Consider the following 72,089-nt stretch of genomic DNA (forward strand, 5'->3'; position numbering starts at 1 on the left):
CTTGACCCATCGGATGAAGTATTCACCCAGTCCAAACTCCCTCAGGGTTTCGGTTAGCCACTCCCAGTAGATCGAGTCGAAGGCCTTGATGGCGTCGAGCGAGAGGACTGCCAGGTCTTCTTCGTATTCCTCTGTCTGAGCCATTATGTGCTGAAGCCTTCTCAAATTGGCTGTAGTGTTGCGTCCAGGGACAAAACCACACTGGTCCTCATGTACCAGGGAGCCTATAACCTTTGAGAGCCTTTTAGTGAGTATGGTCGTGAGAATTTTGCTATCATAATTTAGGAGCGCAAGTGGGCGATATGAGTCACATTTTTCAGGTGGTTTTCCTGGCTTGAGCATCGGTACTATGAGGGTCTCTCTCATGGTGCCTGGCAGCGTGCCTGTCTCGAATGCCTCCGCGTAGACTTCGTGTAGTATGGGAGAGAGAATCTTTTCGTATGTCTTGTAGAACTCGGGGGTAAGACCATCGGTCCCAGGGGTCTTGCTTGTGGAGAGGGACCTAATCGCGTCGGTGATGTCTTCGATCGTAATGACCTCTCCTAGCATATTTCTTTGCTCGGGGGCTAGTTTAGGTAGGTCTACTTCTTCGAGGGTGTGTCTTATGTCTGACTCGGGTATAAGGTCGCTGTGAGCATATAATTCCGCATAGAAGTCAGTGAAGGCCTTGTTTATTGCTTGTTGTGTTTTGTGGCTTGTGCCGTTACTGTCTCTGATCTCTGTGAGGGCCTGCTTCGGATGTTCCTTCCGGCACAACCAGGCTAGTATCCTGCCTGGTTTATCCGCCTCTTTATGGGCTTTCATGGTGCGGGTAGAGAAGTCAAACTTCGAGAGCCTTTCCCATGCTGTTCTGCATTCCTCCCTAATTTCTCTCAACTTGCTCTCTGTCTCAATTGTGGGGGGGGAGTTGCTTTCGAGGTGCTTGATATTTTCCTCCTTGGTCTCCAGTTCCCTCCTCAATTGTTTCCTGATTCCACCCGCCTCAGCAATCACCTCTCCCCTTGTCACCACCTTCATTGCCTCCCAGAGAGTACTCCATTTTACTACTGATCCCTTATTGATCTCTATATACTCCTCTAGTTTCTCAGCCAGATGGTCCTTAAATGCAGGGTCAGATAGTGTCTCCACTGGCATACGCCACGTTGGGATAGGAGGTAGGGGGGGTCGCAGGCTGAATTGCACTAATAGTGGGGAGTGATCTGAGATTGATCTGCCCAGGTACTCTGCGGACTCGACCTGAGGGGTCAGCTCGTCGTTTATGAAGAGGTAGTCTATCCTGGTGTGCAGATTATGGGGGGCGGAGTAGAATGAATATGATCTGTCTGTGGGGTGAAGGTCTCGCCAGGTATCCACCATGTGCAGGTCCACAATTGTTCTGTGGAGGGCCAGCGCAGGGAGATTATTGTTTTGGCGTGGTGTGGTGGATCTGTCCAATTCCGCATTAATGACGCAATTGAAGTCGCCTCCCCACAGGAGGCTATGGTCTCTGTAGAGCACAAGTTTAGCGCACATCACCTTGAGGAAAGAGGGTATACCATGCTGGGGGAAGTACGAGTTTACTATGCATATACGGGTTCCCTCCAGCATGCCCCATAGCAGCAAGTACCTGCCTTCGGTATCCTGCTCCATCCCCAGCTGATGAAATGGTGTGTTTGGGCTCACCCACGTATACACACCTCTTGAGTATTTCGAATATGATGATCCGTAGCCTTGGCCCCCCCAGTAGTTTGGTAGCTTATTAGCAGAGTCGGCCGTGAGGTGTGTTTCTTGTAGGAGTGCGATTGATACTTTCTTCCTCTTTAGGTAGGAGTGTATTCGATTTCTCCTAAGGTAGGACCCCAGCCCCCTGACGTTCCATGTGATTACTCTAAGTTTTGGTGCCATTGCTTGGTTGTGTTAGTTATTGAGGAGGGGTTCACGACCACTTCGGGATTTTTCAGCTTGTTATTGTGAGCCATGATCTGTCCAGAATGAGTGGAGTGATTAGCACTTGTGGTGAGGTTTGGGTTCAGTTCCATTTGGGCGGATGTTCTCGGAGTAAGGACAGTCAGAACGATGATAACATGTGTGAAACAATTAAAACTTGTGCACCCAGCGACTGACACAACGGTGGAGCGCTCAGGTGCTCCCGCGCTGCCTGTCCCAATCCGGGTGTCTGGCGCGGGTAGGTGTGTGCTGGCAAATGGCCTGCACTGATTTTTCGTGGGGTCGAGGTCTTCGTCCATGCGTGGGAGAACGGGCGAGCCCCGCAGTCTTTTAGCAGCTCACATAGTAGTTTTGCTTCTTGAGATTAGAGTTCCCTGTCCTCTCAGGCTGCTGTAGAAGGGTACAAGCATCTGTGTCGGGGCGTTCAGCCCTCATCTTTAGGTACCTTCGTTAAGTTTCCCGTGTGGGGATTCCATAGGGATATCAGCCAGGTTATTGTGCTCCATCCACATGTTAGCCGCAGCTGGAGTCTCGAGAAATATTGATTTTCCTTTGTAGATAACCTTCAACCTGGAGGGATATAGGAGCATGTATTTTAGGTCTAGTTTCCTCAGCCTGGCCTTAACCGGGACAAAGGAGTTCCTCGCTCTCTGGACCGCCTGGGTATAATCAGGGTATATCGTGATTCTCGAGTTGCCTCGTGTTATCTCTCCTCCCTCCCTTGAAAACTTCAGGATCACCTCCCGGTCTCGGAAATTGAGGACCTTCGCTATGATGGGGCGAGGGTAGGAGCCTGGGGGTGGTTTCTTCTGGAGCGATCTGTGTGCTCTCTCTATGGAGAAGCCCTGCGAGAGGTTCTCCGCTCCGATCTCTTGTTGGATTAAGGATTCCACGAAGGTCGTCGGGTCTGCAGTCTCTGTCCCCTCCGGTATGCCCAGTATCCTAATGTTGCTGCGTCTAGCGCGACCCTCCGCTTCCTCGGACCTCGCCTCCAGCAGGGTCACTTTACGTTTAAGTTCTGCCAGTTCTGATTTCGTGGCTGCCGATTCAGTCGCCATATCCTCTTGATGGGACTCCACAGCGGTGACACGTTCAGCTAGGTTGCGAGCGTCTTGCCTTATCAGCTGGATGTCGGCTTTTACTTCCCCTATCTTCGTGTCTATGAATGATTTTAGGGCCTCAATCGCCCCTAGTAGCTGGTCATGCTTGGTGTCCGGGTTGTCTCGTGTTGCTGAGTTATCTGTTGAGGTCTGGGCGATGGGGTGAGATTTCGCCGTGACAAAAGGATCTAGGGTGGCATTTTTGGTTTTGTTTCTTGCTGCCGCCATGATGGGCTGTTACAGTTCTGGTTGTGATCGCAAGGGGGTTCACGTCGGGGCAGGCGGCCTCTCTGCCTGGTTTAATTTCGGTGGGTCATAGAGGTTCGGGGATAATGGACCCCGTCTGGGTCGAGATCCGGGCGCGCCGCGGGTGTGGGCGCTCCGCCTTCAGTGGGACAGGAGAGGACACAAGAGGTCCGGGTCCTACCGGGAGATAGCGTTGCCCAATGAGGTTAGCTAGGGAGAGTGCAGGAGTCGGGGGTTCGGTGGGGGCCGCCTGGGGTGGGCAGGCAGGGTCCCGCAACCCCGTGAGAGAGTCGCCGGGCCCGGAACACCGGGAAGGCCTCACCTGTGAACGTAGTTTGGGTGGGTCTGGAACCAGTTCGAGGAGTGTAGGTCTGCGTTGGTGGGGGGGTCCGCTCTCCGGAGAATAGGCGGTCCGGGTCAGGAATGCAGTAGGTGGTGAAGGTCCGGTAACTCCGTCTCGGCGACCCCCTCCACAGTCGCGCTCCAGCTTTGTTGGCGGTGTGTCGGTGGATCGACGAGGTCTTGTAGTGGTCCTCGCCCCGGGACGGTAGGGGCAGTAATAGAGGCGCTTGGAGGGCTGGGATCTGGTCCCCGCAGGGTGTGCGCTCCCTATCCCGCTCCGGGGTCGCTCCGAGATCGTCAAATCATCATGGCCGCCATCTTGGAAGTCTCTTATGGGAGAGAGGGGGAGCCCGACCGGAGCGTCTCAGCGGGTCCCGGCTCTCCGTTTTTTGTCAGGGCAAGATGTCGGGTGCAGCCAATCGCCTGATTTACGGCTGCGTCAAAGGCTAGGCGCCGCAGAGGAGCCGCGACGCTCGAAACGGGAAGCGATCCCGCGCCACGGTCAAATCCCGTGCACCTCTCTCAGGGGGCCGGGGGAGGTCGGGGCGAAGCGTCGGAGAAGCTCCCCGACCTCCGATTTCTGTCGGAACAAGTCGTAGGGTGCAGCTAATCGCCTGATGTACAGCTGCACCGAAGGATGGGCTGCTTTGTTGGGTTTTCGGTACCCAGAACAGGATCGGACTGCGCGGCTCGGCCGGAGCTCGCGGGAACCGCGTCCTCACACCATGGACATCAGGCCACGCCCCCCTTAGCTGCGAGAATCAATGGGCCATGAATGTAACTGTTTGATACAGGATTCCTACATGTTGGGCACACTATTGTTTTGCAAAGGTGCATTTCACACTTCCACAGAAAAACACAAGTATTTCCAAACTGAAAAATGCTGCTAGCATTCACTAGTTTTCTTTGAAAAACATTTTTTGTCTGACTATCACACATACTCTGTAATTTGTCTGCTCCTTTGTGTTTTATCACAGGTTATATTTATAAAGATGTTATATGCTTGTCAAACTGGTTCATCACAAATACATTCTTCTGTTGTGCTGAAATTAAACTGTGGGTTTACAGGTGGCGCATTTTGATTTTCACTACAGGGACAGAAATAACCCCACCTCCACCCTGAATATAAGCAAGTGACCAGGCCAACCCATCCCCTTGCCAAACATATTTTATAGCTGTGAAGAATCAACTTCCGGGGCACCAGTGGTCCAGGGATAAATATCGGTTTCTAAACCATCAATCAACCCCACACCTCTAGTTGACCAGAAGGGATCCAAACAGATTGGAATCCAAGTGAATTAAAAGACCTCCTTGTCCAATTTTTGGTAACGTGGACCGAACGACAGGTTGGCGGATCTGGAATGCGGGTCGAGGTGTCTTGGGCGGCACTGGCGACTGCGGCGTGACAACAGTCAGCAGTGCAGCTGTATGCGGTTTGAAGACTCGACTGTCTCAAAATTGTCCTTAAAAAGATGGGCACTGGATGATGCTTGTGTAGCATTCCTCCTAGCTTTTTCGCAGGGTTCATGTCCTATGAAGGCAGACGGCCCAAAGCTCAGGAGGTTGTTAGCAGGCAACTGCCTTGTCCTTTGTCCAGAGACTCTCTGGCACTTCCTACCTAGGAAGCTTGCTGGCGAAACCTAGCAGGGCGCGCTGTGTGCTGACTGGGTACCGGTTCTGGAGCTGCTGGAGGGTCCTCTGAATCCAGTATCTCCCTCTGTTCCCTGGAAGATGTTTAGGGGAGGGATCTTGCTTCCCTCTTGGATCTCCTGGCCTTCCTTCACTGGCAGAAGATGTAAGGTAGACTGTACCTTCAGCCAGGGTCCAAATTAACCCTTCTTCTTACTCCTTGCAAAGTCTTTAGATGATCTGCTAAGTGAGGGGTTCAACCCTCTCTAAAAGTCAAATGGGCCCCAGCGATTGGTGTAGGCTAAGCCCACCTAAATGAACCAATCATGAGCAACCACCAACAATCCCCTGTTATGCATGAGGTCAGGACCAGAATACTCTGCAGCTGGACAGACAAGGGGGTGACAACATATACCTAAGTCCCACCCATCTGCCTCTCTGTTGTAGCTCAAAGTGTGTCCCTGGTTAACTGAGCCCTCTGTGACTCTTGATTAAAGCACAGGTTTTCCATTGAGGTTTGTGCTGGGAGCAGACTTCCTGTCTCCCCCAAACCACATACTTCTCCCTTCTGAAAGGGGTCATCTCTGCAGGGGTTTGCCTATGGTAAATAGATGACCCAGATATGCATTTCACTGCCTTTCATACAGAGGGGTGGGAGCTAGCTTCAAGTTGACACATTGCATACCAAAGGGGTGTTAGTCCCGCCTTCCTGTTGTCTCTCTGGCAACCAAGCCCACTCGGCAGGCTTGCCCCAATTACCTCTCATTAGTATGTACTGCTACCGGCCAGAGAACAAAGGTATGCAGATCCATGGAGCCTTTGATATTTTAATTAGGCTGCACATAGCTGAAGGAAGCCTTCTTGAAATGCTTTGATCTACCCAGAGCTGTCACATTCCATTTGAATATGACAGGGGAAGACTGCGCCTGCAGGCTGTGTCTTCCCAGAGTACAGGTGACTATGAGTTTGGTGCGGGAAGCAGATGAAATGGGTGCGGATTAGCCCCACACATTTTCAGAGGTTGATCTCCCATCATTGAGCTCAGGAGGATAGCTCAGCGGCAACGTGCTCGCCTTGGAAACAAGACGACACAGAGCCACACAGGTACGATCCTCGGGTCTGCGCTTAGACACCTCTGGGTATTAAGCATGTTATAAATAAACTATCATATCATATCATTCATTTTCATATATCACAAAATAAAAAAAAACGGAGGCGAGCGCACTCTCCCTGTGCCGCTGGTCGAATTCCTCACAATAGCACTTGTTTATTCATAAGGAATTGCCAAAGGTCATATGATTAACAACCAGTTCTGAATATATAACATCTCTGCAATGGTCTCTCAACCTGCTGAGCTACCCTGGTAGCCTTCTACTGTAGAGCATCTCTATGGATCCCTTAATGTACTAAAAAGCACTGCATAACCAACAGTATTTTGGGTGCACCACTGCCATGCAAGTGATTTATAGTGGAATTGATATACAGTGTGGAGTTTGGAAAGCAGAAGTATGAAAGAAATTGCACCATTTTTAAATTATTATTTTGAACATTTCCTTTGAGTGGGGTCCAACTGCCAGCTCTGCCTCCTCGTAGCTCTGCACCCTCAGCACTCTGCCCCTACCTCCAAACTCCACCCCCACCGTGCCCCTTGCTGGATCCCCCTTTACATTTTTTCCATTCCCACCACTGGTCCCACTACATTACTTCTTCAAACTTCTTACTGCACCTCCTTAGAGGCACTCTTCCTTTCCTCTCCTTCCCTCAGAAGTTCACAGTCTCCCAAACTCTGATTCTCTCTAGGTTGGACTACTGTAACAGCCTCTTTCTAAATCTAACTTCCTCCACTCTCCGCCCTTTACAACTAATCCAGAACAGGACTGCAAGACTTGTCCTTGGACTCAAGCCCTGGGATCGTATCTCTCCAGCTCTGAAATCCCTTCATTGGCTCCGTGTGGTTGCAAGGAATACATATAAAACCCTTTGCATTGTCCACATGGCTTTCTGGGGCATGGGTCCAAATAGCCTTCAACTATCCCTCCGTAAATACCTCCCCTCTGGAGCTCTTCGCTCCTCTACCTCTAACTCCCTCAGGGTCAGTTGTTTTTCAGAGGAACGAGCTGGTGGTAGATCTGTCTTCGGCGGGGGCCTCCCTCTGGAACTGCCTCCATGCCACCTTGAAACTTGAGGAGAACCATCTACGATTCCGGAAGCTCCTCAATACCTTCCTCTTCGCCTCTGCCTTTGCCCCTCTTCTCCCCTGCTGATCTGCTTTCTCTCTCAGTAATGCAGCACCTGGCCACACTCTGCCCTTCAGTCCCAGGCGCCTGCTCGCCCTGCCACCCTCCTGCACTGCCTCCTGGCCACCCCTTGCACTGGGGCCAGTATCTGTACCCATACAGCACCCCCCCCCCACTCTCCTTCTGCACTTATCAGATACACCAGATCTGACTAACCTTCACTTGGCCTTCACAGGCTTCACTGCCACTGTTTTGGATCATTTTATTTATTTATTAACTTATTACTTATCTTGTCCTCTGTTATGCTCTGAACTTTCCAATTTCTCCCCTCCCCCTCTCCCATGCACTTGCGCGTTCTCAATGTCACTGCGCCTAGTAAGATCATTGTTTTTGTGTTCTTGCCTGTTCCCCTCCCTTTGCCTGGTCGCGCTATGAAACACCTGTGTACGAGCGCGATAGAAATAAAATATCATATCCTATCAATAGCTCTGGCATAGAGCTAAAGCTTTTAAAACGCACCTAAAAATAACTGAATAAAGAAAAAGCTGCTATGCCTAAAATCGCCACTTGATGACGCTACTGACTCATGAAGGACAAGTAAGAGTAAATGATAGTAAATAAAAGCAAAGCTCGTGGCAGTTTTTATCCTTGGAAAAATAAACAGAAGGAAAGACATGGAAGGCCCCTCATTCCAAAGTCAGGGAAGTGGGGCGCCTTCCCTGGAATTCGCACAGTTCCACCTGCCATGGATGAGAGCTTATTGCTGAATAATGACTCTTGGACTCAATGACGCTAGCTAGTCCCAGAACCCCACCAAGTGAGCAGCGTCTATAAGGAGAGCACAGGTGTCTGCTGGGTAAGTGAAACCAAGAGGAACATGTGGAGACCTACAGCCCAAGAGGGTGCAGGTCCTCTGTGCACTAAGGGCGCCAGGGCAGTGCCCCGCCAGCCCCGAGTCAGCCAGGTGCCCTGGGCGTATGCTACTGGCTTCCAGGCGCTTAGCTTGAGAACCTAGAACATACACACACCGGGCCTCATTACACGGATAGCGGTGAACCATGGCGCTATTAGCGCCATGGTTCATAGCGCCATGGTTCATGCCGGTAAAATACCGGCACCGCCTTGGTGGAAAGGGGAATTACCGCCCTATTCCAAGGTTGGCGGGGCAGTAATTCCCCCTTCCACCATTGCCCTTCCCCATTCCCATTTTTGCCCCATAGGGCTCTATGGGAATGGGGAAGGCGCTAATTACGGTACCGCAAATTGTGGTACCGTAATTAGCACCAAGGTCCCTTTGCGGGTTGGTTTTTACCACCTGCAAAAAGCAGGGGTTAAATTCCCCAAACCGCAAAAGGACCTCGTAGGTAAGGCGGTAAGGATTTACCGGTACCGGTAAAATACCGGTACCGGTAAACCCTTACCGCTATCCGTGTAATGAGGCCCATCGTGTCCTTCTTTGGCACAACACTCATGTGCACAGCAGCTCCTGTGCACTTGTGTAAGGGGCCCCCGCCAGTGCCATTTTAGCCCCCGCACGCTAATCCTTTATTTATTTTTCATTAATGTTGTACTGTCAAAGATATGACTTTTCACATACAAACCTTATTTGAAAGGAACTGGAGACACATTATAGGTTTATATAAATAATTCCTGAGTTCGAAACAGCAACTCATAGTTTCCACTTTCCTTTTTATGTTTATAATGTAGACAAAAACCACGACTATTTAACATTCTTAAAACTTCAAGGCTTAGAAATGTTTGGGGGCCCGAGGATAAGGGCTCTTCTGCATTTAGCCGCTCATTGTTAACAAAGCATCTGTGGTCGAGTACTCGCTGTTCATATTAGTAAAATAGGTTGTATACGAATTGATCGTTTTACAACTGCTCGAATGACAATTGACCTTTTCACAATTGACCGAATTGTGAAGGTCAATTGTACCATATATGTGGGGGGAAACAACCCCCCACCCAACGCCAAACCCCCCCAAAACCCATATATATATATATATTACCAAACCGATATATATATTTATTCAGTGAAAAAACTTTGTTAAACGGACGTTATGGTTCAAAGTAAAACCGAAAACCCCCTGAAATTCGGCAGTTATGGTAACATAAGCAACCACAACTTGCGCCACCGTGCACTGCTAACACTAACACCCAGGACATCAAAGATGACATCACAAATGCAGGTCCAGAGCTCCTGGGCTCGTCTAGGCCAGGATGTGAATATTGCCTCCCAAAGCTTTGCATCGGATCTATAGCGTCCATGCAATCCGCTCTCATGAGGGCGAGGTTCACCCCTGTTGTGCTCTCTTCAAGGTCTTCCACTGGACGGGAGCACGTTTTCTGAATTGAGAACACCACTCTCTGTCATCTACATAGCGTGTGACCTTTCCCCTCAAGTAACACAGTTCTCCCATCTTCATATAAGGACTGTGTGTAGGGCATTAAGGTCAGTTTGACATTGGTTGGAGTTATTGGTGTCGGGACTCCCCCTCACCTGCGCACCTCCAATTTGCTTCTTGCTAAATCTGCCTGCAGCCTAGATCCTGGCTTGTCAAGGGACCAACTCCAAGGTTCCCAAATTGTTTGAAGATTTGTGGGATGACAAATCCGTGGATCAGTTGGGCGCTGGTTGGATATGTTAATCCATGGGGTCGCAGTTGTGCGAGTTGAGTATATTTATGGTCGAGTCAAGTGTTTGTCATTACATGAGTTATTTATTTCTTGGTTAGTTAGCACCAAAGAGAACATCATTGTTGTAATGAATGACAATTTTTTGACATGGTAAATCGCAACACAGCCGACGCGCGTTTCAACCTAAGTCTTTTTCAAGGCTATTTGAGTTAGGTGGTGGGCTCCGGAGAGCTGTGGGCTGGTCCTCCCAGGTATGGGCGCCAGACGGGCTGGGTAGCCAATCGGTGCCGGGTTCGGTGAGAGGTCCTGTGTCAGGGTTCTCGAGAAGTGCGTTCTCAATGTCACTGGGCCTAGTAAGATCACTGGGTGTTAAGATCACTCTATACAGGGACACCAGCTTCCAATCCAAGCTGCCCTCTGTGAATTTAGACTAAGTTCGTATCGTAAGCTCCCAGTGGAGAGGGATAAGGGGAGAAGGAAAGACACAACCTCCCCTCTAATCAAACCCAGCCACCTCCCAATTAATGTTGGATTCATTTTCACCTAATAGTAATCAGTGATTGGGACAGTGGAGAACTGACAGTATTTGCCGAATAGTCTTTTCATGTGTCAGAGGAATTGGTCAATTCTTCCCTCCCAATAAGACCCCACCTACGAGGCATTCAGGACAGATGTCATTTTAAAGCCCAAGTATGTGACTTCTTTTATGAGCCTAACTGTAATGCGCCCTCTGGGCTGGCGTATTTGGGATCCCTGGCGCACTCGCCGCCATTGATTGTCCCAACACATTGCTTTTCCGCAACGCTCCCGCACCACTAGTTCGTTTGCTTTTTACAGAGCGTACCGTTAGTTGAAAGGCTCAAGAAACGAATCCTGGACGCTTTTTCTTTCTAATTAGCAAAATTTAGACTCGCCTCAGGCCGGACCTTCAAGCACTGCCAGTTTCCCAGGACTGAGGTAGGCGCAGACGAGCACGCACAGACACCCCTCCCCCCTTGGCTAAAGTGAGCAACACAAAGCGTCCATTTAAAGATTTGTTTATATCCATGATATCTACAGTCTTGATATGCAAAGAAATTAAGTGGCTTTAAGTCACTAATCAAGTGTTTTCAACATCATGAATAACAACGAGCTAGAAGTCTGTGACAGAGAGTCTGCATATCTCTCTGTTTATTACACAACGTATTTTACTACATGTCTTAAATCACTGAAAGTACCGCGGGGTTACCTAGATTTTTCAGGTTGGCATCATCTGGCATTCTGGGACTTATAGTTTACCATTCAGGATGTGAACATTAAAGTCACAAAGATATTATTTTGACTTAACATGTTGCTATATGAATTTGCATGTTGTCATGTGGCTTTAACATGCAATTTGTGATTTTTTCAAGTAAACTCTACAATACATTATTATTGTACATCTCTTGAAATACATCAATTTGAGCCAAAGTGTGTGATCCTGGTCACCAACCCCTACAACACAGCACCCATACCCTGCCCCATCCTCCCGACCATTCCACTACATCCTTTTTGGATGCAGCCAGAGTACCACTAGTTCCTTGTTTCCACTTCGACCACTGGCAGAAAGAAACACATCCCCCTGTGCCTGTTTAGAGCAGACGCAGAGGGGCCTTCAATGCATTTATGCAATTCAATTATGATGAGTACCATACTTCTAGTGTAGCAGCTGCCCGGGGCACCAGTGGTGCAGAGATAAATATCGGTTTCTAAACAATCAATCAGCCCCACACCTCTAGTACACCGGAAGGGATCCAAACAGATTGGAATACAAGTGAATTATAAGACCTCCTTGTCCAATTTTGGTAACGTGGACGGATGGCAGGCTTTTCTCCAAAAGGTTGTGGATCGTTGGTTAGTTGCAACACAGCGAAAATAGAATTACTACTCAATGAAAAAGGGACTGTACAGTCAAGGTTGTATACAGATATCTACTTTATTATTTATTTATTGTATTTATTGTGCATTTGTAAGGCGCTTATACATTGTGTAAATTGTGTTTCAAAGCGCCAACAGGAAGGGAACATGGGAGTGAAAGGCAAATATAACAGTGACAGAGAGAGGCGGTCCTACTAGGCCGTGTGAGCATTCAGAGCATGCAAGTGCAGAGAGAGGGGGATGAGGGTAAGTGCTTGGAGTAACAGGGAGGTAAATGCTTCGGAGTAAGTTGCAAGCTGTTAAGTGACTGGCAGAGGACATTTGTGAGTGATCAACTGTAAATAAATAAGTTTAGGCCTGTGATAGCACAGGCCAGTGGGTGCCTAAGGCCAGTGCTGGGGTGGACGGAGGCTGAAAGAGAATGGGGGTGTGAGGCCAGGACCCAGGTGGGCACATAAGGGCCCGAGTCAACAATCTTAGCGACTGTGGGATTTAGCAAAGGAGGGAGGTGGGAAGGAGGAGGTGAAAAGGAAAGTCTTGAGGAGCTTCCGGAATTTCAGATGATCCGGCTCAAGACGAAGAGGAAGGGGGAGGCTGTTCCACAAGAGAGACACAGTTCACTCGCTTGACACACAGAGAGTTGCTGCCGGAGGAACGTAAAGATCTGGAGGGAGAGTATTTGGTGAGAGCCAGTTGTAGATTGCGTGGTCCCTGGCCCCACACAGCCTTATGGATGATGCAGAGGGATTTGAATTTGATCCTTGCAGCAACCGGGAGCCAGTGTAGGGATTTTAGGGCTGGAGAGATGCGGTCCCTGGGCTTGAGGCCAAGGATAAGTCTTGCAGCCCTTTTCTGGATTAGCTGGAGGGTTTGTAGAGAGGACGGTAGATTAAGGAGGCTATTGTAGTAGTCTAGCCGAGAGAGAACCAGAGCTCTAGAGACACTGAACCTCTGGGGAAAAGTGGGGAAAGGAAGGATTCTTTGGAGGAGGTGGAGTTGAAAGTGGGCCTTCTTGGCAAGGTCCCGGATGTGAAGGATGAAGGAGAGATGAGTCGAAGATGACTCCAAGGTTTCTGGCTTCAGATGAGGGGAATGCGGGGGAGACAACAGGGGATGGCCAGAGTGAGGGAGAGAAAGAGGGAGCAGGAGTCCCGATAGGAAGGATCTCAGTCTTGCTGGAGTTGAGGCAGAGAATATTGGCGGCACACCAGGCCTGGATGGCAGATAGGCCGTCAGGAATGATGGAGGAAGTAAGTAGGGGATCGGAGGAAAATTAGGTGTGTAAGCGGGGAAAGAAAGGTGTTTAAAGAGTGAGAGGGGAAAAGTTGGGGAAAAGGGTTGTGCCACAGGAAGAGATAGAGGTGGGAGAGGAGAAAGAGCTCAGGATAACCTTGGAGGGGTGGCCAGTGAGGAAGGAGATCAGCCAGTCCAGTGTTCAGAAGAACTGTTTCCGTGCCTCTCGAAGCTCGCATCATGCTCGATGCTGGAACAGCCAGCTCTAGCCCACTAAAAACACATGCCACCCTGTAAAGGAATGCAGAGGACAGACAGTGTTAAAAAGGAAAAGGGATGCACTTTGGATACTGACAGGAGGGTAGTCAGTTGCCCTCATTACAACCTTGGCGGTAAGTTTTCAACTTTACCGCCAAGGTGTAATTTACGTTAACGCCATGGTGGATGGCGGATTTACCGCCCCATTCCAAGCTTGGCGGGGCAGTAAATCCACATTCACCATGGCCCCTTCCCCATTCCCATTTTTGCCCCATAGGGCATAATGGGAGTGGGGAAGGCGCCGTAATTAGCACCAAGGCGGCTTAGCGCCTTGCATTTTAACGCCTGCTAAAAGCTAAAGCAGGCATTAAAATGGGAATGGGAATCAGGCGTTACGGGTTAACGGCGCCGACGGCGCCGTTAAACCCTTAACGCCTGGGTTGTAATGAGGGCCAGTATGTTAAATAATTGCAACAGTTCAAGGATACTTGGTTTCAGCACAAAGCGAGAAACAGGTTGTAAAATATCACCAGGGGCCTTCGGAGAAGGACCAGGGGGACCAAACCACAGTGTACCTTGTGATTGAAGAGGTTCTTGGTGCTCGACAGTGTCGACTCTGTTTCAGGGCGCTTTGCAGCTTCTGCGAGAGAGTTCAAGAGCTGCGGGTATCAGGAGGCAGGAAGTTTGGCGAGCGAGGCTGGATGGACGGCTGCAGGCCGGCCTACACAGCCTCTCGAGGTAAGGAGTCGTCTAAGTGCTGGTGGGTGGGTCTGAAGCACTGATCGAGGCATCTTGGATGGCGTGAACGACTGCGGTGTAACAACAGTCAGCGGCGCAGTCGGTTGCAACTCGAGGGGCTCGACTGGCTCGAAAATGTCCTTTAAGGCAGACACTGGTTAATGCTTGTCGATGCACTCCTCCTAGCTTCTTCGCTGGGCTCATGTCGTTCTTTAAGGCGGACGGCTCAAAGCTGAGGAGAGTGCTGCAGGCAGCTGCCTTGTCCTTGCTTTGGTTCAGAGACTCTCTGGTACTTCCCACCTAGGAAGCTTGCTGCAGAGCATATCAGGGCACGCTGTGGGCTGGTTGGGTACCAGTTCTGGAGCTGCTTGGAGGGTTCCCTGGATTCAGTATCTACCTCTGCTCCCTGGAAAATGTTTAGGAGAGGGATTTTGCTTCCCTCTTTGGAATACCTGGCCTTCCTTCACTGGCGGAAGCTGTAAGGCAGACTGTACCTTCAGCCAGGGTCCAAATGAGTTCTTCTTGTTACTCCTTGCAAAGTCTTCAGATGATTTGCCCAAAAGAGGGCAATGATTGGTGTTGGCTAAGCATACCTTCATGAACCAATCCTCGGTCCCCACCAACAATATCCTTTATGCATGATGTTAGAAACGCTCGCAGCTAAAGCAGAAGTAGTGCTTTTGAATGAGCAAAGAACAAAGCTCATAAAACCGCAAGTTCTTTAATCTTGACTTCTAATCACAAGCTGTATCAGACCGACAGAGATGATGCGCTCAAATAATATATACTGAACGTAGCATTCGTTCGTATTTTGTAGTACCGTACACAGACGGAAACGCCAGATTAGCAACATGCTCATGAGTTACTGAGTCCTGCAGACAAGCAAAACGGGTGCATATTCATATACGGCTCCCGTAAGTATAAACCAAACCAACTCTAAACACTATAATAAACACAGAATATTCTCTACATCGTACTAATAGGTATGTTTTAGCACAGTAACCCTGAGCTAATATCCAGCAGATGAGGACAAGATGAAAAAATCTTCCAGAAAAAACAGTACCCCTGTAACTCAACAACACATCAAAAAGTAATCTTAAACACTTAGGAATCAGTGCCACAAATATAGAGTTCAATCACTTATAACCAGATGGTCTAATTTCACAATATCCAATACATGGACTCTCCTCAGGTATACCATCCAGGGAGCACGATAAATTGGTGAGGGAAACTTAATCAACTGATGATCTACTCAGCACAATTGCACTAAACAATAATAGGTGAAGTATGGAGATCAGACAATGAGTCATACTATACCATTTAAAAGTTGGAAATGCTTTTAATGATGTGATGTCAGAAATACTGATTAAAACTTTCTGAATGTGTTGTAGAAAATGTGTTCAATATAGAAGAGGAACTGCTTTTGCTCCTGAAGAAGAGATTCATTCTCGAAATGCGTCGAGATATTTAATATTGAAAATTCTATTGAAAACTTTCTTTTGCTTCCATTATCATTTATGACTGAATTGTAACTGCAATTGTTGAGAACTGTGCATTTAAAAACACTAAATGTTGGTATTGAGTAAAATCAATATGCGATTCACAAATTGAATATGATCAAATTGTATTATTTGAAAAACTATTTTTGAAAAACTGTTGAAATTATTTTCAAACAATATTGTTCTGCTGCCTAAACACTCAAATACACAAGTAACAGCATACTTTGACTGAAGAGTTTCTTCAGTACATATAGGTGTGCATGGGACGGGAGTGGCCATACGCTGTGGACAACCACACTGTCTCAATTTTAGATAGTGACTTTCAATGTCAGAGTCACAGATTCCTCCCGTGCACCCTTGACACTATAAAAATTCTTTTGAGTAATATTAACTCTGAATCACAAAAGCTCTGTGTTCTAAGCCTTATGACAATTTTTTGCATGAGGTCATAACCAGAGTGCTTTTCAACAGAAAAGGTAAAGGGGTGAAAACATGTACTACTAAGTCCCACCCATCTTCCTGTCTGTTGTGGATCAAAGGGTCTCTCTGGTTAATTGAGCTCTCTGTGGTTTCTGATTAAAGCGACAGGTCTCCCTGCTGTGGCGAGAACAGACTTTCTGTCTCCATCAAATCACATACTCCTACCCCCTGAATGGGGTCCCTCTGCGGGGGTTGCCTACTGTAAACACATGTAACAGGCATGACGGTTCACTGTGATTGATACTTTAGGGAGGGAGCTGGCTTCAGGTTGACACAGTGCATATGAAAAGTATGTTGGGGGTTTCCTGTCCTTGATAGTCCTGCGTCCAGGCCTCCCATGGGCCTGTTCAAATGAACTCTGATTAGTCTGCGAGGGTGCCACCAGCAGTTAACAAAGGAAAGGGTGGATCCATAGAGCCTTTGTTAGTTAATTAGGCTGGGCATGTCAGGAGGAAGGATTTGGCCTCTCCCTTCTGAGATGCCTTGATGTACTCTTGGCTATCAGATTCCAACTAAATATGACCTGGGGGACAGCGCCTGTAAACTGTGTTCACCCAGAGTACATGGGCCTATGTGTATGTCGGGCGGTGAGCATAGGAAAATGTGTGCAGATTATCCCCACACATTTTCCGTAGGTTGATCTACCATTATTCAACTTCTTTTAAAATTAAAAAAAAAAGGCGAGCGCACACTCGCCATGTGGATGGTTGAATTCCTCACAGCAGCAGTGGCAGGAAGTGGTGCTCTCACAATTGTAATTCTATAAACCCCAATAAAGACGTGTCACTGTGTTAATGTTAATGTTAAAGTCATTTGTACCACGCACCTTCACCACTTGAGTGGCAACCTGGTGCTTTGGTGGATCTAAAAGGGAAAGAAGGTGGGGTGAGTTAGTGGGACCGATCTGGAAAAATGCAAGAGAGCAGTGATGTGCTGTTGGCAGCTTCAGTTCGGTTAACACTGTTTGCTGAACTTAGGTGTGGTTTTTGGTTGGTAGCCTTCGTGTTCTGTTGTGCGGGGCTATGTGTGATTTGTTTTGTTGTTGCGGTGTAGTGATGTTCATGCGGTTTGGTGTGCTTTAGAGGTGTGCTTTTGTTTGGTTGGAGTTTGAGAGGTGTATGCAGAAGGGTGAGATTTTTAGTGGGTTGGTTGGTGGCATCGCTATCTCGATGTGATGCATGCTAATTTCCAAATTCTTTCTAAATGTGACGCGTGAATATCTCCACATTTCTATCTAAATGTGGCACGGGCTAATATTAACAAATCCTGTCTAGATTTTATGTTAAAAGATTTTTATACTGCGCACTATCACCACCAGAGTGGTCCCCTGGCGCTCTGGCAGATCTTGCAGATCTCAAAGGGAAAGAGGGTGGGATGGGTTAGTAAAGCTGAGTGGGGAAAAGAGCAAGAGAGCTGTGATGTGCTGTTGGTTGGCAGCATCAGTTCGGTTAACACTGTTCGCTGAGCTTAGGTGTGCTTTCCGGTTGGTTGCCGTCATGTGCTGTTGTGCGAGACGATGTATGATTTGTTTCGTTGTTGCAGTGTAGTGAAGTACGTGCGGTTTGTTGTGCTTGGAGGAATGGTTGTGTTTGCTTTGAGTATGAGAGGTGTATGCAGAGGGGGCAGATTTTTAGTAGGGTTGGTTAATTGATCTAGATGTGACGCATGTTAAACATCCCAATTCTATCTAGATGTGACGCATGCTAATCTTCATAGTTCTATCTAGGTGTGACGCATGCTAATCTTCATAGTTCTATCTAGGTGTAACTCATGCTAATCTTCATAGTTCTATCTAGGTGTAACTCATGCTAATCTTCATAGTTCTATCTAGGTGTAACTCATGCTAATCTTCATAGTTCTATCTAGGTGTAACTCATGCTAATCTTCATAGTTCTATCTAGGTGTAACTCATGCTAATCTTCATAGTTCTATCTAGGTGTAACTCATGCTAATCTTCATAGTTCTATCTAGGTGTAACTCATGCTAATCTTCATAGTTCTATCTAGGTGTAACTCATGCTAATCTTCATAGTTCTATCTAGGTGTAACTCATGCTAATCTTCATAGTTCTATCTAGGTGTAACTCATGCTAATCTTCATAGTTCTATCTAGGTGTAACTCATGCTAATCTTCATAGTTCTATCTAGGTGTAACTCATGCTAATCTTCATAGTTCTATCTAGGTGTAACTCATGCTAATCTTCATAGTTCTATCTAGGTGTAACTCATGCTAATCTTCATAGTTCTATCTAGGTGTAACTCATGCTAATCTTCATAGTTCTATCTAGGTGTAACTCATGCTAATCTTCATAGTTCTATCTAGGTGTAACTCATGCTAATCTTCATAGTTCTATCTAGGTGTAACTCATGCTAATCTTCATAGTTCTATCTAGGTGTAACTCAGGCTAATCTTCATAGTTCTATCTAGGTGTAACTCATGCTAATCTTCATAGTTCTATCTAGGTGTAACTCATGCTAATCTTCATAGTTCTATCTAGGTGTAACTCATGCTAATCTTCATAGTTCTATCTAGGTGTAACTCATGCTAATCTTCATAGTTCTATCTAGGTGTAACTCATGCTAATCTTCATAGTTCTATCTAGGTGTAACTCATGCTAATCTTCATAGTTCTATCTAGGTGTAACTCATGCTAATCTTCATAGTTCTATCTAGGTGTAACTCATGCTAATCTTCATAGTTCTATCTAGGTGTAACTCAGGCTAATCTTCATAGTTCTATCTAGGTGTAACTCATGCTAATCTCCAAAATTCTAGCTAGATGTGAGTCATGCTAATCTCCAAAATTCTGTCTAGATGTGACGGAGGCTAATCTTTACAATCCTGTCTAGTTGTGGTGCAGTGCTAGTCTTCATAATCTGAGTGTGACGCATGACTAAACTTCACCTGGACAGAGTATGAACGCCTAAATTGGAGGCACAACAGTAAGTGCAAAACACCTAGATTTGAGGTATCCGGATAGAGGGAGAACGCCTAAGTATGGGACACAACGGTAAATAACACCACTGAACGGCTAGTACACATCAGTGATAGGGGTACTCTTTACTAGCTGGCTAGTTTTCGAATGCTATGTTGTGTAGGTAATAAGAGAGGCATGCCTGTTTGGAATATTGTGATTGCTGTACTCCTCACCCAGACCACACTTATCTTGTCAGTCGCTGCTGGTTGATGGCTGGCTACTGGCTTCTCAGGTGAACACAGGCAAACACGCTCTGCAGCGTTTGCCCTTTGCCTTGCGGTCCTTAGACGCGGGAGCTGCACAGGCAAGGGGCTGCCCTAGATGGTTGCTTTAAGTGGGTCTATTTCCACCAATCAAGGGTGGTGGGAGGGATGGGAGGCGTGAGGAGTGAGGGGGGAACCAAGATGTTTTGCCGTGAGAGGGAGGCTGGAGCACACACTGCTGGATGCACTTTTTAAAATAAAAAAGCCTCTGGTTAGACCCACAGGCTAACTATGGCTTTGGGGCATGGTGCACTCACCTGCAGCACCAGGATGTCAGCAACTCAGTACGTTTTACCTTTTTTAGTACATTTTTCCTGAGTTCTTAAATTAAGCCTTTTGTACACAGAGGCAAAGCCAAATACATGGCAACATGTCACGTTATTTATTTATTTATTTAACATTTGTATAGCGCACAAACAGCCCTTGAGTATCGAGGCGCTGTTACTCGCAGGGAACTGAGTTACAGGGGGTACAGATACAGGTAGGTAATGTATTTACATGCTTACATGTTATACAATAATACAGTAGGGTACAGTCTATAAAACATTTTGCAGGTTACCAAGAGATGCATTCCGCAATTACAGGTGATGGGTGAGGTGCCCATCAGGTGACAAGTGCTGTTGCCATGGCTTTGCGGAAAGCCATGAGATACCCCGCTTCACAGAGTAGGAGGTAGGGCATTTCAGTGTGAAGGTGCAAGGTAGGCGAAGCTGGCGCGTTGCCATGAATGTCTAGTGTTGCACAGGTGTTTGCAGTTTGATGTGGGTTTTTTTAAAGTGGGGCTTGGGGGCGCTGCCAGAGTTTGTATGAAAGGGCCGGCTGAGGAAACCTGAACACTGAGGAACAAAAGAATGAACCATTCCTGGCCGGGGGTGGGGGGATGGATAGGGTACTATTTGCAAACAGTAACTGGGGGTTGCATTGCCCACGGTGTAAACGCCTTGCCCCCCTTCCCAGGTTGTGCCACTCGTGGGAGCAGGGGACGGCCAGTGCTTTCTGTCTTGTTGGAGGGATATCTCTTTATCCGTCTCTGTCTCCCTCTCCCTTTCTGTCTCTCCGCCTCTCCCCCGCCCCCTCCCCCATCTTCAGCTGAAGCAGTATTTTCGCTGCATGTTGTTACTTGCACCTTATAAAACAGCACAAGATAAAGAGTCACGTGGTGTCCCCGGGGACTGGGAGTGCGGGTTAGTTTAGCAGCAAAGGTGGTGTTCTCCATTCTGTGGAACAGGTTATACTTTAAGGAACAAGGGCAGAGAGCGAGAAACAGAGAGACAGACAGAGAGTGGGGGAGCGAGAGAAAGAGAGAAGAGAGAGAAAAAAGAGAGAGAGACAGACAGAGAGTGGGGGAGCGAGAGAAAGAGAGAAGAGAGAGAAAAAAGAGAGAGAGACAGACAGAGAGTGGGGGAGCGAGAGAAAGAGAGAAGAGAGAGAAAAAAGAGAGAGAGACAGACAGAGAGTGGGGGAGCGAGAGAAAGAGAGAAGAGAGAGAAAAAAGAGAGAGAGACAGACAGAGAGTGGGGGAGCGAGAGAAAGAGAGAAGAGAGAGAAAAAAGAGAGAGAGACAGACAGAGAGTGGGGGAGCGAGAGAAAGAGAGAAGAGAGAGAAAAAAGAGAGAGAGACAGACAGAGAGTGGGGGAGCGAGAGAAAGAGAGAAGAGAGAGAAAAAAGAGAGAGAGACAGACAGAGAGTGGGGGAGCGAGAGAAAGAGAGAAGAGAGAGAAAAAAGAGAGAGAGACAGACAGAGAGTGGGGGAGCGAGAGAAAGAGAGAAGAGAGAGAAAAAAGAGAGAGAGACAGACAGAGAGTGGGGGAGCGAGAGAAAGAGAGAAGAGAGAGAAAAAAGAGAGAGAGACAGACAGAGAGTGGGGGAGCGAGAGAAAGAGAGAAGAGAGAGAAAAAAGAGAGAGAGACAGACAGAGAGTGGGGGAGCGAGAGAAAGAGAGAAGAGAGAGAAAAAAGAGAGAGAGACAGACAGAGAGTGGGGGAGCGAGAGAAAGAGAGAAGAGAGAGAAAAAAGAGAGAGAGACAGACAGAGAGTGGGGGAGCGAGAGAAAGAGAGAAGAGAGAGAAAAAAGAGAGAGAGACAGACAGAGAGTGGGGGAGCGAGAGAAAGAGAGAAGAGAGAGAAAAAAGAGAGAGAGACAGACAGAGAGTGGGGGAGCGAGAGAAAGAGAGAAGAGAGAGAAAAAAGAGAGAGAGACAGACAGAGAGTGGGGGAGCGAGAGAAAGAGAGAAGAGAGAGAAAAAAGAGAGAGAGACAGACAGAGAGTGGGGGAGCGAGAGAAAGAGAGAAGAGAGAGAAAAAAGAGAGAGAGACAGACAGAGAGTGGGGGAGCGAGAGAAAGAGAGAAGAGAGAGAAAAAAGAGAGAGAGACAGACAGAGAGTGGGGGAGCGAGAGAAAGAGAGAAGAGAGAGAAAAAAGAGAGAGAGACAGACAGAGAGTGGGGGAGCGAGAGAAAGAGAGAAGAGAGAGAAAAAAGAGAGAGAGACAGACAGAGAGTGGGGGAGCGAGAGAAAGAGAGAAGAGAGAGAAAAAAGAGAGAGAGACAGACAGAGAGTGGGGGAGCGAGAGAAAGAGAGAAGAGAGAGAAAAAAGAGAGAGAGACAGACAGAGAGTGGGGGAGCGAGAGAAAGAGAGAAGAGAGAGAAAAAAGAGAGAGAGACAGACAGAGAGTGGGGGAGCGAGAGAAAGAGAGAAGAGAGAGAAAAAAGAGAGAGAGACAGACAGAGAGTGGGGGAGCGAGAGAAAGAGAGAAGAGAGAGAAAAAAGAGAGAGAGACAGACAGAGAGTGGGGGAGCGAGAGAAAGAGAGAAGAGAGAGAAAAAAGAGAGAGAGACAGACAGAGAGTGGGGGAGCGAGAGAAAGAGAGAAGAGAGAGAAAAAAGAGAGAGAGACAGACAGAGAGTGGGGGAGCGAGAGAAAGAGAGAAGAGAGAGAAAAAAGAGAGAGAGAAAGCAAGAGAAAGTGAGAGAGAGACTAAGAAGCACCTGCGTGGTTACATTAGATACAATGTAGCAGGTGATGTTAGGGGGAGGGGCGTATGCGGGTAAATGTCAAGTGCATACTTTGTTGGGGGTGGGGTGGGGTTCCTCTGGCTGTGAGGGGGATGTGGCCCCTTCAAGGAGAAGGAGATGGAGTTTAAGGGCTCAGTTCAATACATGGATTGCGTGTGTGTTTGTGCACGTCTGTGTGTGCGCATGCGTGTGCCAGTATGCCAGGGCACTTCAAAGATGGGATCGGATCATTACAGGGCTATCAAATTACTGCTGCCAGAAGTAGGATTAGCAGATAAAAAAAGCGGGACAAGCCATAGACATAGAAGTAAGACTAAAGTAAGCACAAATAAAACTGTAGTCCTAATTCTATTTCGCTGGCCTGTTGCTGGGAGGTGGGTGGGGGGTTGTGATCGGATTATTACAGGGCTATCAAATTACTGCTGCCAGAAGTAGGGTGAGCAAATAAAAAATAAAGGGACAAGCCATAGACATAGAAGTAAGACTAAAGTAAACACAAATAAAACTGTAGTCCTAATTCTATGTCGCTGGCCTGTTGTAGGGGAGGTGGGGGGGTGCTCACGGGCATACTCCTCTCATTGGAGGAGAGCAGCCAGACAGGGGAAGGGGGAGGAAAAGGGGGCGTGAAAAGCATTCATGCCCCCATTCCCGTGCAGGAAGGATTTCGAAATTGGGTCTCAGCAAATACCGGGACTGTAGCCACCCACCCTTCCAATCTCCAGACAGGGTTTATAAAGTTAAAAAACACCCCCGGGACACCAGGATGGAGAGCGATTTCCGGGGGACTGTCCCAGGAAAGCCGGGACGTCTGGTCACCATAGCCAGAAGTGAGGGACTCAACTACAACATTTCCATGTCCTGGATGTGACGGAGATCACTTGACAGAAAGAAATTCCCAGAATTCAGAGTTTCCCATCATGCCTCTGGACATGTCCCACAGGCTCGGCCGCGCGGACTGCAATACAGATAGAGTGAGCTGCCGCAGGCGAGAAGAAGTCCTGAATATGCTGCTCATGGGGTCAAAGAGAGGGGTGAGCTGTCTGGAAAGAGCGGATCTCGCCCCTGGTGTGACATCCTGGTCTATTCTCATTTGCAAATCCAAGACTTGTAAGCGCATCAGTGGTAGATGACAGCCACAGGTGGGCAGCTGATGTGTGGTTGCGTTCAGAGAGCAATGAGGGCATTCCAGGCGGGGAAAGTGCGCTTCCGGTTCATTGGCATTAACACCTGAAAGGACTGCTTGCAGAGGCGGAGCTTCAGACAGGTGTGGCCGGCCGGCTCTGGGAACATCACAGTAGAGGTGGGAGAACTCACCGGGACATCAGCTGTTTCCTCACTGGGATATTCACCAGGCACGGACATCTGTGAAGAGGACCAGAGATGTCTTTATGGGGTGCCAAAGGGGAACATGGCCCAGGGCCATGGGAGGGGCCCATACATGGCTGCCTGTTTCAAAGAAGTCGGTGCCCATTTTTAAGAGAACATAAACAATGCATCCGGATATTTCGATGACTTCTTGTAAGGGTTTGGTCCCTATGATTTGCGGGGCCCTGGGCGGCAAAAGATGGTGCAGGCCCCCTAACTTACATAACTAGTGACATCAGTGACATGAATACGCAAGGGTACCATGGGAAGTTACATTAGAAGCATTTCCCGTGCATATGGTAGTAGACAAATACACTGCGGCGTCCAGTACACGACTTGTCAATATTAACATGATCTCTGTGGCGGTATCAGATGTGAGGCATTTCTTTGAAGTATCCGAGAGCTGAACGCACAGACTTCTGATTTTGGCAGATAGGGCATAGTGAGATAAAAGGATTTGCCCAGGAGCACTCACTTTGGTTAAGTGATGAAGCCGGGATTTGAGAGCAGTCTGCAATTCAGGCCCTTGAACACATCTCTTCCCAGATGTAATTGCTAGAAACCTTGGTTTGAAAACGCTTTCTGTGGAAGGAATTGCAAAAATATGGCGATTGTGTTTTGCTAACTGAAAATAACTGCTGTTTTTGCAGACGTTTTACTATTGTTTTTATTTTTATTCTGTGTATATTTGGGCAATACTAGTGCCTAGATGCCTACGGGCTTAGTGCGCTTTACAAATGTAAAAATAAATAATAACTACGTGTACCAACTGCTGCTCACTACAAAACGAGAGGGGAGTCTGATTAATGTACCTCCTGAGCCTTGATTGGAGGGATTGAGCAGGTCAAAACTGTTTGCCCGGTGTAGTTTAGGAGGGGCTCCTACAGCAGAAAGTTGCAAAGGCAACTGAGCAGGTTGGGAGACTGTTGGTGAGATGTTATATGTTAAGACATTCCTGTAAATCATATGTCTTCTTTCCTATTCCTGCGGCAACATGTGCTGTAAAACGGTTCTAGGTCAAAGTTTCGAATGCATAGGATCGAATGACCAAAGGGTCGACTCAAAAGGACCGAAAACCAAAGGGTTGAATTCTTTTTTTTTTTTCCAAAACGGAAACCCAAAAAAAGATATATTTAAAAAAAAAAAAATTGACCCTTTTGTTTTAGGTCAAATTGAGTCGACCCTTTGGCATTCGATCCTTTTGTATTCAGTACTTTAACTGGACACCCTGTAAAACAAGTACTGTACAATGCAGTGTTTTGACATGGGGATGAGTACAGCTCCCGTGCTTCACTCAGTGTGGGAACCTTTGCCCCCATAGCGAAAATCAAAAGCTGGCACCCAAGAATATATGCACAGTATACCCCAGGGGTCTAACCTCTCACCCTGGCTTTTCAACCAATACCTGGCAACCCTCGCCAACCGCATTGCCATTTCTCCTCCAATTTTCAGTGCTATGCGGATGACACTCAACTCATTTTAAGGCTCCCCTCGGCCACCTCTTCTCCTCCTCTCATCTCTGACTGTCTGTCTGCCATCCAGGAGTGGTGTGCCCCAATGATCTCTGCCTTAATGCCAGTAAGACTGAGATTCTCCTCATCGGCACACTGACTCCCTCCTTTCCTGTCGCTCCCTGGCCGGCCTTTCTTAGCTCGCCTCCTACCCCCATCTGTGAGGCCAAGAACCTCGGGGTCATCTTTTACTCCACACTTTCCTTCTCCGCCCACATCTCTGATGTCTCTTAAAAAGTCACACTTCCTAATGCACCTCCTCAGAGGTAATTTGCCTTTCCTCCCCTTCCCCCAGAAGCTCACTGTCTCTTGAGCCCTGTGTCTCTCTAGGTTGGATTACTGCAACACCATCTTTCTAAATCTACCTGCCTCTACTCTCTGTCCTCTGAAACTCATCCAGAACAGGACTGCGAGACTTGTCCTTGGCCTCAAGCTCTGGGATTGTATCTCTCCGGCCCTGAAATCTCTCCATTGGCACCCAGTGGCTGCAAGCGTTAAATTCAAGACCATTTGTATTGTCCACAAGGCTGTCTGAGGCCTGGGTTCAAAATACCTTCAGCTGTCCCTCCGTAAATACCATCCCTCCCGAGTTCTTCGCTCCTCCACCTCCAACTCCCTCAGGGTCAGTCGTTTTTCAAAGAAACGAGCTGGGGGTAGATCTGTCTTCAGCTGGAGCCTCCCTCTGGAACAGCCTCCCTGCCACTCTGCAACTTGAGGAGAACCATCTCCGGTTCCAGAAGCACCTCAAGACCTTCCTCTTTGCTTTTGCCTTTGCTCCTCCTCTCCCTTGCTGACCTGCTCTGTCTCGGCACCGTGCACATGGCTACACTCTGACTTTCGAGTCAGGTACCTGCTCACCCTGCCACCCTCCCACACCGCCTCCTGGCAATCGCTTGCACTGGGGTCTGTATCTGTACCCATACAGTCCCCCCTTCTTCTTTTTCCTGCACTTATCAGCACACCCTGTCTGCTGCCTTAACCCTAGCACGTGCCATTTGCTGGCTGCACTACCACTGTTTGTGCTTTTTATTATTTATTTAGTATTTATTTTGTATTCCTTTGCTAACCACTCTCCACTTCTCCCCCTTCCCATGCACTTTCCCCTCCCCCTCTTCCATGCACTTGCACGTTCGCAATGTCAATGGGCCTAGTAAGATCGTTGTTTTGTTATCCCCTGTCCCCCTCCCTTGCCTTGTTGCGCTCTGAAACACATGTGTACGAGCGCAATACAAATACAATATCGATATCAATATCATTCAATCTCAGTAAGTGAACATACCTTAAATTGAAAGATACACATTTATTTCAATTGACCTTCCCCTTAGAAGAAAGTGCATTTGACAAAAGAGCATTGGCCTTTCAAAAAAAGTAATTAACAAAAGAAAAAAAGCTGGAGAGAGGAAATCTTGAATAAATACGCTGGCAAAGAATAAAAGGGGCTCACCTCTTAAACCCAGCAATATGTCATGAAATATTCCCTGGGAAACAAAATCCCAATAGGAGCATGTGCTTTGATGATCATTTTATGCATCTTGTGTGTAAGAGTCTGCAGTGAAAACATGACAAACTGGGTGAAATTCTGGTAGCCAAATACTTGACAAACAGGCGCCACGTGTCACACCATTGCACATGAGCCGGCCAATACGGAGGCAGGCGAATGTGCACGTGACGCGCGAACGCACGTCACGTGACACGCTTAGGAAATGATGCCGCCCTCCTTCCCCGTACTTAATATACAGAGATTACATCTAAAGGGGATAGACGCGCTTACGCTGAGCGCCTTGCCTTGATCAAGAAGGTGCCGTTGTGATGCACATTTGAAGTGAGTACATGTGAAGACTTTTTATTGAAGGGATGTCCGAATGCTTTACTTGATTCTGGGATATCTTCGTTGTTGTATCTACCTTCTCCCCTTGGCTGCAGATTTGTTCAAAACAAAGGATGTGCGCAATGTTCTGTTTGGGACCTTGTGATTCTCATGATCTAGACTGGGGTTGTTTGAAACTGGCATCTTGCAAAAAACCCCAGCATTTTTGATCATTATTATAACCTGTAATTATTCACAGATGCATTACATGTGAACTGGACAGCACAGTTGTACTCTAATTTGTGGCACACCATTCTTTAGAACAAAGGGAGTGGACATCAAGGGTGAGTTGTGATCTCTCCATTTTCCAACACAATTTTAAGAGCATTGTAAGAGCACCCCATACCAATGTTAAAATTACCACATATGGTGTGTTGAAGTTTTGGATAACATTGTGGTTAACTAATACAGGTGGCATTTTTTGACACTAAGGAGAAGAGATTCTGATATCGAGATTGGGACATGAGGTGGTGTCTTGCGATAGCCATGGGCTGTGATTGTTTTGGATGGCACACTAGTGTTGCGCCATCCTAAATCCAATATGTGGAATTTAGCAGCTACCTAGTAACTGTGGTTCATCATTTTTTTGATCCCACAGGTTCCTTCCCAGACTGTTCCAGATCAATGACACCTACGGCAGGGTGGTAATGTACTATGCCATCTACCGTTTTTAACCTTTTCCTCATAAAACTGATTGTTGAACAATGAAATACACCAGCTGTTGAGGAGCTTAGACTGTCCTGATGAATGTGGCGTTACTAAATTCAGGCCACTGAAACGGGTCGACGGTGTTTGTTACATCTAAAAGGGCTCCAATCTGCCCCCATTTTAGTTTGAGCAAACCTTTTTACATTGTCCCACTTTCCTTGAGTAAATAGTTGACTCCACATGGGAAGTGGGGATTGTATTGTCTTTGTGTGTGTTTTTGGGAATGGGAATTTATCCTATTTCCCTAAGTTGTGTCAATTTTAAAATTGAGTACCCCAGGAGCAGTGTGACAATCAATGGGCTATTAAAAAACTGTTTACCCGATTAGATGACACATGGTTGGTTTTGAAGAGATAAATTGATTTTCTTCGCTTTCCTGGACTTACTCTCTTTTCCTTTCCCTTGTTTTTACTGGTAGTCTCTCCCGATCTAAGTAATCTGGAAGAGAGTGGGTTGGGACTCGCAAGGTTGAACGTATTACATATCATAGAAGTGGTAATTTTATTCTTATTCTATCACTATTAGACAGGCGTTGTAACACCGCAACCTAGCTAACAGTGCACTTTAGGCAGGAATAGCACTCCTATTTCGCTCTATCCTTCTGTCCTCAGCCACAACCTTGTTCTATTCCTTCTCTTTATGAATAGATTTGAGTCCACCCCACAGTAAAAAACCTTTTCCGGGTTTGGTTTTACGAACTGGACCTAGTCTTGGCTTTTTAGATAGCTGCTAGTAGCTTCTACACAGTTGTGTGTTGCCTAACTTTTTGTGTGAACACAGCCAAATACTTGAGCAAGCTTGCCTACCTCAAGAACACCCAAGGGGGTGTTGCGCCTGCCCTCTGAACAACAGCACCTGAACGAGACTGCCATGTTACACCTTAGGGCTAATCTAACCCATATTGTGGATTTGGGACGGATAACCCTACTTATGCTGCTTGATCTCAGCGGCTTTTGATCTTGTTGATCACCGCCTGCTTCTTGAGAGATTAGAAAATATAGCACATTTTTCGAAACCTGCTCTCTCTTGGCTGTGTTCCTTCTTAGGACCTAGATCAGTAAGAGTGGCTGTGGGAGAATCTAAGTCCCCACCAGAGACACTCCTTTGTGGAGTTCCGCAGCGAGCTAGCCTCTCGCCTACCCTTTTTAATTTATACTCCCGCCCTCTCTTCGACCTCCTGGATCATCACGGTATTATAGACACGAATGATGCCGATGACACCCAGGTGGTCCTAGAACTGACGGGTGATTATGAAAGGGATTGTCGCGTTCTTAATCAGACCTATAATATTATTCAACAGTGGATGAATGCAAACTCCCTCGCCTTAAATGGGAACAAAACTGAGCTTGTATTGGTGGGCACTAGCACACGCCTAGCTAAACCCGAGACTAAATACGAGCAATTCATCATCTCGGACTGTCTCATTAAAACAACCCAGTGGGTGAAAACTTTGGGCATCGCTCTTGATGCCAACCTTAATATGAAAAAGCAAGCTTCTCACATTACACACACACCACTAAGCTCATAAAGCAGACGAAACCATACTTGCCTGATAGTAATATTGCCAACCTGGCTACAGCTCTTGTCAATTCTAAACTGGACTATTGCAACAGCCTATTTGCTGGTACCTCCAAAATCAACTTCAAGACACTGCAGATTATTCAAAACAACGCAGTTAGATCTGTTTGTGGTATTGCTAGAACAGAGCATATACCCCAGGCTTGCAGATCTTTGTAAGGGCTCCCGGTCTAACACGAAATTACTCACAAAATGTTATCTCTGAGATACCTGTGCCTGTCTATTCAAGCTCCCGGGTATTTGGCAAAAAGAATTCAAAAGGCTTCTGTTACTCGGGGCCTTCACTCTTATGTTCTGGAAAAGCTTTCTCAACCGTGTTATAAACTACAGAACGTTGGCGGTACTAGCTTGGATGTTTGTTCCCCGCTCATCTGGAACTCATTTCCACTTGATCTTAGAAACATTCCTGAGCCGTCAAAACCTTTCTCTTCAACTCCAAGGATTGAGGCGTTGTAGTTATCTGCTTTGATTCTCTGGTTTTACTTTTTATTTTCTATGATCACTTCTTCATGTGCACACTGAGACCTTTGGGCGTGTTGCGCCTTATAAAAATGGCATTAATTAATTAATTAATTAATTAATTCATTCATTCATTCATTCATTCAGGGAATAATAACTGCACCAGTCTCCAGGATTGCAACCTCTCTTGCCACATCCTGGGCAAATACCCAGGACTCGCTTGCCCTCTCATCATTTCCCCTCCCCAACCCCATGTCTGGCTTTCAACACTACTCTGCTTTGTGAAGATGAATTGAAAAGTACCCACACCATAGAACCCACTCAAATATGTCAATCCTGACAGAAAGATGTTAAGCAAAAAGTGCCCACATATGGCTTCATTACCACATCTTGACTGGGAGAATACAAATACCAGAATGCAATTCTGAAAATGGCACACAAAATGGCCTTGAAAAGGTCATCTGTGTGTGTTTCAGTGTTTGAGAAATGCAGGGGATCATATATGATGTGATGAAAATATCACATTCTAGCAAAAATAAACTCATTTTGGTGCGTTAAATATGAACATCTGAAAACAAGGTCCCTAATTTAAGACAGTTGTGTGTGATGTATTGCAACTGACCGGGAGGAAGGCAGTTAAGTCGTGCTTTGTGTGTGCTTTCAGAAGGAAAATGCCTATTTGCTTTTCTTAACACAGAAACTTTAGGAACATCTTCTCCAAAACAAGGGTCTCTTAAATGGGCCATCACTTGTCAATCGCCCCCACTGTAATGCTCTGCTTGAAGAAAGAAAGTGAGAAGCAGTCATTAATGGCCCCCCAGCATCCAATGGGCCCCTGGGAACGGGTGTCTCTCTCCAGAGAGCCATAGGAGGTTGGGAGGCGACAACCTGGCCTCACGCCAGCTTCGTACCTGCAAGCTGCACAGCAGTTGAGGCAGACACTGGTGCCTTGGGGCCCCTCTGAGAGCGGGGCCCTGGGCCGCTGCACAGACTGCCCATGCCTCGGCCGGCTCTGCTTCTCGCATGTTGGCTCCGCTCTTGTTTCCTTCTGGCTCTCTGTCCTCAAGCCGACCTTTGTCGCTAGACCCACCCTGGATGCTTTAGTCATGTAATGACTGTATTCAAATACGTAGAGGAAATATGTCCCTCAACATAACACAATGCATTGCAGCGCTTTCTGTGACTCACCCGTAGAACTGGAACTCTCTTACTCTGCTCACGTGTTTCTCATCCCTAGGTCCTCATCCCTAGGTCCTTCATGCAAAGTCCAGCGCTTGTCACATTGCTGCACGCCTCTTATCCAATGATTGACAGGCGGGCCCAATATGCATGTAATGGCGTGTTATCGATTATGCATGCAATTGCGTTTTATCGATTGTGCATGCGATTGTGTTAGCGATTGTGCATGCAACGGTGTGTTATAGATTGTGCATGCAATTGTGTTTTATCGATTGTGCATGCGATTGTGTTAGCGATTGTGCATGCAACGGTGTGTTATAGATTGTGCATGCAATTGTGTTTTATCGATTGTGCATGCGATTGTGTTATCAATTGTGCATGCAATGGCGTTTTATCGATTGTGCATGCGATTGTGTTATTGATTGTGCATGCAATTTCGTGTTATCGATTGTGCATGCAATCGCGTTTTATCGATTGTGCATGCGATTGCGTATTATGGATTGTGCATGTGCGTTTTATCGATTGTGCATCTGATTGTCTTATTGATTGTGCATGCAATTGTGTGTTACCGATTGTGAATGCAATTGCGTTTTATCGATTGTCCATGCGATTGTGTTATCGATTGAGCATGCAATAGCGTGTTATCGATTGTGCATGCGCATTTTATCGATTGTGCATGCGCATTTTATCGATTGAGCATGCAATTGCATGTGAAGTATTGCAGAGCCCCCAACTGCAGACAGTTGACCTTGGGGTTGATAGACTCCCCTCCACTCGGCCCTGTGCCCCCTTTACCGCTGCACTCCATAGAGTACGGCTATGTCACGAAAAATGTAGTGCTGCTGTAACATATTGCAATGCCCGCTGCACCGCAGCGCTTTATTCACTACTGCCAATATAATGCCAAGCGTCTGCTGCCAATAATTGCATGGTCACATGTAATGTAATGAATGCTGTGTTTATTGTCATGTACATTCATACTTTGTTCTGCCAAAGAGCCACACATCTAAAAGCGCTTTGATGCCATAACTGTGGCTGTAAGGCGCTATACAAATATCAAGTAACATAACAACACAGGTTAAGAGCTGTGCAGGGTCACACCAAGCCAGACATGAGAGGGATTAAAACAGGGTGTGTGATGAGGATAAGATGCAGAAGCGCGGGGGACAGGAGGGGGAGGGGCAGGCGATGCCCAGAATGCCACAGAAAAAGGGTGCGTGCAAGAGGTGGCGCTCGCACCCCAGATGCTGTAAACCTGCACAGGGGCCACGAGATGTCCTGTGCAGGGGCCAGGTGGTCAGCGAGAGGAAGAAGAGAAGGTCAGATGGGGAGGAGTGGACCCCAGAGGCAGAGGGGTGTGGGGCATTAGAGGAGACTGAAGCGGCGAAGAGACATCTACGGAAAGGCATTGTATCCAGGGATTGAGGAAAGTGGGGCTCCATTCTGTGTGCTCTAACTTGAGGTCCAAGCCCTGTGTACACCCAAAAGAAGTTCCAAGAAGAAGTGGTGCATGCTGGAACTTGATGTTCAAGTGGTGAGAGTTAGTGAGCAATTAAGTGTAAAGCGGAATTGATGCCTGCTAGAGCTTGAGTGCCAAGTTTTTCAGAGCCACTGATAAATTAACTGCAACAAGAAGTGGAGCATGCTGGAACTTGAAGTCCACATCCTAAAGCCAATGAGAGTGGAGCGTAACATGAAGGGAGAGCTTGCACCTTGGAATATGAAATCCAGAGTCACTGGTGAACATGTAAAGAGATTTGCATGCTGGAACTTGAAGTCGAAAGTCCTAAGAGACAGTGTTGAACAAAATGTGCCGAGTAACCCTATAGATTGGGACTTGAAGTCCCAAGTTCCCAGAATCCGTGAGAAACGGACTGCAACGAGTCTCAAGACCCCGGAGATCCTGAGAAACTGGAGTCCAGGAGTCCCAGAGCCAGCTATACGAAGACGCTTTGTGACAATCCCGAGGCAAGGGCTAGTGTTTACAACCACCTGACAACCTCTTCAGCCACTTGTTGAATAAACTATGTCAACGCCATGACACTGTGTTGAGTGATTCCCACAACGAGGGGACAGGAAGGCATTGGGAAATGCAGCCCGTGCCGTCCACCTGTGAAGCTGGGTGCACCAAAGCAGGGGTGCTCCGTGTGAATCACCACAAAGCACAAGCACATGGAACAGAGGGGGGGCTGTCTAGTCCTGCAGGCAGAGCACCTTCCACTGCACCCACAGGGGGAGTGGAGGGGGGGTGCAGCCATGTAGGACCGTGTTCCCGGGAGGCCGCACCTGCCTGCCACGCGTTCCAGACACAGCAACACAGTCACATCCTGGGGAGGGGGCTGCAACCCCCAGCAGGACCGTGTGTACATTGCCGCGACCCCACTCATTGTTAGTAACTCAGGGGGGGTGCCACGTGGTGCCTGCTTTGCCAGGTGGGCATCCGTCGGTGCAAGCCGAATGCTACAGCAGTGATGGGTGCTGTGAGGGCGGGGGGCACAGGCATTGGTAACTGCCCCCCAGCTAGAAGATATTAGGAGAGTGGCCTCATTGCACCACAAGGGAGTGCAACACGATGAGGGTGAGTTAAGGGATTCACGGTAGGCACAGGAGCAGGTCCAGACTGGCATGGAATGAGCGTGCCAAATGTAGGGTCACATGGTGCAAGTTGCTGGCAGACTGGCATGAAGTCTTCTTCAGATGGCAGGCATGGAATGAGTTCTGTTCCACCTGTTCCTAGTCTACACACGTGCATTATTCTTCTGAAGGGGGCACAAGACTGGCAGCTTGGAGTTCCCTCTTCTGCCATGAATGGAGGAAAGGGCGATGTCTCTCCTTATGAGTGAGGGCGATGGTAATGCTGGTGATGGTACTGCTGGTGATATTAATGCTGGTGATGGTAATGCTGGTGATGCTGGTGATGGTACTGCTGGTGATGGTAATGCTGGTGATGGTACTGCTGGTGATGGTAATGCTAGTGACGGTACTGCTGGTGATGGTAATGCTGGTGATGGTGATGCTGGTGATGTTACAGCTGATAATAGTTCTGCTGGTGATGGTAAAGCTGGTGATGTTACAGCTGGTAATGGTTCTGCTGGTGATGGTACTGCTGGTGATGTTACAGCTGGTAATGGTTCCGCTGGTGATGGTAATGCTGGTGATGGTACTACTGGTAATGGGTCTGCTGGTGATGGTACTGCTGGTGATGGTAATGCTGGTGATGGTAATGCTGGTGATGGTACGGCTGGTGATGGTACAGCTGGTGATGGTAATGCTGGTGATGGTTCTGCTGGTGATGGTACAGCTGGTGATGGTACAGCTGGTGATGGTAATGCTGGTGATGGTGATGCTGGGATGGTACAGCTGGTGATGGTAATGCTGGTGATGGTACTGCTGGTGATGGTAATGCTTGTGATGGTACAGCTGTTGATGGTAATGCTGGTGATGGTACAGCTGGTGATGGTAATGCTGGTGATGGTAATGCTGGTAATGGTACAGCTAGTGATGGTCCTGCTGGTGATGGTCCTGGTGGTGATGGTACAGCTGGTGATGGAAATGCTGGTGATGGTATAGCTGGTGGTAATGCTGCTGGCGGTAATGCTGGTGGTGGTAATGCTGGTGATGGTAATGCTGGTGATGGTACAGCTGGTGATGGTACTGCTGGTGATGGTAATGCTGGTGATGGTAATGCTGGTGATGCTGGTGATGGTACTGCTGGTGATGGTAATGCTGGTGATGGTACTGCTGGTGATGGTACTGCTGGTAATGGTACTGCTGGTAATGGTTCTGATGGTGTTGGTAATGCTGGTGATGGTACTGCTGGTGATGGTACAGCTGGTGATGGTAATGCTGGTGATGGTAATGCTGGTGATGTTGATGCTGGTGATGTTACAGCTGGTAATGGTTCTGCTGGTGATGGTACTGCTGGTGATGTTACAGCTAGTAATGGTTCTGCTGGTGATGGTACTGCTGGTGATGTTACAGCTGGTAATGGTTCTGCTGGTGATGGTAATGCTGGTGATGGTACTGCTAAGAATGGTTCTGCTGGTGATGGTACTGCTGGCAATGGTTCTGCTGGTGATGGTAATGCTGGTGATGGTAATGCTGGTGATGGTACAGATGGTGATGGTACAGCTGGTGATGGTGATGCTAGTGATGGTACAGCTGGTGATGGTACAGCTGGTGATGGTAATGCTGGTGATGCTGGGATGGTACAGCTGGTGATGGTACAGCTGGTGATGGTACTGCTGGTGATGTTACAGCTGGTAATGGTTCTGCTGGTGATGGTAATGCTGGTGATGGTAATGCTGGTGATGGTACAGCTGGTGATGGTACAGCTGGTGATGGTAATGCTGGTGATGGTGATGCTGGTGATGGTACAGCTGGTGATGGTACAGCGGGTGATGGTACAGCGGGTGATGGTGATGCTGGGATGGTACAGCTGGTGATGGTACAGCTGGTGATGGTACTGTTGGTGATGTTACAGCTGGTAATGGTTCTGCTGGTGATGGTAATGCTGGTGATGGTTCTGCTGATGATGGTAATGCTGATGATGGTAATGCTTGTGATGCTACAGCTGGTTATGGTACAGCTGGTGATGGTAATGCTGGTGATGTAATGCTTGTGATGGTACAGCTGGTGATGGTAATGCTCGTGATGATAATGCTGGTGATGGTAATGCTGGTGATGTTACAGCTGGTAATGGTTCTGCTGGTGATGGTAATGCTGGTGATGGTTCTGCTGGTGATGGTAATGCTGATGATGGTAATGCTTGTGATGGTACAGCTGTTGATGGTAATGCTGGTGACGGTACAGCTGGTGATGGTAATGCTGCTGGTGGTAATGCTGGCGGTGGTAATGCTGCTGGTGGTAATGCTGGTGAGGGTAATGCTGGTGATGGTACAGCTGGTGATGGTACTGCTGGTGATGGTAGTGCTGGTGATGGTAATGCTGGTGATGCTGGTGATGGTACTGCTGGTGATGGTAATGCTGGTGATGGTAATGCTGGTGATGGTACTGCTGGTAATGGTACTGCTGGTAATGGTTCTGCTGGTGATGGTACAGCTGTTGATGGTAATGCTGGTGATGGTACAGCTGGTGATGGTAATGCTGGTGATGGTAATGCTGGTGATGGTACAGCTGTTGATGGTCCTGCTGGTGATGGTCCTGGTGGTGATGGTACAGCTGGTGATGGTAATGCTGGTGATGGACAGCTGCTGGTGGTAATGCTGCTGGTGGTAATGCTGCTGGTGGTATTGCTGGTGGTGGTAATGCTGGTGGTGGTAATGCTGGTGATGGTAATGCTGGTGATGGTACTGCTGGTGATGGTAATGCTGGTGATGGTAATGCTGGTGATGCTGGTGATGGTACTGCTGGTGATGGTAATGCTGATGATGATAATGCTTGTGATGGTACAGCTGGTGATGGTACAGCTGGTGATGGTAATGATGGTGATGGTGATGCTGGTGATGGTACAGCTGGTGATGGTACAGCTGGTGATGGTAATGCTGGTGATGGTGATGCTGGGATGGTACAGCTGGTGATGGTACAGCTGGTGATGGTAATGAGGGTGATGGTGATGCTGGTGATGGTACAGCTGGTGATGGTACAGCTGGTGATGGTAATGCTGGTGATGGTGATGCTGGGATGGTACAGCTGGTGATGGTACAGCTGGTGATGGTACTGTTGCTGATGTTACAGCTGGTAATGGTTCTGCTGGTGATGGTAATGCTGGTGATGGTTCTGCTGGTGATGGTAATGCTGATGATGGTAATGCTTGTGATGGTACAGCTGGTGATGGTACAGCTGGTGATGGTAATGCTGGTGATGTAATGCTTGTGATGGTACAGCTGGTGATGGTAATGCTCGTGATGATAATGCTGGTGATGGTAATGCTGGTGATGTTACAGCTGGTAATGGTTCTGCTGGTGATGGTAATGCTGGTGATGGTTCTGCTGGTGATGGTAATGCTGATGATGGTAATGCTTGTGATGGTACAGCTGGTGATGGTAATGCTGGTGATGGTAATGCTGGTGGTGGTAATGCTGCTGGTGGTAATGCTGGTGATGGTAATGCTGGTGATGGTACAGCTGGTGATGGCACTGCTGGTGATGGTAATGCTGGTGATGGTAATGCTGGTACTGCTGGTGATGGTAATGCTGGTGATGGTAATGCTGGTGATGGTACTGCTGGTAATGGTAATGCTGGTAATGGTTCTGTTGGTGATGGTAATGCTGGTGATGGTACAGCTGGTGATGGTAATGCTGGTGATGGTAATGCTGGTGATGGTACAGCTAGTGATGGTCCTGCTGGTGATGGTCCTGGTGGTGATGGTACAGCTGGTGATGGTAATGCTGGTGATGGACAGCTGCTGGTGGTAATGCTGCTGGTGGTAATGCTGGTGGTGGTAATGCTGCTGGTGGTAATGCTGGTGATGGTAATGCTGTTGATGGTAATGCTGGTGATGGTACAGCTGGTGATGGTACTGCTGGTGATGGTAATGCTGGTGATGGTAATGCTGGTGATGCTGGTGATGGTACTGCTGGTGATGGTAATGCTGGTGATGGTAATGCTGGTGATGGTACTGCTGGTAACGGTACTGCTGGTAATGGTTCTTCTGGTGATGGTAATGCTGGTGATGGTACTGCTGGTGATGGTACTGCTGGTGATGGTAATGCTGGTGATGGTAATTCTGGTGATGGTGATGCTGGTGATGTTACAGCTGGTAATGGTTCTGCTGGTGATGGTAATGCTGGTGATGGTACTGCTGGTGATGTTACAGCTGGTAATGGTTCTGCTCGTGATGGTACTGCTGGTGATGTTACAGCTGGTAATGGTTCTGCTGGTGATGGTAATGCTGATGATGGTACTGCTGGGAATGGTTCTGCTGGTGATGGTACTGCTGGCAATGGTTCTGCTGGTGATGGTAATGCTGGTGATGGTACTGCTGGTGATGGTAATGCTGGTGATGGTAATTCTGGTGATGGTGATGCTGGTGATGTTACAGCTGGTAATGGTTCTGCTGGTAATGGTTCTGCTGGTGATGGTACTGCTGGTGATGTTACAGCTGGTAATGGTTCTGCTCGTGATGGTACTGCTGGTGATGTTACAGCTGGTAATGGTTCTGCTGGTGATGGTAATGCTGATGATGGTACTGCTGGGAATGGTTCTGCTGGTGATGGTACTGCTGGCAATGGTTCTGCTGGTGATGGTAATGCTGGTGATGGTAATGCTGGTGATGGTAAAGCTCGTGATGGTACATCTGGTGATGGTGATGCTGGTGATGGTACAGCTGGTGATGGTACAGCTGGTGATGGTAATGCTGGTGATGCTGGGATGGTACAGCTGGTGATGGTACAGCTGGTGATGGTACTGCTGGTGATGTTACAGATGGTAATGGTTCTGCTGGTGATGGTAATGCTGGTGATGGTTCTGCTGGTGATGGTAATGCTGATGATGGTAATGCTTGTGATGGTACAGCTGGTGATGGTAATGCTGGTGATGGTAATGCTGGTGATGGTACTGCTGGTGATGGTAATGCTTGTGATGGTACAGCTGTTGATGGTAATGCTGGTGATGATACAGCTTGTGATGGTAATGCTGGTGATGGTACAGCTAGTGATGGTCCTGCTGGTGATGGTCCTGGTGGTGATGGTACAGCTGGTGATGGTAATGCTGGTGATGGACAGCTGCTGGTGGTAATGCTGCTGGTGGTAATGCTGGTGGTGGTAATGCTGCTGGTGGTAATGCTGGTGATGGTAATGCTGTTGATGGTAATGCTGGTGATGGTACAGCTGGTGATGGTACTGCTGGTGATGGTAATGCTGGTGATGGTAATGCTGGTGATGGTAATGCTGGTGATGCTGGTGATGGTACTGCTGGTGATGGTAATGCTGGTGATGCTGGTGATGGTACTGCTGGTGATGGTACTGCTGGTGATGGTAATGCTGGTGATGGTACTGCTGGTAATGGTACTGCTGGTAATGGTTCTTCTGGTGATGGTAATGCTGGTGATGGTACTGCTGGTGATGGTACTGCTGGTGATGGTAATGCTGGTGATGGTAATTCTGGTGATGGTGATGCTGGTGATGTTACAGCTGGTAATGGTTCTGCTGGTGATGGTAATGCTGGTGATGTTACAGCTGGTAATGGTTCTGCTGGTGATGGTACTGCTGGTGATGTTACAGCTGGTAATGGTTCTGCTCGTGATGGTACTGCTGGTGATGTTACAGCTGGTAATGGTTCTGCTGGTGATGGTAATGCTGGTGATGGTACTGCTGGGAATGGTTCTGCTGGTGATGGTACTGCTGGCAATGGTTCTGCTGGTGATGGTAATGCTGGTGATGGTAATGCTGATGACGGTAAAGCTGGTGATGGTACATCTGGTGATGGTGATGCTGGTGATGGTGATGCTGGTGATGGTACAGCTGGTGATGGTACAGCTGGTGATGGTAATGCTGGTGATGCTGGGATGGTACAGCTGGTGATGGTACTGCTGGTGATGTTACAGATGGTAATGGTTCTGCTGGTGATGGTAATGCTGGTTATGGTTCTGCTGGTGATGGTAATGCTGATGATGGTAATGCTTGTGATGGTACAGCTGGTGATGGTAATGCTGGTGATGGTACAGCTGGTGATGGTACTGCTGGTGATGGTAATGCTGATGATGGTAATGCTTGTGATGGTACAGCTGGTGATGGTAATGCTGGTGATGGTACAGCTGGTGATGGTACTGCTGGTGATGGTAATGCTGGTGATGGTAATGCTGGTGATGGTAATGCTGGTGATGCTGGTGATGGTACTGCTGGTGATGGTAATGCTGGTGATGCTGGTGATGGTACTGCTGGTGATGGTACTGCTGGTGATGGTAATGCTGGTGATGGTAATGCTGGTGATGGTAATGCTGGTGATGCTGGTGATGGTACTGCTGCTGATGGTAATGCTGGTGATGCTGGTGATGGTACTGCTGGTGATGGTACTGCTGGTGATGGTAATGCTGGTGATGGTACTGCTGGTAACGGTACTGCTGGTAATGGTTCTTCTGGTGATGGTAATGCTGGTGATGGTACTGCTGGTGATGGTACTGCTGGTGATGGTAATGCTGGTGATGGTAATTCTGGTGATGGTGATGCTGGTGATGTTACAGCTGGTAATGGTTCTGCTGGTGATGGTAATGCTGGTGATGTTACAGCTGGTAATGGTTCTGCTGGTGATGGTACTGCTGGTGATGTTACAGCTGGTAATGGTTCTGCTCGTGATGGTACTGCTGGTGATGTTACAGCTGGTAATGGTTCTGCTGGTGATGGTAATGCTGGTGATGGTACTGCTGGGAATGGTTCTGCTGGTGATGGTACTGCTGGCAATGGTTCTGCTGGTGATGGTAATGCTGGTGATGGTAATGCTGGTGATGGTAAAGCTGGTGATGGTACATCTGGTGATGGTGATGCTGGTGATGGTGATGCTGGTGATGGTACAGCTGGTGATGGTAATGCTGGTGATGCTGGGATGGTACAGCTGGTGATGGTACTGCTGGTGATGTTACAGATGGTAATGGTTCTGCTGGTGATGGTAATGCTGGTTATGGTTCTGCTGGTGATGGTAATGCTGATGATGGTAATGCTTGTGATGGTACAGCTGGTGATGGTAATGCTGGTGATGGTAATGCTGGTGATGGTACTGCTGGTGATGGTAATGCTTGTGATGGTACAGATGTTGATGGTAATGCTGGTGATGGTACAGCTGGTGATGGTAATGCTGGTGATGGTAATGCTGGTGATGGTACAGCTAGTGATGGTCCTGCTGGTGATGGTCCTGCTGGTGATGGTACAGCTGGTGATGGTAATGCTGGTTATGGTACAGCTGCTGGTGGTAATGCTGCTGGTGGTAATGCTGGTGATGGTACTGCTGGTGATGGTCCTGCTGGTGATGGTAATGCTGGTGATATTAATGCTGGTGATGGTACAGCTGGTGATTGTAATGCTGGTGATGGTACAGCTGGTGATGGTACTGCTGGTGATTGTAATGCTGGTGATGGTACTGCTGGGGAGGGTAATGCTAGTGATGGTACTGCTGGTGATATTAATGCTGGTGTTGGCAATGCTGGTGATGGTACTGCTGGTGATGGTACTGCTGGTGATGGTACTGCTGGTGATGGTATATCTGGTGATGGTGATGCTGGTGATGATGATGCTGGTGATGGTACAGCTGGTGATGGTACTGCTGGTGATGGTAATGCTGGTGATGGTTCTGCTGGTGATGGTAATGCTGATGATGGTACTGCTGGTGATGGTACTGCTGGTGATGGTAATGCTGGTGATGGTACAGCTGATGAGGTACTGCTGGTGATGGTCCTGCTGGTGATAGTAATGCTGGTGATATTAATGCTGGTGATGGTACAGCTGGTGATGGTACTGCTAGTGATTGAAATGCTGGTGATGGTACTGCTGGTGATATTAATGCTGGTGATGGTACTGCTGGTGATGGCACTGCTGTTGATCATAATGCTGGTGATGGTACTGCTGGGGATATTAATGCTGGTGATGGTAATGCTGGTGATGCTACTGCTGGTGATGGTACTGTTGGTGATGGTAATGCTGGTGATGATGATGCTGGTGATGGTACAGCTGGTGATGGTACAGCTGGTGATGGTACTGCTGGTGATGTTACAGCTCGTAATGGTTCTGCTGGTGATGGTAATGCTGGTGAGGGTTCTGCTGGTGATGGTAATGCTGATGATGATAATGCTTGTGATGGTACAGCTGGTGATGTTAGTGCTGGTGATGGTACTGCTGGTGATGGTTCTGCTGGTAATGGCTCTGCTGGTGATGGTACTGACGGTGATGGTACAGCTGGTGATGGTAATGCTGGTGATGGTAATGCTGGTGATGGTACAGCTGGTGATGGTACAGCTGGTGATGGTAATGCTGGTGATGTTAATGCTGGTGATGGTAATGCTGATGATGGTACAGCTGGTGATGTTACAGCTGGTGATGTTACAGCTGGTAATGGTTCTGCTGGTGATATTAATGCTTGTGATGGTACAGCTGGTGATGGTACAGCTGGTGATGGTAATGCTGGTGATGGTAATGCTTGTGATGGTACAGCTTTTGATGGTAATGCTAGTGATGGTAATGCTGGTGATGGTACTGGTGGTGATGGTACTGCTAGTGATGGTACTGCTGGCGATGGTCCTGCTGGTGATGGTCCTGCTGGTGATGGTACAGCTGGTGATGGTAATGCTGGTGATGGTACAGCTGCTGGTGGTAATGCTGCTGGTGGTAATGCTGGTGGTGGTACTGCTGGTGATGGTCCTGCTGGTGATAGTACAGCTGGTGATGGTAATGCTGGTGATGGTAATGCTGGTGATGGTACAACTGCTGGTGGTAATGCTGGTGGTGGTAATGCTGGTGGTGGTATTGCTGGTGATGGTAATGCTGGTGATGGTACAACTGGTGATGGTAATGCTGGTGATGGTACTGCTGGTGATATTAATGCTGGTGATGGTACAGCTGGTGATGGTACTGCTGGTGATAGTACTGCTGGTGATGGTAATGCTGGTGATGGTACAGCTGCTGGTGGTAATGCTGCTGGTGGTATAGCTGGTGGTGGTAATACTGCTGGTGATGGTAATGCTGCTGATGGTAATGCTGGTGATTTTTAATGCTGATGATGGTAATACTGGTGATGGTAATGCTGGTGATGGTACTGCTAGTGATGGTACTGCTGGTTATGGTAATGCTGGTGATGGTAATGCTGGTGATGGTAATGCTGGTGATGGTACTGCTTGTGATGGTACTGCTGGTGATGGTACAGCTGGTGATGGTAATGCTGGTGATGGTAATGCTGGTGATGGTACAGCTGCTGGTGGTAATGCTGCTGGTGGTAATGCTGGTGGTGGTACTGCTGGTGATGGTAATGCCTGTGAGGGTACTGCTGGTGATATTAATGCTGGTGATGGTACTGCTGGTGATGGTACTGCTGGTGATGGTAATGCTGGTGATGGTACATCTGCTGGTGGTAATGCTGTTGGTGGTAATGCTGGTGGTGGTAATGCTGGTGATTGTACAGCTGGTGGTTGTAATGCTGGTGATGGTACTGCTGGTGATATTAATGCTGGTGATGGTACAGCTGGTGATGGTACTGCTGGTGATGGAACTGCAGGTGATGGTACAGCTGCTGGAGGTAATGCTGCTGATGGTAATGCTGGTGATGGTGCAGCTGGTGATGGTACTGCTGGTGATATTAATGCTTGTGATGGTACAGCTGGTGATTGTAATGCTGCTCATGGTGCAGCTGGGGATGGTACTGCTGGTGATTGTAATGCTGGTGATGGTACTGCTGGTGATGGTACTGGTGCTGATGGTACTGCTGGTGATGTTACAGCTGGTAATGGTTCTGCTGGTGATGGTAATGCTGGTGATGGTTCTGCTGGAGATGGTAATGCTGATGATGGTAATGCTTGTGATGGTACAGCTGGTGATGGTAATGCTGGTGATGGTAATGCTGGTGATGGTAATGCTGGTGATGGTACAGCAGGTGATGGTACAGATGGTGATGTACTGCTGGTGATGTTACAGCTGGTAATGGTTCTGCTGGTAATGGTTCTGCTGGTGATGGTAATGCTGGTGATGGTTCTGCTGGTGATGGTAATGCTGATGATGGTAATGCTTGTGATAAGACGGTTTACATGCTCTTTCAAACGTTACAGGCATTCCAAACCATTCATGTATGTCGCGCACTTCTAAGCGCTCCAGTCAGTTCCATGCGCTCTATTCCCCTCCATGCATTCCAGTCTGCTCCATACATTCCAGTCCGCTCCATGCGCTCCTGTCTGTTCCATGCATTCCAGTCCGTTCCATGCATTCCAGTCCGCTCCATGCACTCTAGGCCACTCCATGCACTCTAGTCTGATCCACGCACGCTAGTCCATTCCACATACTCCGAACCATTCCATGCACTCCGTACCATTCCACGCACTCCGAAACATTCCATGCGCTCTGAACCATTCCATGCGCTCCGAACCATTCCACACGCTCCGAACCATTCCACGCGCTCCGCACCATTCCACGCACTCCGAACCATTCCACGCACTCGGACCATTCCACGCACTTGGACCATTCCACGCACTCCGAACCATTCCACGCACTCCGAACCATTCCACGCACTCCGAACCATTCCACGCACTCGGACCATTCCACGCACTCCAGTCCGTTCCACACACTCCAGTCTGTTTCATGCACTCCAGTCTGTTTCATGCACTCGGATCTGTTCCATGCACTCCGATCTGTTGATGTAATCAGATCATTTCCGTGAATTCTAAGTTGTTTTATGCACCCCGTCCACATTTTTCATCTGTACCTTCCACATATTTCACCCGTACCTTTCACATGTTACATCAGTACCTTCCACTTACTTCATCTGTTCAATCCACATACATCTCCATTGCATTCACCTGCGTCCCCATTCCATCCACATACGTCCCCATTCCATCCACATACATCCCCATTCCATCCACATATGTCGCCCGCTCCGTCCGTTCTACGCACTCGTCCATTCTGCGCACTCATCCATCCACATACGTCAACCATTCTATCCACATGCGTCACCCGTTCTATTCACATACATCACTCGTTCTATCCATATACGTCACCCATTCCATCCACATGCTTCACCCATTCCGTCTGCTTTACGCACTCAGTGTCTCTACGTACTCATCTGCTCTACATGCACTCGACACTCATCTGCTCTACGCACTCATCCGCTCTACGCACTCATCCGCTCTACACAACTAAGCCGTTCTACGCAGTCATCAGCACTGTGCATTCATGCGCCCTACGCACTCGTCTTCTCTATTGACTCGTCCGCTCTAGGCATTTGTCCGCTAATGTACATCGTACATACACTGACCACTCATCGTACATACACTGACCACTCATTGTATATGCACTGACCACTCATAGTACATGCACTGACCACTCATAATACATGCACTGACCACTCATAGTACATGCACTGGACACTCATAGTACATGCACTGACCGCTCATAGTACATGCACTGACCACTCATAATACATGCACTGACCACTCATAGTACATGCACTGGACACTCATAGTACATGCACTGACCGCTCATAGTACATGCACTGGCCACTCACTGACCACTCATAGTACATAGCCTGACCACTCATAGCACATGCACTGACCACTCATAGTAAATACATTGACCCCTCATAGTTTTCTTTTTTTATTTATTATTTGTTACAGTTGGAAAACCAACTTTCAAATATTAAGAATTAAACACATAATACAACAATAAAATACCAAGTATACACAATCCCAAAGTAAATTGCATAACATTGATGAAGTATAATCTGCTGTCACCCATAGACTTCCTAATACTAGTGGGTAAAAAATAGAAGATGAAAAGTAAAAGATAAAACAGAGAGACCAATGATTGTCATTTTTCAAGACAATACGAATTGCATTAGATTCTGCGGTTCATTTTCAAATTTCCGGCAATACAATGTCCAAAAATTGCATGATCGCAATCTGAACTGTTAATCTCGGATTTGAAAATAGCATATTCCATACTTGTTCATTATTTGTATGACTCTGTACCGTAAATTTCTTCTCAAAACATTTCACTCTTACAATGGCCAAGGCAGTGCACTCAGCTAAGAGATGCTGTAAGGTTTCTCTCTGTTCTGTATTCAAGCAGAATCTACAGTAATTTTGCTCTCTTGGGATCACTCGCCTTCTGCACAAAATATCCTTCGTTTCATATTGGTTTAATCTAAATTGTAATAATTTGTGCTGGTGTGCATGCCATGGAAATTTGAATAAGTAATCAGCTGTCACACCATACCTTTTGGAACCAAATGCTCCCAAGTTGAAATCTTTAAGTTTAGTACACATTGCCATGCTGCTAATCCAATCATATTTATACATTTTTCTTTTCGCATGATCTGGATTAGATAAGAAAGGTTCAATTGTTACTGCAGCATCGGCTAAGGCGCTTAATGTTTGTTGCTGCCACTTTCTTGCTAGACCATCACTGGACGATAACACATTTTGAGCTAGTATATTCAAAAGTGATGGTTTCTCTACCCCTTCCAATAATTTTCGCATGAGGGAACATCGTTTCCATAAGGCTTGCGAATGTAATGACGTTAAGCCTAATTTAAACCGCAGTAACGCTAATGGAGTCCCAGGCGATAGGGCTAACACTGCTTTCCAATACTTTCCTTCCCAGCCATCCCAAAATCGACGCTCTTGTGGAACAAAAGCCTCAGACCCATATAATAGGATCGAGACTACTTTGGACTTGTAGAAGGATATGACATGCTTTAATGTGAATTTTCCAAATGTTCCTAATAATATCTTTGACTGAGAAATTAAAGGATCTAACTTGGATTTAATTTCACAAAATTGAGTTTGAAGTGTTTTCCGGTGTTCGATGAAAATTCCCAGATATTTATATCTTAGAACAACTGATAATTGGCATTGATGAAGAAGCCATTTTAATCTCTGTTTTTTTGGTTTATTATTACAAATTAAAATTTGTTTTTTGGCAGTGTTGACTATGAGATTATTAGCTATTATATAGGTTTCTAGTTGGTTCAACATATTTAGCAATCATATAGGTGTTTTAGAAAGTAACACCAAATCATCTGCATACAATAGATATGCTATTTTTTGTTGGCCAATGCGGGGCGCATCAGTAATGCAGTTCGTTATTGAGGGTCCTAAATCCAAAATAAAAAAATTAAAAAGGAATGATGCAAGGGCACAGCCCTGCTTTACCCCTCTATAAGTTGGGATTTCAGGTGACAACTTGCCTTCTAAGTTTAGTTTTACTCGCATTGAGGTATTTGAATGTCATAATATTACCAAATTCATTAGTGATGGGGGCAGTGATGTTGCTTAAGTTTGGCAACCAGTATTGACCTGTCTATGGAATCAAATGCCGAATTAAAGTCAATAAATCCCAAATATAAAGGTTCACCACTCTAGACTTGTTTGGATTGTATTATTGACAACGCCATGATGTTAGGAATTGTTCCCATTCCTTTGACAAAACCAGACTGTAGGGGATCTTTTAAGTCGCTTTCAGATACCCATTTATTAAGTTTTTTTCAAAATAATTCTGCAAAATATTTTGCTAGGGGCATCTAAAAGTGAGATTGGGTGATAACTCACCGGCGATTGTCGATCTCCTTTCTTGTAAATTGGTATCGTAATTGCTTCAGTCCAAGATTTTGGCAGTTTTTGATGTCGGTTGATGGCTGAGTATATTTTTAACAAAATTGAACCCCAGAGTTCTAAGTGTTTTTTCATCATCTGATTGGAAATGCCATCGGGGCCCACGGCACGTGAACTACTTGAGGACATGATTAATTGTTTTATTTCAACCAAGTCCAAATGTAGCCAAAATTTTGGATTTTCCTGGAGTGCAGTCAAAGGCTGAGAGTCGGAGGGTGGGGCATATACTTGCTCAAAGTGGCTCACCCACTGGTGTGTCTCTACTATTGCCGTTTGCATGTCCATTTGGTGGTAACTTGTGGCTTGATTTAAAGAAGCCCACATTTTGGATATATTTTTTTGTGCTAACGCAGATAACATGCACAAGCCATCCCTGTGGTATAGAGTCGCTCGGTGCTCCTTGCACCAATTGTTATACAATGAGCGAGCCCTTTTGCTGAGAGCCACTCGAACCGACTGAGGATGCTTTGATAATTGTCTTAATTCTGCTCGATATGCAGTCCTCCTAATATGGAGGAACCTGTCAAACCTGTGTAAGTGAAGCTTTTTTCCACTTACCAGTATTTGATTGGCTAAAAGCCTGCATTGCATTGCTGTAAAATAGACCCATCTCTTTTGTTTGTGAAGTGTTGTTGTTGTTGTCAGAATCTGAAAGAATTTGATTAAAATGAATCAAAGCATTCTCTGTCCATCAGAGGCGGCTCCCAGCACAATTAACCACCAGACAACCATTTGAAGCGCCCTTTGGCTTGCCGTCCTCAAATCTTAACCTGGATTGCCACCTGGCACACAGCAAGCCATGGTCGCTCGCTGTGGACTGTGACACCTGAAACGTTTGCATTTTGCACCATAATTCATGATTCACATATACATAGAGAGTCGATTGTTGATGAGGAGCTGGCCCTATGCCAGGTGGGTGCCGAGGGGACATCTGGACGAATGGCCCCATTCAACATATATACATTTCTAGATGAGACTAGAGAGTTCCATCGCATTAGCCTCTCATCTTGCCGCTTGTCATCTCCTGCCAAGATGAGGTGTGTGACCTTTTTATCTTCATCCACCATGTTTAACAACGCATTCAAGTCCTTGAACAGCAAGTCAATGGATATAGCTACGGGGTTCCAATAAATGTTACAGATAGCATAGACGTCCCCACCAATGACAGCTCTAACAAGTAGTGTGTAAGGATTTGGCGCTGCCCACAATTTGGAGGTGACATCCTTGCCTTCTCTTAAGGCTGTAACTAGACCTGCAGATGGCCTGCCTACTGAGGACCTTAAGGCCGGAATGTGATGGACTTGATGCTCCTCCCAAATTGGGGCTAAAGTTAACCAAGATTCTTGCAGAAGGATTATATCGAACTTGCTTAGCCCACTATCATCATTATTCAGGAGATGTCTATGCCCTCGAGTATTCCAACTTACTAATGAGAGGGAGTGTTGATTTACAGAATTGCTTAGTTAATGCTGATTTAGCCTGCAAGTACAGGCACAGGACACTCCTCCTTGCATCACGTTTGTGGTGTTTGGCTCAGATAAGGATGAGATTTTAGATTGTGTCACATTATCTATTCCATTTGGTGCTACTTCACTTGCCATGTTGTTTGTTTCTACACTCAATAAAAAACCCAGATCAAACAACTGGCTCTGTGCTTGCCAAATCAAGTTTTGAATCGCTCTTGATTGTATCCAAATTCTAACTGCATTCAAATTCTGATTGGACACAAATTCCACCAAGGTTAAGTCAACTGATGTGATATCTTCTAGTGGTTGGACATCAGAGAAAATTGCTAAGATGGCTCTTCGGTTTAAGTCATACTGAGTGCAAGGAGCCAGTCTACATTTAAGGATCAAGGAGCATAGGGCTGGTCGCGCTTTGCTTTTTACAGCTCTCTTGGTCTCTTGTATCCCAGGTGAAAGGCTCACTGGAGGTAATTCCTTGCCTTTCTTTTCTATGCCCAAATCGCATAGTGCATTCTTAATAAGTGAAAGTACTGTATTTGACAGGTCACTAGGAAAGGTCGCCTGGCTGGGCACCAATGGTTTTGTAGTAGTCATGGTAGTGCTAGTACTTGATTGGGTGTTATTGCAGCTGATTGTAGTTGGGCACAGAGTGGGCACTGCCAAATCGATGGCATTGTCACTACATGTATTAGTAGACACCACTGATTGCTTCATTATACTCGCAGATGTAACAGACTTTTTATTTGAGAAACCCTGTGGGGCAGCCGGAGCACCCAGAGTCCAAGGTGGGAGATTGCGCCCCAGCATATTCTCGTCTCTGTGTCGCATCACATCCTCTGGACTAGATGCTAGAGGCACGACGCGAGCACCAGACAGTTTACTTCCAGTTGTAAATGAACATGTGGCTGTCTCGGCTTGTGACTTCAGTTGTGCAACCTCATTCATCAGTACATCCAACGGGGGATGATCGTCCCTCTTTTCCCCATTAGTTTCTTTGCCCGTCCTTTTTGACTTAGCTTGGTTTAAAAGCATATCTTTTTTTAATGCCATTAGTAGTATTCACACTTGGAGTTTAGTTGCTGCAGATGAAGTCGAGATAGCATTCACAAACCTTTTAGTAATACTTCTTCCTATGCTTTTGGGTGTGGGTTGATTTTTAGTGATTTTCGTCTGGGCCTTCTTTTCAACAATATTACTGTGCATCTGTTTTTTCGAACCATCAGCCCCTTTTCTCAATATGGTTGCTTTTTTAATATCACCATTAAAAATTGAATAAGACTTTTGAGTGGAAACTCGATTCCACGATTGATCATGCTGAAATAGAAATTCTCTTGTCATCTGCCCATTTGGTTGTTGATGTTCAGATTCCACATCTACCTGGCAAATAACTGATTCAATGTGACGTAGACAACTCCTATATCCCTGATTTCCACGATTGCTTGCAGGTGAGCGTGACCGTTTTAATGGACTAACTTCAGTTTGTTTGTGAGGCAACAGAGCATTTATGTATGCCCCCCCTCCCCCCTTGGAGCAAGCCTCAAGGTTCTTTATCATATTTTCCTTAACTTTTTGTTATATAAATCTCTTAATGAATAAACTGGCAAATGTAGTGCTTGTAGCGTAATGTCAGACTGTGAAAGGGACTGCACATTCAGGTCACTGTAAGTGCTAGTACCACGTGAATGCATCACAGGGCGAAGAGTGGTGTTCATGCCCTGGGTGGCCACGCATGGATCAGCACTTCCAGATTCAATCGAAACAATTGAGTCCTCATCAGAACTCACAGAGGCATCTGTAAACATTGTAGGAGTGCTAGACAAGTTCTCTGACATACATTTGTCTGAAAACGCAGAGCCATTCATATCTAAGTCAATGACTGCGGTATCCCCCCCTACTTTTACCGATGACATTGTAGTGATGGGAGGTATCCCATCAAGAGTTAGTGAGCCCAGCAGGGCCGTGTCAGATGAAGATTGAGGCCTGTGCGGGTAGACACTTGAGCCACTGCAGTGACTGCGTTGGAATAGACAGTATTAAGCATAGAGCTTGCTCTTGAATGGTCTCTGCTATCAATTCCACCAATCATCTGTGTCTTGCTCGTGTCCATTGCCCTCTTTGCTCTATGAGCTGATAATGAGCCACTACAGAACATTTGAATGTCCCCATTCACCATGGACCCTTTTTTCGCCATGCTCCTAGCCGGAGTCAAGATCGCCTGTTGCACTGACAAATCCATATCATTAAAATGAGCTGTAGTCAAAGGAGATGGATTTTTAGGGTGTGCGCCAGTTTTGGTGGATCTAGTTAACATGGTTCCTCGTTCAGTTTGCTAGAATTTTTCACCACCTCACCTGTGTACGTTATTCCTCGTTGTGCACACACCAATCGTTAGTGTTTTTGTCTTCAATTAAACAAAGTGTGACTTCACAAGGTCTTTGACACACCTCGTGTGTGTAAATGTACAGCAGCCGGGATCAAAGGGACTAGCCCCGCAGTCTCCCACAGCTCGCTGGATTCATACACATAAGCAGGGTGAAACAGAGCAATGCTTGTTATAAATACCGTTTTCTCCGTAGACTGTTGTGTGCACGACGGACCTCAGCTCACGAAGAAGACCGGAGATCAGACTTCTCCTAACTTTTGCTCCGCATTCATCAGCCACAAAGCTTTTGGTTGCAACCAGAGCAAATTGAGGATTGCGTCGCCCCCTATGATCAGCAGTCTTCAGAGTCGTGCCACCAGCGCCCAGGGCTTTACGCCGCAAGGGTGGCTCAGGACTCAATAAATACACGCTGATTATCACGTGACCAATCACGTGATGCTGCAGAGTCCTGCCTCCTCCAGGAAGCAGGGAGAGTCCAGGCAAGAGCACGCGGCTCGCAGTGCTGAGGACTCCACGTAGAAAGAAATGAGCGTTTCAAACAAAATGCAGTCCTTAGCTTGGCAGCAACTCACCCCTCATAGTACATAGACTGACCACTGATAGTCGAGAAAGCAATGTATGTTTTAATGGCTGCATTGCGACCTGTGCCAGGTGGTCTTGGGCCGACCCACAGGGCACGGGATAGGTGCTGTTATCAAGCTGCCCCACAGAATGAACACTCATCCTTATTGGCTGCTAGAGAGTATAAAGCGCTATGCCCATGCAGTGCTCTGCAGGGGGTCTGACTCATGCAGATCCGTGCTAGAGCCACCGCACATCAGTGGGGTGCCATCGCCCCACAGCAGGACACCCCACAATTCAGCTGAGTAGGAAGCGGGTGTGGGGGGGGACTTCCGTAGGGGCAGAGTCAGTCACACACAGGGGGAGCCTCTGGAAGATCAGTCTGACTCGGGAGACTTGGGGGGGCAAGGGCGCACATAATGCTAAAGGGCGCCAACTCAGAGAAACCAATGATGACGTCAGATGGCATTTTAATTCTATAGCAATCAAAAGGTGTGACTATTTTTGGACCGGGAACCAAACAGCAGCGGCTTCCAAGCTGTGTGCGTTCACTCCTGGGGGGTAACTTGCACTCACACCCAGGGGGCTGGGTTCCGTTACTGTCCCCCTAGTGAACGGTAAAGAAAAGCAATAACACGAGGGAGGAGACACAAGTGATAGAAAGAGGCGTTGCTGGAGGAGGCTCCAACCAGCTCTCATGACCGTCCCTCATTCGAAGTCCAGTGTCCCAAATGCTTGGCGCTCCAGCACCACACATGCGCCATATGGCTGAGTGCGTGGCACAGAGAACACACACAACGGGACACTTTCTGCCAAGTGTTTATTCACGGCAACATTTGACCAAACACCCCTAAACCAGTGGTCGAACTCGAAAAGAAAAAGTAGTGGACCTATGTTCCCTCGCCCCGCCCTCTTTGTGTCCACTCCCCATTCCTGGCCCCTTCCTTTCCACCCCTGCACCCTGCAACATTGTATTTCACAACAGTTCCAGTCAAACGCAAGAAAACAAAATGGAAGAAAAGAAATTTAAATCACCCACTTTACAGGGACGTCGTTTGGTGGTTGCCTGGGGTTGCACTTCCTCCTGACATTCTCCAACCTCAGTCCCATCTTTCTACACCTCCTGATGTTCACTAACCTTCTCCTGATCTTTCTCCACTCCCTCCTGATATTTGCCAACCTCAATCCCATCTTGATACACCTCGTTCTCCTCCTCCTGATGTTCACTAACCCTCTCCTGTTCTTTCTTCACTTCCTCCTTATAATCTCCAACCTCAGCCCCATCTTTGTACACCTCCCTCTCTTCCTCCTGATGTTCACTAACCTTCTCCTGATCTTTCTGCACTTCCTTCTGATATCCTCCAACCTCAGCCCCATCTTTCTATACCTCTTTCTCCTCCTCCTGATCTTTCTGCACTTCCTTCTGATATCCTCCAACCTCAGTCCCATCTTTCTATACCTCTTTCTCCTCCTCCTGATCTTTCTCCACCTCCTTCTGATATCCTCCAACCTCAGTCCATCTTTCTACACCTCTTTCTCCTCCTCCTGATGTTCACTATGTTAGAACTGAGAGATAATATTGTTTTGTCCTCATCGTATATGTTGGCCTAAGCCCAGTCGCTTTGCGAGGAAACCCGTATTACAAGGTCATGACCCCAAGTAAATCGAGCCTCCATTTTAGGTTAGAACTGCCATTTTAGTTTTTGTACAAAGTCACCCTGTAGTCTAAAATGGCCGTCTCGTGTGCTCTTGTTCTTGCCTTAACCTCTTCAACCTCTGTAGGAGGGTTAATGTCCAACCTGCCTTCAGGCTACATGTTAGGGTCATGTAGACCTTGTCCTTTGTTGACCTCGGGATCAGGGAATTACTTGAATTAGCAAATGTTAAACTACAAGTATACAAGAACAGTAATGCTATCCGAATATGATATGCGAAACATTTGTTTGATCTGTATTAAAACAATATGTAAAGAGTGTAACGTTAAATTAAAGAATAATAGAGTGTGTTAGTAAATGTATTCAAAAGTAAACCGCATGCACGAGATATGTAAATTAGGAAAGTGAACCTGGCGCGACCCTAGCCCAATGTATTATTAACTTGTAAGAGGCTGGACATCATTATAATAAATTGTATAAATACACCGATGTCCAGCTAGCAAATTCTGCTCACTGCTCACATTGAACCCTGCTGGTGGTCTCTGTGATGTATTGACGGCCAAGTAGCTATTTGTGTACTTTGTTGACTACTGTTCAGTTTTGTAATAAAGATTCTGGGAATCTTAACAAGCCTGTGTCGGTGTATGCTCCTTTGCTTGGTGTAACAGCCGTAATATTGTATTTTTTCTGATTCCACAGATGGCGCCCGAATAGGGACCCTCAAGATTGACCTCGTCTCGTTGAAGGTTGGCTCGGCTATTGGACCGGGATCGGACGGTGCCAACAGAAACAGCCACTCTAGATGAGAAGCGAATTCCTCGACGAAACTGCATGATCCGATCCCTGAACGGTGAACTGTAGCCCAAGACGACGTCTGGACGAGGGTCCATACATTCCAGGTGGGTAAATTTCCCAAAAATCACCAGACACGTGGGTCCTTAGCATTGTCCTTATTAACCCGATCGGGCCTCCCAGTCCTTTGGTCATGTGAATCGTGTCCCGATTCTTAATCTAACCCTGACAATTTGAATTTGGAGCATTGTACTCGTGAGCACAATTATTTAACCAGGTAACACCAGAACTTTGATATGCCTGGGAAATTGTCTGCCTGCTTTAGGGCATTATTCCGCAGCGACAGACAATCTTTGGAAGATAGCCGTCCCGCATCACAGGAGGGGTCGCCGGCATGTACTATGTACTGTAAGAAAGGCTTTGGTAGTATAGCATTTAATGACATTTGGCACAGACAGACCAGACATAATTCTAATCTTCAGTGGCCAATCAATGGTAGTTTTGAAATCCCTCGTATAGAATATTTAGAGTCTGTATTAGTAAAGAAAAAGGCTAGACCTGCAGCATTTGATGCGTTACATAGTTGGAAAACAGAAGCTTTGCAGCAACAGAAGAGTAGAGAAAAACATATGCGTAGGCATATGACAAGTGTCGAAAAGGCACGGTTATATAACCAAAATAAACAATTGGAGTTAGTCAGGAACACGGACAGGGCGTTTCAATTAGGCATTCAGAAAATCTACCCTTCAAAAGATTTTCATACGTCAGATGAATTGATTAATAAACTTTTACATGAACGAAGGCCCGATGCCTCCGCGCCACCTCTGTACGTCCCTCCTCCTGGCGCTTTGCCCCTTCCCGTTGTTGTTCCCCCTCCTACAGTTCCTCTCCTCCTCCCTGCTGCTCTTCCTGTTGTTCTTCCAGTCGTCGCTCCTTTGCCTGCCCCCTTGGCTCCACCTGTTGATATTCAGAATGTGCCTACTCTTCCTCTTCCAAGTGATTCTGCATCACTTGTAGTAGACCAGGGAGCGAGACCAAGGGTTGTGACTTGTAATACTGTGCCCCCAGAAAAAAAGAATGAATTGATTGCTTGGGCTAAACATTGTATGGAGAAGGGTGAACAAGCTGATGTTTTTTCCACACTCGAAAATTTAAAAGGTATTTCTGAGAAAAATGTTTTTATTGAAGGATTAGGAACTCATTTGAGTATAATGTGAAATAGACTAAATGATGTAGATTTCCCACAAGGGTTACGGGATTTGAATACCTTAGCGTTGTCCAGAGATACTGCGGGGAAGGTATATGAGCATGTTGAGAGGATTTTTGAGTATAGGAAGGAGTTAGAAGGGTTACAGAATGAGGAAGCAGATGGTGGTAGTTTAGGTATTATGTACTTGCAGAAACGGTTTTCTCCTCGCCGTGAATTAAAAGGTGAGGAAGCGCAAATTTGTATAAAGGATGCAATAAGATGGATTTCGGATATGTCGATAACTCCAGATGAAGTATATGACACATATAGTCAGTATACGTTAGAAATGCAGAAGAAAGTTATACAGGTGATGGTAGAGTACCTGCAGGATGAGTGTGTAAAAAGAAAGATTTGTTGTCCCGCAGAATTGTTGAGCGTTTATAAAAGAGCTTTTTCGATTGATACTTCTTCGACTGCCCTAGCGCTTGATTTGGCTCTGTTGCTTAGTTAGCGTTCGGAGCTGCCTACTTCTCAATTGCCTATGAGAGAGGTCCCTCCGACATTTGTCCCAAAAGTTGAGATTGCAGCCGATGCTGGGCGAGGAATAGTCGCCGGAGAAATTCCTGCACATTACGTATCACAGTTTGTTCACGTCCCGTTTTCAAGACAGGAAGTGAACACCATAAAACAATCTATTCCCGATATAAGAAAGAATCCGACCGGATTCTATAAAGAAATAGAGTCAGTCTTACAGTCGTCGGTATTCACCTTAAGTGATATTGACCTATTATTTCCTGTACTCCTACCAGTCGATTTGTGGAAACAGATTAGGACTACAGATTACATACCTGGGTTGGGAGATACATGGGATAATATGGTTAGGCTAGATAAAGAAAGACCAGCTGGCGAACGACCGCCTCAAGTGATATTAACCTTGCCTGATAGAATTATCGAAAAATTGAAAACTATTGTTCCTGAAAAAAGAATCATTTGGGACAAACTTACGACCTGTGTCCAAGGAAAGTCTGAGGGTGCTACCGATTTCTTCAATCGGTTCGAGCAGGTATTCTCAGATTTCAGTGGACAAGACTTAGGCACAGAGTCAGGGAAAAGGCTGTTTGTCGACAAATTTGTACGTGGATTGCTGCCTGACATCCAGTTACAGATTATGTCTTCTGAAAGCGCTTGGCAGGCGAAGTCTCAATCAGAAGTACTGCATATGGCTCAGTACTATGAAAACCGTGTAAATACTCAAAAGGAAAAACTTGAGAAAAAAAGGGTGACCTGAAAACAAATGTTTTATTACAACAGATTGTTAGAAGCCCTATAGGGGGTAATCAATTTAGAGGTCAGTACATTCCACAGGGAAGTGCACCCTTGGCTCTGGTAAACATTAACCGGTGTGCCTATTGCCGGCAGGAAGGCCACTGGCACGCACAATGTCCGACCTTGCAGCAAAGGTCATTTGGGAACATGGGTAGACGATCCAGAGGTCGCCCAGGTGCAGGGGGCCCTGGTAGAGGTTAGTTTGTACCAGAATCACACCAACCTCCTTCACAAGATAAGCAAGTTTCGAATGTGGATAATATAAACATTTTTGATCACCCTTCTGCCGCGTACCTCTCTGAAGAGCTTCCTTTTGAGGACATTCTGTTTCGCTAGGATTGCCCGAAGCAGGATTTGGAACCTAAGCCTATTCCCGTTCATCAGAAAGGCACCTACGTTGAGATGGTGGTGGGAAATAGGAAGCATCTATTTTTAGTAGATACAGGAACACAGAAATGTTCCATTGATCATTCACGGGTTCCAAATATTCCCCTCTCAGGGCAGTCAAACGTTTCTGTAGGGTTTTCAGGCACACCTGCAGTTTGTCCGGTCTCTTTGCCGGTACCGATAACAGTGGGTCCCTTCACGGAACAGTGTCCATTTCTACTTACCACAAACTGTGGGGAGAACTTGCTGGGGCTATATTTGTTGAAGGCATTGCATGCAGTAATACATTGTTCTCCGGACGGAGTTCGGTTAACAATTTCACCTCAGCAATCACTCGCCTCTCAGTTTTTGACTTGACCTTTACCGCCAGAATTTAGTAATGTCCCAGAATGCTTATGGGCAATTGATGATAATGATGTGGGCATTCTTCAAATTGAACCTGTTAAAATTATTTTGAAACATGGAGTAAAATTGCCTCGCATCCCGCAATATAAGATCTCAGTTGAAGGCAAACAGGCTTTGAAATGTATAGTTACTGATTGCTATTAACAAAATTGTGGCTCCTCAATTTCCTATTGTACCTGATGTTACAACGATACTAACCATGATTCCGGCTTCTGCCACTCATTTTAGCGTTGTTGATCTTAAAAATGCGTTTTACAGTATTCCCATACACAAGGATAGCAGGTATTTGTTTGCGTTTACACTAGGTGGACGCCCGTTAACATTCACTCGTGCACCACAAGGGTACACTGAGAGTCCAAGTAGTTATAGTAGGGCATTGAAAGAGCAGCTAGATACTCTCGAGTTGCCTACTACTCGCACGTTACTACAGTATGTCGATGACCTCCTCTTGGCTGCTGATTCTGAGAGCGCCTGTAAAGAAGGCACTGTGTTGTTGCTTTGTCATCTAATGAAACATGGCCACAAAGCTTTACTTAAAAAATTCCAATATTGTTGTCAGGAGGTCACCTATTTAGGCTACCTCCTGTCAAAGGAGGGAAGACGGTTGACACCTGAACGAATAAAGACTATTTCTGGCATGTCTGTCCCAAATACGCAAAAGGAAGTTAGAGCCCTGATAGGTATGGCTTCTTATTGTAGATTGTGGATCCCTAACTTTTCGTTAACGATTAAACCAATGCTGGCTTTGACAAGGAAGGGCATTTCTTTGCCATTGCCATGGACTTTGGAACACCAGACAGCATTTGATTTGCTCAAATCCGCGCTGTGTTCAGCGCCGGTTTTAGGAACTCCGAATTATGACAAGGCCTTTGTATTGTTTGTGCATGAACGTGATGGATGTGCTTTGGCTGTATTAATGCAGGAGCATGGAGGGAAGAATAGGCCGTGTGGTTACTATTCCTCCACCCTGGATCCTGTGGCATGCGCTTTGCCAAGATGTTTGCGCGCTGTTGCTGCTGCTGCTGCGTCTGTAAAACAGAGTGAGGGAATGGTCCTGGGTCATGCGTTAACCCTAATGGTACCTCACTCTGTAGATATTTTATTGAATAGAACTCAAACGCAACACCTCACTTCTGCATGATTGACAAGATATGAACTGATCTTGTTTGCTCCCCACATTCAAATTCAGAGGTGTTGCGTATTAAATCCGGCTGAACTTTTACCTGTCTCACAAAATATTGTTGATAATGACGATACGTCACATGATTGCCTTTATATATCAGAACAGGAGACTAAAGGCAGAATCGATCTGAAAGACACGCCTTTGAATAGCCCACAAGGAGAGCTATTTTGTGATGGCTCTTGTTTTAAACTTCCAGACGGCACATCCACGGCTGCTTATGCTGTCACTACTTTAAGCACGATTGTGGAAACTAAAAGAATTATGCATAATTCCACGCAGGCTGCAGAAATTATAGCGATAACTCGAGCTTGTGAACTTTCTGAAGGGCTTACAGTAAATATATATACCGATAGTCAGTATGCTTTTGGGGTGCCCCACAATTTCGGTAGACTTTGGAAAGAACGAGGTTTCTTGACATTGCACGGAACAAAAATCAAGCACGGCACTTTAATAGTGCGATTACTTTCAGCACTCGCATTCCCTGTTCAGTTAGCTATCATAAAATGTTCAGCACATCAAAAGGTTATAGATGATGTAGGAAAAGGGAATGCTTTCGCTGATCAGATAGCTAAACAAACTGCCACTGATTTCAGTTCAGAAATGTATGCTGTAAAAGAAATTGTAAACGTTTGCACTTTGGGTGAAAGTATTGATGCTGTAAAAGATATTCAAGCAGATGCTACCATAGAGGAAACTAAGAGATGGATCGAGGGTGCAGGGAGATTGGATGACGATGGGTGTTGGGTAGACAAGATTGAAGGAAAATGGTTACTCCCTGACGCCTACATTACAATGATGGATATTATGGCTCATGGTCCGACACATGTTTGTGCGCGTAAATTGACTAAAATGCTACACAGTTATTGGCCAATGATAAGATTTTCAAAACTGCGGAGAGTTTTGTCCAAAGCTGCATGGTCTGCTTGCAGCACAATGTAGGAAAAGGTACCTCGACTCCTGGAGGAAATTTCGCTCCACCCTCTGTCCCGTTTGAGGTTATTCACTTTGATTTTATTGAAATGGAACGTTGTAACAATCTTAAATATGTGTTGGTTGTCATTTGTGCCTTTAGTAAGTAGGTTGAGGCCTTCCCGGTTAGAGATGCAACAGCCACAACCACGGCAAAAACTGTTGAAAGAGTTTTTTCCTAGGTTCGGGCTGCTGAGAATCATCTGGTCAGATAATGAGCCACACTTTATCGCTACTGTAATCCTACAAATTTGCAAAGGATTACAGATTGACAAACGGTTCCATTCAGCTAGACATGCCCAAAGTGCCGGATTAGTGGAAAAGCATAACGGCATTATAAAGAACAAACTCGCTAAAACGTCTGCTGGCACCAAGCTAAAATGGCCGGACGCCTTACCGATTGTGTTACTATCGATGAGAACAACCCCTCAAACTTTGACTGGGCTCTCTCCCTTTGAGGTGGTAATGGGGAGACCTGCTAATATTTGGGGTTTGCCAAAACGCCGTTCACTACGGGACATAGAAAAAGTGCTTCTTTCAGATTACTGTAACGAGTTGACTAAAAATCTGTTTTCAATTTATCACCAGGTGCGAGAGGCATTACCTGTACGCTACGAGGGTCTCGGTCACAGTCTACGACCGGGGGACTGGATCCTCACAAAGGTTTTTGAGAGGTCGTCTTGCCTTGCACCTCGGTGGAGGGGTCCCTACCAAGTCCTGCTAGTCACCCAGACTGCTGTGCAGGTAGCGGGTCATAAGAACTGGATCCATGCAACGCACACCAAATGGATCCCACAGCCCGTGCCATACGATACAGAAGATACAGAATCCCTTCCCACTGCTGCAACTAGCGTGCCTGAAACAGCAACAACCAACAAGGGAGAATCGGAGACCGCTTCAGAATCCGCAAGGCCGGACAAAACGGCCATCTTATCTCCGCACTCCCCAACAGTGGAACTTCTGGATCAATCTTTTTCTGATCCCATTTCCATTTATTCGCCACTTCTAGGAGGAAGTGACGACACTTTGTCCTCACAAGAAACTGCAAAATATAATTTACGTCCAAGGAAGTAACCGTACAGCATGGTCTGACTGTGCAATTGAGAAAATCACTTGAGGGCTCGCCTTTTGGCCCGACTGTACGGGAAGATTCTGTTGGCTAAGGGTTGTGGGAAAGACATTAAGAAGACGCGCGACTGGAGTCGCCAGCAAACGAACAATTGGTGTTTTTTCGGTTGAAGACGACAATGCCTGCACCCGCTACCGCTCGTACCGAAATTTAGATAAACATGTGACTAGCAGAGACAATGATCAAGCATGTAAAGGGACCCCCAAAGTGTATTGTTGCCTTTTTGTGATAATTACTGGATTTTTATTAACTGTTGGTTTTGGGTTATGGTATCTGGAGGAAGCATATCCGTAAGAGGACTTTTTACCTATTGAAAATGTATCTGTTATCCCCACTCCTTCCGTGCAATTGCATACTTTGTCGCCTAGAGATTCTTTGCATAGACGGAACTATCAGAATAATACCCTTTTGTTAATCATGAATGCCACACATGCAATTTTTAATAAAACCAATTGTTGGATCTGTTTGCATTTACCGCAACATGGGGATAAGGGGATAGGTTGGTATATTTATCCTTTACCTTTGACAACTGCCTGTTACGCTTCTCTTAGAGCACTATTTTTTGGCCGATGGAATGACAGCATCTCAGGGAACTTTGATGGTACAAATTTAAATAACTTTGAAAAGCATGTTTTGATGCCCCTGGGTTGCTCGCTTTTTGCAAATAGAAGTAAGCCAAACGTTGCTTCTGTTAGGCCCTCTGATAGATTGCCTCGTCCCTTTCAGTCTTTAATCTCTTTCAAAATGGCTCCTATAGGCAAAAAGGATGCCAGGCCTCCATTTTATTCTGTTAATCATAGCCCCGATTTAGTATCCTTCTGCATACAGAGGAATGGAACACGGGCAATGGGTAATTTTAGAAAGTGCGCCAGCGTTGCGAATTTGACTAGTGAAAACAGACCTCTGTACGTAGGCAAACCTGTCTATTTCGTTTGCGGTAATATGGCATTTCCATGGTTTCCCAGGGATTGGCAAGGAACCTGCTATTTAGGGATTCTACTACTTGGGGTGTTAATTGCTAGTACTGCAAATATTTCGAAAACTCGTCCACGACGAGGTGTGAAAGGGGATGCTCCAGCGCAAACTCTAGGAGATATCATGAAATCCTTTGTGCCATTTTTTGGGCAAATTACGAATTCAGAAGATATCAGGGGACTAGCGAGAGTATTGGAGAGAACCATCAATTGGACCACTGACATACTCTATAATATGACGTTAGAACAGAGAGTGATAAGATTAGTGGCTCTTCAGAACCGGATGCCATTAGATGTAATTCTGGCCGAGCGTGGAGGAGTATGTAAATTAGCGGGGTCCGCTTGCTGCGTTTACGTACCAGACTCCTCACCGACGATCTTTAGGGCTATTCAAAATCTACATGTTCTTAGTTCAGAAGTACATGTTCCTGAGGGAAACTGGGAACTTAGTGCATGGTTTTGGGACCTCCTACGGTCATGGGGATGGAAGTTGTTTTCGGCCCTGCTAATTATCTTGGGAAGTTTTTTGTTTCTTTGTATACAGTGTCTCCCTCGTATATGCTCAGTATTACGGGGATGTTGCGCGCAAGCAACAAATGTACTAGGGCATAAAATATACGCCCCAGAGAAGGTTTCCAAAGAGTATGTGTTAAAAGAAACTCTGGTGTCAGATCTAATGGCAATAGATATGTCAGACAATGATTCGGGATGTATAGATGTTGAAATGTGGAGTTAGTCCAAAATGATTGAAGGTAGTTCAGCGCTTGGCATAGGCCAAAAGGAGGGTTTGTTAGAACTGAGATAATATTGTTTCGTCCTCATCGTATATGTTGGCCTATGCCCAGTCGCTTTGCGAGGAAACCCGTATTACAAGGTCATGACCCCAAGTAAATCGAGCCTCCAATTTTAGGTTAGAACTGCCATTTTAGTTTTTGTACAAAGTCACCCTGTAGTCTAAAATGGCTGTCTTGTGTGCTCTTGTTCTTGCCTTAACCTCTTCAACCTCTGTAGGAGGGTTAATGTCCAACCTGCCTTCAGGTTACATGTTAGGGTCATGTAGACCTTGTCCTTTGTTGACCTCGGGATCAGGGAATTACTTGAATTAGCAAATGTTAAACTGCAAGTATACAAGAACAGTAATGCTATCCGAATATGATATGCGAAACATTTGTTTGATCTGTATTAAAAAAATATGTAAAGAGTATAACGTTAAATTAAAGAATAATAGAGTGTGTTAGTAAATGTATTCAAAAGTAAACCGCATGCACGAGATAAGTAAATTAGGAAAGTGAACCTGGCGTGACCCTAGCCCAATGTATTATTAACTTGTAAGAGGCTGGACATCATTATAATAAACTGTATAAATACGCCGATGTCCAGCTAGCAAATTCTGCTCACTGCTCACATTAAACCCTGCTGATGGTCTTTGTGATGTATTGACGGCCAAATAGCTATTTGTGTACTTTGTTGACTACTGTTCAGTTTTGTAATAAAGATTCTGGGAATCTTAACAAGCCCGAGTCGGTGTATGCTCCTTTGCTTGGTGTAACAGCCGTAATATTGTATTTTTTCTGATTCCACAACTAAACTTCTCCTGATCTTTCTCCACATCCTCCTGATATTCTGGAGCCTTAGTCCCCTCTTCCTACACCTCTTTCTCTTCCTCCTGTTGTTCACTAACCTTCTCCTGATCTTTCTTCACTTCCTCCTGATATTCTCCAACCTCAGTCTCATCGTTCTACACCTCATTCTGTTCCTCCTGATGTTCACTAACCTTCTCCTGATCTTTCTCCACTCCCTCCTGATATTCTCGAACCTCAGTCCCATCTTTCTAGACCTATTTCCCCACCTCCTGATGTTCACTAACCTTTTCCCGATCTTTCTCCACTTCCTCCTGATATCCAACCTCAGTCCCATCTGGATACACCTCGTTCTCCTCCTCCTGATGTTCACTAACCATCTCCTGATCTTTCTCCACTCCCTCCTGCTATTCGCCAACCTCAGTCCCATCTTTCTACACCTCGTTCTCATCCTCCTAATGGTCACTAACCATCTCCTGATCTTTCTCCAATCCCTCCTGTTATTCTCCAACCTAAGTCCCATCTTTCTAGACCCCTTTCCCCACCGCCTGATGTTCACTAACCTTCTCTTGGTCCTTCTCCACTTACTCCTGATATTCTCTAACCTCAGTCCCATCTTTCTACACCTATTCCTCTTTCTCCTCCTCCTGATGTTCACTAACCTCTCGATACTCACAAGGTGTATCAGTCCTTGGAGCCCCCTGAATCCATGGCCATGGTCCGCTCCAGGGAGTTTAATTCCTTCTGGGTCAGGGAGGGAAAAAACGCATAGAAATGTGGGTGGTTCTTGAGCCTTTCAAGCGATAATGTGGGCCTACATATACGTGCATGGCGGCACTCATGACTAGGCCTCCCCAAGCAGGCTTTGTCAGGCGGAAGTCCATTGAGATTTAACCCTTTCAACCCACATCACAATGAGACACTGGCAGATATAAAACCGTGTTCGGAGCTTTCTGATTGGCTAGTGCTCCCTCCCCGGTTGTTAATGAGAAATATATCAAAAATTTGATGCATTGTAGTAGGGAAGTTCAAACATAACTGTCATCAATGAACAGCAATTGGTTTTCACGGACCGCCTTGTATCCTAGGATACGCCTCATCATCTTCATGGTGACTCAATCAGAAAAGTGGGTGCGGACAGCCGCCCGTCCTCCTGCCATAGTGGATACATTATTACAAGAGGTTTTTATAAATCAGACTCTTACACATGGATGTGAGCGATGAACAGGGACCGTGGTCCTGTCACTTTATTAAAAAGTAGGCCTCTGAAACAAGTCCATAATGCTCAGCTGACTGTTTCTTCAATTTACTAGTCGTCGAATAACAAGCGTCTGAACTTCATCTCAAACAGAATGTGTCACAAAAAAGCAGCACACACTTTAAACACTTTATAACTTATATTAACCGTGTCTTTAGACAATTATATACAGAACGAGCTCAAAACATAGACCATTCAAATATTGCTTAAATGCCTGTACATTTCTCATGGTTTTTTACATTTATCATAAATACATTTAAATAAAGGATAAGGGTAAATTGTACTGTCGTTGCAGCAAAAAGTCTCAAGTAATGCCCTGTGTCGTTGAAATAAAAAACATGATAAAGCAACTGGCTCATCTTTTATGCACCGACGACGTAGCGCTGGTGGTTATCAGGTCAACAAATATTTACACAATATTTACAATACACAATTAGGAATTATTCATATGAATCACATGATCTAAATTCTCAGGGGGGTCAACTTAGAAACCCAAATTAACAAGAAAATAGCTGCTCCTAATAAATAAATACATATATGCACCCCCTGAACCAAGGGACTTGCACTGCAAGAATAGGGCGCGTTCACTCCGATCGGGACGCGCCTTGGTCCCGATTGAATGAACGATAGAGCGTGCCTAAGGAACATCTAACTTCTCAAAAACACATCTAGAGGGGTGCCTTGACCACAAAATTAGAAAGGTTTTTAAAAACTGGTCACAGCTGCCCTTTGCTGCCATGGAACATACTGCCAACGCGTGGAACCACCATGCAACAGGTTGCGGGGGCGCGCGCATCTAGCAATAGAAACCGTGATAGCAAAGATGGACCCCAACAGTACGTAGAGTGGTCAGTGTTCAACAAGGTAGAGAAACGGGTGCACCAGGTGGGCCTGGCGGACCTTTTCCGTGCAACTATAAAACTTTTGACTTTTTCTTCTTCGACATCTATAAAACGTATCCCCGGTAGAAAATCAGCCCTTTTCTGATCTCTGATCCACTTCCTGGCTTCAATGGTGTTTTATCGTGGTCCCTGGTGTGTAAGATTTATATTTTCAGATGTTGACTTTCTGTCCAAATCAACACAAATTCAACGGAACTGAGGAGCTCCATTGCAAGACGCGGCGTCTTAAGCCGAGGACGGCCCACAATCCAGCATAGTGATTGGTTCCGGTTCCTCAGCAAGGTAGGGAGACATATATATATGCACTGTCGCGCCACTCAACAGGACAACTAACTCAAGAACACCCTCAGAGTCCCACAGTAGACCCACAAACAAACTCTTGTCACCTGGCAGGCTTCTTGGCAGCTTAATACTGGCAAAGTCAGTCCCAATAAATATCAGATGTAGACTTCATCCTTCATCTAACTCTTCAGAACATCAGTTCCGCACACGCGCTAGAACAACATTATAACACAAGCAAAAATGACCATCACAAATCTTCAGTAGCCGTGGCTTCAGGCATAGCGGCAAACTGGCCGCGTGGCTGGAAGTTGCGACGGAGACTATATATAAAAAGAAAACACTTCATAGAAGGCTCTTTCCAAACTGTGTCGGCAGTTTTTCGGCCGAAGCCCACCGAGATCGGCTTTGGGCTCCAACGTCATAGAAGCACCAACAGGTGCCCTGCCCGCCACAGATTGTGGTGCTCGCTGCGTTACCCCACTGTTTCTGCTGCTGCCCTGGGATTGCCACAGTTGGCTGAAGGACCCCAACCTTTCAGTCCTGGAAGTCAGTGTATCTCAGTGGTTAATTTTCCCAAGCTTCTCTTCTGGCTCTCATGGTGGGAGGAGGAGGGGGGTCCTTCAAAATGTCAACTGGCTGAGATGAGTCAGTCAAGGGCAGCAGCACGGACAGCAGGGTTTAACCTCAGCATCCCGACTGCACGAGCTCCTCGCCAGAACTCTTGGTCACCGAGAGGGTCGTGAACACCTGGAATCGAAAAGAGAGCAGGTTTTAGTGCACAAAGAATTCACAGAGGGGGGAAACACGTAATGCACGGATATGAAGGCAGCCAATCAAAGCGTAGCCAACTCTTTGCAGGGCTCACAGAAAACACACAACTGGAAGATCCCTTGCCGATCACCAAATGGTCCAGGAGGAGATCCTTCACACAGATTCTCAATGACCTGATGCAAGGCTGGGGATCAAGGATTCTTGCATTAGGGAGGAGACCAAGCAATGGTCTGTAGTTTGTTATGGACCTTCCCAATGGGTCAAAAGAGGATGCCTTTGTAGGCCTTTAAGGTCTTACTCGCCCCTGTGGCAAACCCGCTCTAGGTGGCCTAAAGGTGCCACACTGACACTAAATAAAAACCCCAAAAGACATACGAAATGAAGGGTCTTTCTACATGAGGCCTCCGGCCCGGCACTATCCCTCGCCCTACCCCCTGGCTATTCCATAACTAGACAAGACCGCCTCTCCAAAGGTGGAGGTGTAGCAATTATTGCCAGAGACTCGCTCTCTATCAGAAAGGTAGAGAAATCCCTGACCAACAACAACAGCGACTACCTCCAAGTTAATATAACCCTCTCTCCCCATTGCACCATTACTGTGCACACCATCTACCGCCCTCCAGGTCCAACAGGAGACTTCCAAGCCTCTCTCATCCACCTCCTCTCTGACAACCTCAAAAAACAGTCTAAAGCCATTCTCCTCAGGGATGTCAATCTAGGGCTCCGGGATAGTAAGGACGTAGCAGCCAAATCCCGTGACTCTGCCCTCAATGCTCTAGGCTACAAGAACACCATCCTTAGCCCTACTCACACTCAGGGCAGAACGCTCGACTGGATAGCACAGCACAACTGCCCACTCATCATCACAGGTAACAATCCCACCCCATGGTCCGACCACCACATCATCACCTTTAGCATCCTCACCACCAGCTCCCCTGCTGCCCCCTTGCCTCAACCGCTCCCACCTTGCCTCGCCAGAAGCTCCCGCCAGTTCACTAAGGAAAGGCTAATGCCCTTCCTCCAAGGCCCAGCCTTCAGACCACCTTTTTCATCAGACCCAGAAACGCTCGCAACAACCTATGATACTGTCATCAAAGCAGCTATCAACTCCATTGCCCCTCTCAAACCTCGCAAATCCAAACCCACTACCCATTCCGACTCTTGGTTCACACCTGAGCTCCTCACACTCCGCAACGAGAAAAAAACTGCACTCACACAGTGGCAAACGTCCCACTCTGACAAAGCTAAGATGATCTTTAAGGCCCAATCCACTAAATTCAAAAAGGCAATCACCCAAGCAAAGGCCAAATCCTTTGAATCCAGAATCTCGGAAGCCCAATCTAGCACCAAAGAAATCTTCGCCATTTTCAGAGAGCTCGAGACACCCACTCCCGCCCCCCAGAATCTCACCAAAGACAAAGACTGGTGTGACAAAATACAAACGGCCATGCAAACCAAATTAAGCCTCCTCAAAAGCAAAATACTAGCCACTAAACAAGCCCTACCCAGTAGGCATATCCCTATCCCATCACCCGCCCCGGATCCCCCCTACCCTTCTCCTTCAAACCCATCCAAGAAAAAGACATCATCAACATTATGAGGAACATCAAACCCTCTAACTGCAAAGGTGATGCATGCCCAGCCTCCATTATCAAAGACTGCACGGAAGCGCTAGCGCCCTTCCTAACAGCCTTCGTTAATGCCTCCTTTACCACAGGGAAAGTCCCCGCCTCCCTCAAGGAAGCTTGGGTCCGACCTCTCTTGAAAAAAACAACTCTCGATCCCACCTCCCCCAACAACTGCAGACCTATCACCACTGTCCCATTCCTCCTCAAAACTTTGGACAAATCAGCCTACCTGCAGGTTCAGCACTTCATTGAAGAGAACAAACTCCTTGGACTCCGCCAATCTGGCTTCCGCCCTAGACACGGGACCGAAACCGCCCTACTTGACTTGAAAAACCAAATGGACGATGCTAGAGACATGGGTAAACCAGCACTTCTCCTACTCCTTGACCTATCCGCGGCATTCGACCTCGTGGATCATGGCGTCCTATGCCACCACCTTTCCTCCACCGCCAAATTCTCCCCAGAGGCCACAGCTTGGATCACCTCCTTCTTACAAGACAGAACCATGCAAGTATTCTCTGACCTAGCTGCCGCCTCACCAACCATTATACTCTGTGGGGTGCCCCAAGGCTCCTGTCTCTCCCCCACCCTGTACAACATCTTCACACGACCCCACTTCCTCATCCTCGACGCTATGGGCATCTCATACACCAACTACGCCGACGTTACTCAGATCCTCCTCACTCTCACAGGTAACTATGACACCGACTCCCTGACCCTCAACAACCTCTACAACACCATCCAAGCCTGGATGGCTGACAACGGACTATGCCTCAACTCTGACAAGACGGAACTCCTCCTGGTAGGTTCCCCCGACACGCTAAAAAACCTAGATGCCCAATTCAGCCACTTCACCATTGACTCCATTAAAATCCCGGTCTCCGATTCTGTCAAAACTCTGGGAGTCTACCTGGACTCCAGCCTATCCATGGATAGACAAGTCAACGCAATAGCATCCGCAGCTGCATATCATGCCAAACTAATCAACGCAGTCAGACCCTTTCTCTCCAAAGAGAACTGCACCAACATAGCCAGAGCCATCACCGGCTCCAGGCTAGACTACTGCAATGTACTCTTTCTAGGAACCTCCAACAAAAACTTAGAGAGACTACAAGTAATACAGAACAATGCTCTCCGGGCAGCCCAAGGCATTGCTAAAAGAGAACTAGCCCACTGGCTCCCAATAAAGGAAAGGATCGTATTCAAAGCCCTGACACTGACCCACAAGTGCATTCACCTCACTGCTCCAGCATACCTCTCTCAAAGGATCCACCCCGTCTCCACCACCAGGCCAACCAGATCCCCGTACACCAACATACTCTCGGTGCCACTAGTGAAAAGAGTAAAAGCGGGCGGATCCAGCTTCCCCTATCTCGCGCCCACTCACTGGAATGCCCTACCTCCCACTATCCGTGGTGAGGACTCCCTCACCACCTTCCGCAAAACTCTGAAAACTACCCTCTTCACATAAGGCCCGACACACCAGCACGAATACTTATCATATATGCTGTAATATACGACCAAATGCAATATCTGTAGCAACAGTATGATATCTTGTAGTATTCATAATGTGTTAACAATCGCTTTCATGCCTGTACCATGTAACTAAGTTATTGCAAGTAACAGCGCCTCAATGCCCCCGGGCTGCTTGCGCGCTATATAAATATAAATAAATAAAATAAATAAATAAATGGGTTGGCCTTACACGAGAGCTTGCGGAATGCGACATCCAGGGATGTAATCGCAGCAAAATGTGCACCCTTTCGTGTGACAGGCAGAGCCTACCACAGCGCAGGGGCAGGGCTGGGGTGTAACCAGCCTCCCTGGGAATATTGGGTACCAGGCCAAGAGCTATGATGACATGTGAGAGCAGGTGCAGAGCACCACACGTGCAGCTGTGCCCATGTATGCCACGCAACAATAGAATCCCTCTTATCAAGAGAACCCGGAGAACTGGGATGGGTTGCAAATATGTAAATGCGGCTGCGGGGCGTGCACACTGTCCTCGGGTGACACCCGTGCGAGGTGCACGTGCACTGGTGCACAGTCTCGATGGCGGAAGGTCTTAGTGCATTGCACGTAGGCCAATAGACTCTGCCAGGAGCCCTTGCAGCGCCTCCCATGGGCCAGCACAGTGCTTGAACCTGGCAGTGCACCACACACAGCTCGCAGTGCAGCACACACACCACAAAAGCCCGCAGTGCACCACACACAGCTCGCAATACAGCACACACACCACAACAGCCCGCAGTGCCCACACACACCACAAACATCTCGCAGTGCACCACACACAGCTCGCAGTACAGCGCACACACCACAACAGCCCGCAGTGTACCACACACACCACAAACATCTCGCAGTGCACCACACATAACCCGCAGTGCACCGCACAAACCACAACCGCCCGCAGTGCACCACACACACCACAAACATCTCGCAGTGCACCACACACAGCTCGCAGTACAGCACACACACCACAACAGCCCGCAGTGCAACACACACACACCACAAACATCTCGCAGTGCACCACACATAGCCCGCAGTGCACCACACACACCACAACAGCCTGCAGTGCACCACGCACACCACACACAGCTCGCAGTGCACCACAAACATCTCGCAGTGCACCACACACAGCTCGCAGTACAGCACACACACCACAACAGCCTGCAGTGCACCACACACACCACAAACATCTCGCAGTGCACCACACACAGCTCGCAGTACAGCACACACACCACAACAGCCTGCAGTGCACCACACACACCACAAACATCTCGCAGTGCACCACACACAGCTCGCAGTACAGCACACACACCACAACAGCCCGCAGTGTACCACACACACCACAAACATCTCGCAGTGCACCACACATAACCCGCAGTGCGCCACACACACCACACAGCCCGCAGTGCACCACACACACCACAAACATCTCGCAGTGCACCACAAACATCTTGCAGTGCACCACACATAAGTCAAAACAGAATTGACGTAAGCAGAGACCACACATTTCACTAGACACTGCCAAAAGCTGTGTGCATCTCACGCAGGCCTTCTTGTGTGCACACTACTGAAAAGTCTTGGGGCCCGATTCATGGAATTTTTTGCACAGTTCAATGTGACTTTGCACTGCCAACACTGTCTCCGTAGTGCAGAGTCACTTTGAAGCGTACAAAAACATCCCTGAATCGGGCCCGTGGTGCATTGGGCAAGGACCAACGAACACAGAAGCAGCCAGGGAAACACACCCGGGAGCACTGCATATGCCCCCCCCTCCCCAAGACACACACGCTGCCTCGTTCCCACCACTCGAAGCCTACGGAGCAGGGCCAGGACTCCCACTGAGGTCCTGCAACCGCACAGAGCTCTGCAGCAGGCGCCTTAACCCCACCGCGTTACCGTGGCCTTTTCACAGGCAGGTTGAGGAACCCCTGGACGCGCACCCCTTCCCCCACTTTCCCTGGCAGTGCACGGTGGCGTCCAGGATTAGCCCAGCTGCATTCTGAGAACAGCTGCTTGTGGTGTTTGTGTGCGCACAGAAGTGGTCGGAGCCCCTCTTTTACAATCATTGGAGGAGACGTCCTTTGAAGACAAGGTGCTTAATATTGACAGGGGACGCTTTCCCAATGGGGCGCCCCCCTGCGAGCTGCGATGGTGTCACACATAGTGGCGACTGCGTGGGATTGCGGCAAACGGTCCCCTTTCAGCGGGTTCTGCAGGATACTGCACGCCTGCTTCGCTGTCCCTGCCCTGTGCACAGAGCGTGGGGGGCAGAACAAGACACAACAACCCCTCGGCCATCACGAAGGCCATATCCGGTGCAGGAGCCAATGGCCGTGTTAAC

The 72,089-nt window shown here is 47.0% G+C and overlaps 3 protein-coding genes across 4 annotated transcripts in view; 1 reads left to right on the plus strand and 2 right to left on the minus strand.

Moving 5' to 3' along the window:
- The first annotated feature begins 33,967 nt into the window (after positions 1-33,967).
- LOC138514757 (uncharacterized PPE family protein PPE40-like) lies at positions 33,968-35,589 on the plus strand. Its single transcript, XM_069630138.1, has 2 exons — positions 33,968-34,469; positions 34,565-35,589. Exons 1-2 carry the CDS (start codon positions 33,968-33,970, stop codon positions 35,587-35,589), a joined length of 1,527 nt encoding a protein of 508 aa, XP_069486239.1.
- A 122-nt stretch (positions 35,590-35,711) lies between these two features.
- On the minus strand, positions 35,712-40,571 carry LOC138514758 (mucin-2-like). Its single transcript, XM_069630139.1, has 7 exons — positions 40,420-40,571; positions 40,105-40,301; positions 39,739-39,890; positions 39,521-39,635; positions 39,005-39,477; positions 37,681-38,904; positions 35,712-37,583 (listed from the first exon to the last, which is right to left on the minus strand). The coding sequence occupies exons 1-7, from the start codon at positions 40,569-40,571 to the stop codon at positions 35,712-35,714; spliced, it is 4,185 nt and encodes a 1,394-aa protein (XP_069486240.1).
- A 24,042-nt stretch (positions 40,572-64,613) lies between these two features.
- Positions 64,614-72,089, minus strand: part of TXNRD1 (thioredoxin reductase 1) — a 419,225-nt gene continuing 411,749 nt past the window's right edge. For both annotated transcript variants that reach the window (XM_069629908.1, XM_069629909.1), the window contains one exon: positions 64,614-66,590. In XM_069629908.1, the coding sequence (XP_069486009.1) occupies positions 66,528-66,590 (63 nt within the window). In that variant the 3' untranslated portion in view covers positions 64,614-66,527. The remainder of the gene's footprint in view (positions 66,591-72,089) is intronic.

This window comes from Ambystoma mexicanum, chromosome 12 (genome assembly GCF_040938575.1).
Source record: "Ambystoma mexicanum isolate Mex_15411 chromosome 12, UKY_AmexF1_1, whole genome shotgun sequence".
NCBI classification, from domain to species: domain Eukaryota; kingdom Metazoa; phylum Chordata; class Amphibia; order Caudata; family Ambystomatidae; genus Ambystoma; species Ambystoma mexicanum.

Excerpts from the sequence above, each read along its gene's own strand:
- LOC138514757 (XM_069630138.1), top strand. The coding sequence starts at position 33,968 with ATGTCTCTCCTTATGAGTGAGGGCGATGGTAATGCTGGTGATGGTACT. Across the intron at positions 34,470-34,564 it reads TGATGGTACAGCTGGTGATG|CTGTTGATGGTAATGCTGGT; the intron begins GTAATGCTGGTG and ends GTGATGGTACAG.
- LOC138514758 (XM_069630139.1), bottom strand. The coding sequence starts at position 40,571 with ATGTACCATCACCAGCTTTACCATCACCAGCATTACCATCACCAGCAT. Across the intron at positions 40,302-40,419 it reads CAGCAGAACCATTACCAGCT|CAGAACCATTACCAGCTGTA; the intron begins GTAACATCACCA and ends TACCATCACCAG. Across the intron at positions 39,478-39,520 it reads CAGCATCACCATCACCAGAT|CATTACCATCACCAGCAGAA; the intron begins GTACCATCACCA and ends TACCATCACCAG.